This window comes from Propithecus coquereli, unplaced genomic scaffold (assembly GCF_000956105.1).
Source record: "Propithecus coquereli isolate 6110/MARCELLA unplaced genomic scaffold, Pcoq_1.0 Scaffold26, whole genome shotgun sequence".
Lineage (NCBI taxonomy): Eukaryota > Metazoa > Chordata > Mammalia > Primates > Indriidae > Propithecus > Propithecus coquereli.
Window position 1 is genome coordinate 5611394 of NW_012148174.1, and position 69918 is coordinate 5681311.

Here is a 69918-nt window from a genome sequence, read left to right on the forward strand (position 1 = left end):
ATATTTCTCATTCACACAACATTCAACGCCAGGGTTCCTGGTCAGCAGACAGCTCAAGCCATGTCCTCACTGGGGCTCTGACCTCCAAAAATACTTCAGGGTTCTCCCCATCTGGCCAAAGGGAAAGGAAGAAGACTATGGAAGAGGTATACTTAGTTCTTAGACATTTCAGTCTAAACACATCACTTTGATTTACATTCCCTTGGCATGAGCTAGTCTCATGGCCATACCTAAGTGCCAGGGAGACTGGGAAATGTAGTTTAAGCTGGGCAGCTGCTTCCCAGCAACTACTCTGGAGAGGATGAATCTTTGGTGTACAGCCAGCAATGCCTGCCACAATTATGATGGCAGGTACTATAAGGAATTAAAATGTAGCAAGATATAAGGCTAACTATGAAATGCATCTTTCTCTAGATATAGGGTACCTGTTAAAATATGATAAGCAAATCACTCAAAGTTTAGAGAATCAAGACAACTGATATTTAAGGTCTTTATATGTATTAAGTATGACGCTAACGATATTAGCCCACAATCAGTAGGCGTGTGCTTTGAATTGGTGATTCACATCAGTTGGAGATTAGCGGGGTTGTACTGACATTCTTTCCTACTGTGTGGCTCATGACCACAGCATGGAATTAGCTGGGTGGCATACGTGAACAAATAAAGCTTTGCATTTTTTTGTATTTGAACTTGCTAGAGGCAAGATTACACACTCTCTTTCTTTCCTTCAATAGATTTAGAGGTTTAATTGGTTTTTGGTTACATGGATGAATTGGATAGTGGCGATGTTTAGGCTTTTAGTGTACTCATCACCCAAATAGGGTACACTGTACCCAATAGGTAATTTTTCTTCCCTCACCTCCCTCCCATCCTCCCCCCTTCTGAGTCTCCGCTGTTCACTGCACCACTCTGTATACCCATGCAAACCCATAGCTTAGCTCCCAAGCTATTGTTCTCACTTGTAAGTGAGAATATGTGGTATTTGATTTTCTGTTCCTGAGTTATTTTACTTGGCATAATGGACTCCACTTCCATCCAAGTTGCTGCAAACGACGTTATCTCATTCTTTTTTATGGCTGAGCAGTACTCCATGGTATATGTATACCACATTTTCTTCATCCACTCTTCGGTCGACGAGCACTTAGGTTGATTCCATATCTTTGCAATTGTGAATTGTGCTGCAATAAACATATGAACACAGGTATCTTTTTGATGTAATGATTTCTTTTCCTTTGGGTTGTTACTTAGCAGTGGGATTGCTGGATCGAATGGTAGATCTACTTTCAGTTCTTTGAGAAATCTCCATACTATTTTCCATAGAGGTTGTACTAATTTATAATCCCACCAACAATGTTTAAGCATTCCCTTTTCACATCTGCACAAACATCTGTTGTTTTTTGACTTTTTAATAATGGCCATTCTGACAGGGGTAAGGTGGTATCTGATGGTTTTAATTTACATTTCCCTGATGATTACTGATGTCGAGCATCTTTTCATGTGTCTATTTACTCTGTTGATTATTTCTTTTGCTGTGCAGACCTTTTTAGTTTAATCAAATCCAATTTTTTTTCTTGCTGCACTTGTTTTTGGGGTCTTAGTCATAAATTCTTTGCCTAGGCCAAAGTCCAGAAGTTTTTCCTAGTTTTTCTTCTAGGATTGTTATAGTTTCAGGTCTTACATTTAAGTCTTTAATTCACCTTAAGTTAATTTTTGTATATGGTAAGCTATAGGGATCCAGTTTCATTCTTCTGAATGTGGCTGTCCAATTTTCTCAGCACCATTTATAGAATAGGGCTTCCTTTCCCAAGTATATGTTGTCTGCTTTGTTGAAGATCAGTTGGTTGTAGGTATTTGGCTTTATTTCTAGATTCTCTATCCTGTTCCATTGATCTATGTGTCTACTTTTTGGTTACTGTAGCCTGGTAGTATTATTCACTCCCTTTACAATGTTTCTGTCATCAATATCATTGTAATGTACAGCTTTTCTTGTATGCTTTGTTAAAATTTCACTCAAGTTTGGTCGAAGTCGGATGCTTAAAATTTCAACTCACATCTTAGAAGTTAGTCTCTAAAAAGCAGTTCCCCAACTAACTGCATTTCAGCATACTCTTGAAAGCTTTTCCTAACCCTGGCAGGTAGAACTAACCACTTCCTCTTCTGGGGCCCTATTCATCCTGTAAATATACACTCGAATATTTTGGCAAAGAGTAAATGAAATCGGGTAAACAGACATGAATGACACAGTAAATATCTGAGAAAATTGAGGTCATAATACTAAATTCATGTAGTTGTTAGGAATATTGGACACAATGTATATTTTTAAATCTAGTACATCATAGGCGTCCCATACAAATATGTACAATTACTATTCTTCTTCTTATTATTATTAATCTCTCCTTTTAACAAGCAAAGGAAGAAGTTTGGGGCTTGCCCTTTGTTACTGCAAAAAAGGTAAAGGCCAAGGGCATAATAATTACAAGGAAATATTTCTTAGGGGAAAAACAAGCAGTAGAAATTGTATTAAGTATGAAACGGGAGAAAAAAGGACAGAATTTGGTCACAGACTTTGATTCTGGATAACTCTCAAACAATTTCATCAGCTACAAAGTGAAACGAGTAGGTCGTCTAGACCAGTGGCATCCACAGATGCTTGGAAGTGAAGAGGATGTAAATGCGGGAAAGAAAAATCTAAAAACATCTCCAGATTACGGAGTAGCCTCATATGCCTGATCTATTTGGCAATAAAACTGCCCCCTAAAACCACAAGAGGCATTTTCCAAGAAAGAAACAAACCAATCTCTTCAGTCAGTTTCTCCTCAATCTCCCATTCCTGGTGTAACTGAATCTGAAAGAAATTCATGTGACCCATAATGAGAAAATGCTTCCAGAAAACCCAGATTGTGGGAGGTAAGAATAAAAAAAATTCTCAGAACGTGAAAGATTAACTTAGTAGAATCTTAGTAGAGGGAGCGATTTCCCTCCTTGTTTTAAAAAAAAAGTTTTATTTTTACTAATATTATTATGTTAATGGTCATTTAATTTTTTTCTATGATTGAAAATATAGCAAAACATACATGATATTTTACTTAAAAACATCTTAACTCTTCAACTGTCGCCTGGCTACTGATCTATTAGAGATTCTTCATGTCAAAATCTTCCCTTTCTGGTTTTCAATTTGAACTTCTCTTACACTCTCGATGCCATCTCTATTTGTACAAATCATTTGCTCTTCCTACTGTAATGTCAATATTTTATTTCTCGTCAACTTAAAAAAGAAACAAAATCACAGAATGTTAGAGCTGAAATTGACCTTAAAAATAATCCAGATGAACTCTATCAAGTCACCTGAGATCCAGACAGGTGAAAGAATTTGCCAGAACTCCATAGACAAGGGTTTGAGAAGAGAGGGAAAGAAAACCGAGGCTCTTCAAATTCATTTTTTAATAGATACAGGAATTGTTTTAAGAACCCAACAGTAGCTGCAGCTCCCCGGATTTGATATTGAATGCAGATGTTACGGATAGCTCCCCTAGGATAAAGCATTATTAAAATACTACTCCTTCATTCTCTTGTTCCCCCAAACATTTCCTGGGTGCCTAGTATGAAACCGAGGATACAGAAACACGAATTAACCCTGGTCCCTGCCTGCACAGAATTTACTTCGTAGTGCGAAGAAATAAACATAAAAGGCAATGAAGACTCACCGATGTTGTGCTAGCTCACAGGCCGGCTGCAGGAGGGGCACGAAGGTGGGTGTAGTTACTGCTATCTGCTTAGAGCAGAAGAGGCTTTTATAGGGGTTGCTTTGATGCTTGATGTGAACTCAATCTGGAAAGATGTGCGCACGTTTCAGAGGCGGTTGTGGGTGGGGCTGAAGGAAGAGTCTAGACATGAGGACCATGCAGCATGAGCAAAGGCATGGAGACTTGAAATAGAATGGCGCACTGGGAACCCCAGGTAGCTCTGTGTGCTTGTTTTAGGAAGCACAAGGAGAAAAGTTGGTGAAAACTAAGGCCAGAGAGACAGAAGGATGCTGGACCCCAGAAGACCTCATGCTATATGAGAAATAGAATTCACCTGGGCAGTCCTCTTTGGGCACAGGAAGCTTGCCCGAAGTTCTCAAGTATAATTCATTCAACCTGAGCGCTGTTTCTCATGGGATCTAGAAAAGATGTTTAATTTGGGGCTTTATGAAAGCCACAGAAAATAATCACTAGGAATAACTCAATTAACATAAGAATTATATACATTTTATAATAGAGTTCAACGTCTTCATTCACACAATAAATATTTCTTGGCACATAAACTGCTAAGGGATAAGCATATCACGGAACTTAAATTCTATCGAGGAATTCAAACATTAAAGAAGGAATCAAACTTTAATTACAAGTTAGTTTAAATTATATATTTAAAAAACATAAACGTTGCGGGGGGGGGTAAGGGCAACATACGTAACCTAAACATCTGTACCCCCATAATATGCTGAAATTAAAAAAAAAAAAAACATAAACGTTATACCATGGGATATGACCTTACTGGGAGTTATTCCTTAACAGGAATGAGCAAAACAAACAAAAAACTTTAGCCACGTGTGGCTAGAAAAAGATCTGATTTAGCTGCTGCTTTTTCTGTCTCGTTTTTATCCTCTTCCTTCTGATTTTTTTTTTTCTGTCCTGCACTGAAATGGCCACCTTTCATGTCAACCTCATAATGGATTCTCTACCAAAAATTACCCAACCATCGGATTTTAAATAAGAATTCTCATAAACCAGATTTGGAGAAGGAGAATGTGTTTCTCCCCTCAAATACATTCTGCAAAATGTCTGTTGCTGGATGCTTATTGCTACCAAATGCCTTTTCTGTACAAACAAGGTTCTGCAGCCGCCAGACTTTTTTATTTGTGCTTTCCTGCAGTTTTCTACATCCCTCTGTGGGTTCACCCCGGTTACAGGCTGCTGAATTGTTCCCCAGGTTGCTGTAGGTATAGAGCTTATGCAGCTGCAATTGATGTTGGGTGGGAACATTCTCTTTGAGCCCAATCCCAGAACACCTGCCCCTTCAACTCCATTGTAGACAAAAGGTCTCTACCACATACCTTTCCAGCCAGCGGCCCCCACGGAGTTTACCATTTAACCATACCCCGTTAGCCTCATTGGCTACGCGGGTCTCAAATTTTTTAGTTGATTTTCATGAATAAATGGGCTCCATGAAGATAAGAGTGGTGTCATTTAAGAAAAAAGAAAATGTTAATAATTTAAATGCACTTTAAAAAAACTATCGTTTAAAGAGTGTTAGAATGCCCTCATTGTGAGTAATAATACTTCAATAAAGAAATACTAGATTCTTCAGTGCTGGCAAATATTAAATATGAATATATAAGATATACTCTGAATTCAAGCATAGCGCCTATGCATTGTATTCATAAGCAAAACTTACAGGCTCAGAATTCATTGTTAGAGATGGAGAGCTGAGCGGGTACTTACCAACAATTTATTGAGTACTTATTTACTCTGTAACAATTCTATGGGTCCAAAGTGAAACTTTTTTCATTTGTTTTAAGTTGAAACTAATGTTTACTAATAATAAGACCATTTTTTTCAGGAGCGAAATTTCGTTATCTAAGTTATTGAGCAACGGGCTAAAATGTCTTATGGTGGTTTTTGTATTTCTGAAATGTTCTAATTTCATGTCTGAAGTTGAAAATAGCAGCTTTATCTTCCACCTTTGCTTTCTACCCTCTGATAAATAATGCCCCTTTTCCCTAGACTACAAATGATAAATATTGCGCTGGGCTTCTGATTAGCTTTAATTCCCAACTTCTTTGTGACAGATTAGTGACGTTGCCAAGCTATCAGAGTCATATCTGAACCTTGACTCAAGGGAAAAAAATTTATTCGTAGAGCTGAAAAAGTTGAAATAGTCGGTTACAGTTTACTAAGTAGAATATAATTAGAAATGTCCAAATAAACTAGAAGTCAGTATAATAAAGTTGTCCACAAAAATAGGGTCAGTCAGACACAAATTTTTCTATTATATGAGAATTTTCATGTAATTCAGGAAAAAAGCATAATGTTCTTTACATGTTTCCATATGTCCTCTTCTAGTGTCTATAGTTTAAGATCATAAACCGCTCTTTGCATTCCAGTTTGACAACTAAACTTTTTCCTTTCCATTTACAAGATTTACAGGGAATTCAGACATTTGACCACTTGATTCTAAAAACCCACCATTATCCTAATCAAGAATGGAAACTGTGGAGATACTACAGATTGAGCTTCTGTGATTTAACTCATTTAACATGTTCATTCTGGCAGCTGGAAAATCCTACTCGGAAAAAAATAAGCAGCAGCAGCAGGTTTGAGTACAAAAAGCAAGAAACACGAGCCTCCTCAAAAGTCAGCATGACGTGCTCATCCATCTCATACTACTTTACAGAATGGCCTCCCATTGCAAATCGCTTTATCTTCTCAACTGTGAAGCATCCCAGACACATTCTTTACCCGTGAATTCACAAGACTTTACTCCCAGTGAGACCTTGGAGGTAGTAACCTTTCCAGCGAGGGGAGGAAGTGAGAAAGGAGACAATGGCGTAGACCTGGGATTGCTGAGGGCAACAACGGAGCAGAACGAGAATGCTTGGGTTCTCTCGGACCCCGTCCCTGATTGGGTAGCAGCTCACTGTTGGGAAATATTTCCTCACCTGGCATTCCCAGAAATGGAGAGTTCCACAGCTGTGTTATAGTTCTGTCCTTCAAGACATGGGTGTTCTATGCTGCGGGAACATGAAAATTCATAGAACCAGACTGCAGTCTGAAATCCTTTTCAGAAACACTGCCATCGTGTGGCACCTTGCAGCTGTGGCCGGAAGAGGCCTGTGAAGGGCCACATGGTTCATGGCAAGATGGCTGGGCTCCAGCACAATCTATTCCTATAATTCTCTAACTTCGTGTTGGATCATTCTTGTGGGCACAGAGTAAACCATAGTAAATCCTGTGGAAATCTTGTTGTTTTTAGAATTTCTGGACTTCCCTCCACTAAATTGGACACCATGACAGCTTCTGTGAGTAATGTGTTTAAAGAGAAAAAAAAAAACTGTTCTTAAAAGCAGAAATAAGAAGTCCATTTTGCAATTTTATAACCTGTGTGCTTTATATTTTATGCAGATAGGTGCCATCTTCAGTATTAAAGCGTATGCTTATGATCTGCAAATCGATAATATCAATTCATTTGGAATACTTCCAACTTAAAAGAGACCTATTGCCCCCCTACCAAATGTACATAAGACCTATGGATTAGTTTTACTACTAACACTGCAGGAAGTTACTTAATATTTATGTTAAAAGCAATATTTGGCAACAGAAGCTGACACCTTAGAACTGATAATAAATAGGACCATTTGTCTTTAATCTCAACTCACACACAATTCTTAGAATGGAGGTGTAAGGTAAATGAATAGTACAATCCCCATTTCACAAGTGGGAAAGGTAGATGAAGAAGATAAGTGATCTCAAGACAATGTTAAATATTTAAAATGAACCCAGAACTCTGCTATCCCTGAATTCTGCTCCGATATTTGGATTTCACCTGTAATTTTCGTTCATTCAAGCACCATTTAAATACCTAGTAAAGTGTTTCTTGCCATAGAAATTTTAAAAAATGTTTTTCTTATTAAGTAGCCAACTTTATATATCCTGGGAAAAATCTAGAAAAAGACGATTCGGAGATCTAATCTGTTCCTTTTAGAAAAGGGCATCTATTGATGCACACAGTTTAAAGATCTTACATATACCCTCCTCCTAATAACCCATTCCATTTAAAGACATTAAAAATCATGCCTACCTGCTCCCCCTAAAAATTTCGGTAATAGTTAACGCGCACACAGAGTCTTTAAAATGTGCAGGGCATTTGCATGTAGTAGGCGCCAAGCATTGTTAGTTTTACATATACTAATTCACTTAAATCTCTCAAAAATCCCACGAGCTAGGCAATAGTGTCTGCATTTTACAATGAGGAAACAAGCATGGGTAGGCGACGTGATTTGCCGTAGATCACACAGGTCATTAGTGACAGAGTGGAATTCAAAGCCGAAGTCTGGCTCCCGAGCAATCAGCCTGCTCTCATTCAGAAACCGCTTGACTTCTGCAACATCCAGAGTAAATTACCGTCTTCTATTTTCTACAGCGAGTTATCAGGTTCACCAACCTCCAAACCATTCGAACAGTGCAGCAAAAGTCCACGTATTTGAATGGTCACTGTAAATCCAACTTAACGGGCGTGAATAGGAATTTCAATGTCACTGAAGCCATTTGTCTAAACGACAAGCTGCTGCACACTGGAAATCACAAAACTGAGCTTCAGTGATAAAGGGTAGAGGGAGGTTCTTGGAATTCTTTGTACGCCTGAACAATAGTGGTCTAGCCCTTCAGTAAGTATAAACACAGAGGCAAATGTGGTCGCAGTTACTACTTTTATCTGTTACTTCAACCAAAAGAAACAAAAATCCATTCTATTTAATGTTATTTAGGGCTGATTTACATGAATATTTTTTCCTCTAATTCAGAAACAATAAAAATCTTTGTAAGAGCTACTTACTTTCCCCCTTTGTTTTTATGGGACCCCTAAGAGTTCTTCCTGGATCCTGAGTGCCAATCCCGTAAATGAGAAGGCTAGTTAATGATATTGCACATGAGTAATGTTTTAACTGTAGATGTGTGTCTGCTTTTTTGCTTTTTTTTTTTTTTTTTTCCTAACCACAAAACCAGAGGGGGAAGTGTGGGAGCAGGTGGGTTGGGCAGTGGTAGAAAACCTCATGACCCATCTCTCCGCCTCCCGGGTTGGTGGAGAACGGCTGCAGCAGCATTTAAATTCCGGGAGATCTCGGCTGTCAGCAGCAGGGAGAGAAGGCAGGAAGTTCAGCATCTCCTGGGACTGGACTCTTCTCCGGCCAGCTGCAGCCGTCTCAGCCAGACACCACCAAGGTAAGCCCGCAGTTTGCTGCTGTGCTGTAGTTCAGGCATTTGGTTGAATTTTATGGGGAAATCAAAGTTCTAAGGAAAATAGCTTGAACTGCAACCCTCTTAAACAGACAGATTGTTCTAGCCTTTGGAATAAGCAGATCAGATACATTGCAGGTCTCCTGGAACAAAGATGTCCAGGTATCTCAAAAGCCGGTTGAATATAAAACTTCAAAATTCTTCCACTGGGTCCTCAAAAGAACAGGAACTACTGCTTCCTAGCAGAAAAAAGTACAATTCTATGCCCCTCTGAAATGATTATACCTCTATCATTTTAAATGGATGGATGACTGTAGAGGCATTTGAAAGAAAAAGGATGTTTCGTGCTAAAGTAATACAATGATAATCCCATGTTTAAAATGATTTATCTCATTTTCAAGGAAAGAAATCCTTTCTGAATAGGTTACTCCTAAATTTAGCTGTTAAAATTTTCACCAGCATACCTGTATGACACTGTGTAGACTCATTATCACAAATAGAAAAGCTGTTGACTATTCTGAGTGTTTTCTTTTTCATTTCAAATTTTTACAATACCTTACTTGAATAAGTAACTTCAGAGATAGCTTCATTTCACCTAAGTAGCACCTACTTAACAATTCAAGTTAAAAATCGTGTTGCAAATATAAAGCAAATTTCTTTCATTTTTCTCTTTGTGTTTTTTTTTTCCTCTGAAAAGTAAGTAGTCCCGTAATAGCTTATTAGTTTAATTACATTTTTTCTTTTTCTGAGATGGCTTCTCGCTCTGTCACCTGGGCTAGAGTGCCGTGGCGTCAGCCTAGCTCACAGCAACCTCAAACTCCTGGACTCAAGTGATCCTCCTGCCTCAGCCTCTTGAGTAGCTGGGATTACAGGCATGCGCCACCACGCCCGGCTAATTTTTCTGTTTTTAGTAGAGATGGGGTCTTGCTTTTGCTCAGGCTGGTCTCGAACTCCTGACCTCAAGCGATCCTCCCTCCTTGGCCTCCCAGAGTACTAGGATTACAGGCATGAGCCACCCTGCCTGGCCTAATTAAATGACTATTGATCTGTTTTTAGGTTAAAATAGCTGGAGATATCAGGCAGTAATGGTATAATCTCTGGAACTCTAAATTTAAGAATTGAGTAAATATAGACATGTAAAATCCCACTCTCCCTTGCCTAATAGTAAGAGATGGAGAAGAGAGGTGGCAATACAAATATTAACTTGAAAGACCAAAAAATTAAAAAGAAAAGTCTTCTCTACGAAATAGAAAAGGTTGGATAGAAAATATATTGTATTTGTGATGATTTGGTAATGTGGTAGTATAACTGTCTGAACCTCTGAAGATACCGAATTCCCCTTACAAAATATTTTGCAGGAAAAATCACGACCATGAGAATTGCGGTGATTTGTTTTTGCCTCTTTGGCATTGCCTACGCCCTACCCGTGAGTACACCTGAATCTCAAAGAAAATTCCTGAAAATAACTGAATTGTGTGCTTCCATGTGCTAGGAAAACATTTACATTGTAAGCTTTCTTCATCTTTTCTCTTTCAAAGGTTAAACCGGCTGATTCAGGCAGCTCTGAGGAAAAACAGGTAAGCATCTTTTAGGTTTACTATACAATTAAATTATTTATGCAACTATTGCAAGAGGCACAACAAACAGATTTGTTGCAATTTTACTTATCTTCATAGTCAAGCCTATTAATTTACAAGTATTTATTGACTGCCTGCTGGGAACCTAGGCCAGTACCAAGCACAGTGTAGTTTTTTAAAAATATATGCTCTGAAAACCAAGCTAGATTTTTTTGACATAATAAAATAATGCTCTAGGGTGGCTAGGCCATTGTCGGATGTAAAACAAGTTCTAGGAAGTTGTGTGATTTTTTGTTTTCTACGAGTCCACATACTGTTCTATGAGCAGGAAATTTCATCTTTTGCTTTTACTGAGTGGAAGGCTGAGTTTAAAATTCACCTCAGATATTAGTCAGGACTGTTTGTATGACCGGAATAGTCACAATATTGCCTGAGATATTTGCTAAAAAGCCCATTGTGAAAAGAAAGTCTATTTATGCTGTTTGTATCTATTGTGCTTCTCAGCTGACATTAGATCACATTTTTCTAGCCAAACATAAGACCAAACCAAACTCTTCATTATATTTATTTGACCGGCACTATAGATGGATCTACCCCTCCGCAAGAGATGAAACTGTGCCAGCCAAACAACAAATGGGCATTGTGTCCGGGAGCTGGCACAAAAAGTCAGTGTTCAATTTCAAATGAACGGAATAAAAGCCAATATAGAGTTGCCTGGGGTCACTGCAATTAGATTGCTTAATGAAGACATTAAAAGAAGTATTCTGTATGTGTTTGTGTGTGTGTGTGTGTGTGTGTGTGTGTGTGTGTGTGTGAGTGGCCGTGTGTAGGTGTCTGTTTTCCAAATGATTTGAGAACATAGGTGTTGAATCACAAGAAACCAGAAAAACGAATATCTCCAGTGAAGACAGAGGTCACACTATTTGAGGCAAGAATTAATGCCTTTTGAATAGGCTAAACCATGGCAACGATGCATTTTTTAAAAGGCACAAGAAGCCCGACAGTTTATGTCATTACGTGATAATGAAGAGAGAAGTAAAGAGCTCAACCTTCTAGAATCCCAAAAACTTAGAGCCAGCAAAAACTATAGGAAAGTCTGTAAGATTATACCCCTGAAAATAAACGCTGGTTATCTGTATTAGGAGGAGAATTGGGTGGGTTGTAGTCTGTTCGTTTTGCTTAGCTATATTTTCTTCATATTACTTTTATAAAAGTAAAAATTCAACTTACAAATGCATTCTCCTTGAGCCAGTATTACATGTGCCATGAGAAAAAATATATACGTAATACATAAATATAAATGTACATATATATGAAAAATAAGTAGGAAAACTTTGAACTCATCTAGCCCAGTAGTTTTTGCATCTTTTTTAGGTAAGGAGCCCCTTCTTTTAGCAAAAACTTTCAGAGAAGGCCAATATTAAGCTTCTCTGGTTAGAGCCCACCATGAGAGAGACCCTAAGTGCTACTGACTGGTCCCCTCCACATTTGTCCTCCCGGTGGCTGCAGAAGGGACTCCCTGGAACCCCTAGGGTTCCATTCTCAATGACAGGGACATGAAGCGATCAGCCCTGGATGACACAGCCGATCAGATGACACTTATTCAGAGCAATTTCCAGTCCCCTGCGCTAGCATACTGTCACCATTTTCCAGATAAATAACTTGGCTAAAGAAAAGGCCATTGGATTTACACCCTTGGCATCTTATAGCAATAGAACTTTCGTGCAATGACGTTAAGAGTATATTTCTGCACTTTCTGGTAAGATAGCCACTAGATACATGTGGCTTTGGAGCACTTAAATACAGCCCCAGTGCAACTGAGGAATCGAATTTTTTATTTTACTTCATTTTAATTAACTTAATTTTTTTTTTTTTTTGAGACAGAGTCTCACTCTGCCCGGGCTAGAGTGCCGTGGCGTCAGCCCAGCTCACAGCAACCTCAAACTCCGGGGCTCAAGCGATCCTCCTGCCTCAGCCTCCCGAGTAGCTGGGACTACAGGCATGCGCCACCATGCCCGGCTAATTTTTTCTATATATTTTCAGTTGTCCAGCCAATTTCTTTCTATTTTTAGTAGAGACAGGGTCTCACTCTTGCTCAGGCTGGGAATTAACTTAAATTTTAAAAGCCCCGTGCGGTGAAGGGATACTATATTACACAGCATAGCCTTACAGAATTTTTCCTTGTTCCATGGCAAGGAAACAACGAAGATCGACAGTAATTAAGGGCACCTCTGCTTTAGATGTGATAAATCCAAGGGAAAAATTTAGCCAGCAAGCATAGAACAAGAAAGCACAGTGTGAAGACCAGTGTTGAGAGCCAGTCTGCCTGGGTTTGGACCCGGGCTCTGTCCCTTCTGCCACTTAACTGCACTGTGGCTGGGTTTCCTGATCTGTAAGATGGGGATAGTAATGATACCTATCTCCTAGGGGGTTGAGGATCAAATAAATGTATATTTGTAAAGCACTTTGAAAGCACCCACTGACCCACAGTAGGTGTTATGTAAGAGCTCATTAAATGAATCTGCAAGAAAAAATAAATTATAAAAAGGTATCTAAGGCTCTGGTTGACTATATGCATGCAGATTATGCTTCTCCAAGAAGACTGGTGAAGAATAGTTGCTTTTTTCCAGTTTATCACTTGGAAATCCCTGTGTTTCTTTTTTTAATAATGATAAATATGCAACTTTTCCTGTAGCTTTACAACAAATACCCAGATGCTGTGGCCACGTGGCTCAAGCCTGACCCATCTCAGAAGCAGAATCTCCTAGCACCACAGGTATCTTTAAACTTCTTGAAATCAAACAGCAACAACAAAAGATGGCTACGAGAAGGCCATTTGGGCCGATTAAATGGATCCCGCCTTTCTTCTGATAAATGTGTCCTTAGTACACCGACTGATCTGCCATCTTGGCTTCTTCCCATTGCAAGCCACCCACCAAGAGGTTGAAAAATAAAACCTGCTTTGCACTGATAAGGCTAACTTTTGAATCAAAAAGCTTAGCATGTGTGATGTACACTAATACGTTCCCTTCCTTCTTCAGAATGCCGTGTCCTCTGAAGAAACTGATAACTTTAAACAAGAGGTAAGTTCTCACTTTCAATTGGAGGCCCATCATGCCTTGGAGAGATGTAAGAAGCCAATGCCTGGGTCTCTTCTCATGAAATTCCATTAGCAAATTTTCCAGTAAATTGCCAGTCTAAAACTGGCCCAGAAAGAAAACACATATTACTAAGTATCAGAAATATCAGGTTTCTTCAAGTAAGTTTAGTATTGCAGAAAATATTTATTGATTCCTATAACTTGAAATATTAAGCCACTTGTCATTTATATAAGGTATTTTATAGATATCTAATATCCGATAAGCATCTAGTTAATGCCTATTAGAGTCAATATTTTGCCTTTAGGAACATTTCTGTTCCTAACGTAATAATTTACTTAATAACTATTCTTTTTATCAGGATTATTAACATATTTCCCGAGTGAAGAGAGAATTTTATTTTCTTTAAGATTCAAGTTGAATATGCTAAGAATCCCTATTAAGGAAAGTTACATAAATGACCCAGTGTATTTGCTGATTTTATGTTCAATAGCCATTAACTGCTTACTTCACTGGACAGTTTGGAGCTGCAGTTTTTATAGACAGGTGTAAGAGAGTCACCTTTCAATTATCCGTGCTAATAGAGAGGTGGTTATAGGTTTCGGTATACACATTAAAATATAGATGCTCTGATCCCTTGATCATTCTCATTTCAAACAGAAAAATCAGTCTCACGATTATGTATCTGTATATATTGCATCATCGAATTGAGTAAATTAAATAATGTCTGATATGTACAAGGAAAAAGAATGTTATCAATATGAAAGTAACACTGACATATTTGGCTTGAAAATATCTATGAAAATAATTTTATTTATTTTTTTTGAGATAGAGTCTCGCTCTGTTGCCCGGGCTAGAGTGCCGTGGCATCAGCCTAGCTCACAGCAACCTCAAACTTCTGGGCTCAAGCGATCCTCCTGCCTCAGCCTCCCAAGTAGCTGGGACTACAGGCATGCGCCACCATGCCAGGCTAATTTTTATATATATATATATTTTTAGTTGTCCAGATAATTTCTTTCTATTTTTAGTAGAGACGGGGTCTTGCTCTTGCTCAGGCTGGTCTCCAACTCCTGACCTTGAGCAATCTACCCGCCTCAGCCTCCCAGAGAAAATAATTTTTTACTGGAAAGCAAGCAAAGTGCCTCAGCATGTTGCTTCATTTACCCCTGTGTTAAAAGAAGAAATTGGAATGTAGCTCCTAAAAGCCATGGTGGGCATCGTGAATGCAAAATTTCTGAAACGAAATAAAAGAAAGATCGTAAAAGACTAATGTACTGTAACGGGTAAGGGAAAATAAAAAGCCACACACTAACTTTCCCGGCCATCTTGATTTTCAGACCCTTCCAAGTAAATCCAATGAGAGCCATGACCACGTGGACGACGTGGATGATGAAGATGACGAAGACGATGGAGACCACGCGGACAGCCACGACTCCGATGACGTCGATCATCCTGACGATTCTCATCATTCTGACGAGTCTCACCATTCCGATGAATCCGATGAGGTGGTCACTGATTTTCCCACTGACACTCCCATAACCTCCGTTTTCACTCCACCTGTCCCCACAGAAGACACATACGATGGCCGAGGTGACAGTGTGGCTTATGGACTGAGGTCAAAATCCAAGAAGTTCCGCAGACATGACGTCCAGGTAAATCCTTAACACACACATCTGATGGTTCTAACCAGAGCTCAATTCTAAAAAACCAGAGTCTGTGTATTCATTAATTGATTCATTCACTCAGCAAGCATTTACTAGTAATCTATTTTGTGACCATTGAATACAAAACTTTTTTCCACTTGGTGGTTTCTGTTTAAATCCAGATAATTTCTCCCTGATTTTGTCTCTCAAAGCCAATTCAACTTTTCCAAATCCTCGCTCTAAAGCATTTATTCTACTCACTTGTTTTAGATCAAAAAAAAAAAAAAAAGACTTTGGAAAATAGCAATTATTTTCAAAATATCATGGTGATGTTTTGAAGTCAAATACCTAAGAGGAATTGGAGAGTTGCAAATTACACTGACTCCATCATCAAAGAATCTAAATTTGACATAGCCCTGACATTTACTATTCACTTAACTTTTTAACTTTCCATTCGCTTTCCCTTCGTGTAGAACAGACATCATGAGACCTACCTCACAGGTTCCATTACATACACAAGTGTGTACTTATTAAACTATGTGAAAAGGGCTTGGTAAATTACAAAGTAACATGCTAGTATTATTTCAGCCTAATTTAGACAATTTTCAGTACAAGTTGGCCTAAAAAAGAGAAAGCAGAAAAGAATTACAATGTTCGCATCGCTGGCCACTCACATAATTCTTCTTCCCTTTGTGCTGTGATCCAGTTTCCTGACTCTACAGAGGAGGACCCCACCTCACGTATGGAAAGCGAGGACTCGGATGATGCACGCAAGGCCGTCCCCATTGCCCATCGCCTGAATGTGCCTTTTGCTTGGGAAAGCCTTGGGAAGGACAGTCATGAGACGAGTCAAATGGATGACCAAAGTGTGGAAACCCACAGCCACGAGCAATCCAGATTACACAAGCGGAAGGCCGATGATGCCAGCAATGAGCATTCCGACATGATTGATAGTCAGGAGCGTTCCCACAGCCGTGAATTTCATAGCCAGGAAGACAGGCTAGTCCCAGACCCTAAGAGTAAGGAAGAAGATAAACACCTGAAATTTCGCATTTCTCACGAATTAGATAGTGCGTCTTCTGAAGTCAATTAAAAGGAGAGAAAAATACAATTTCTTACTTTGCTTTTAGTACAAAGAAAAAAGAAAGCATTATTGCAGGATGAGAGAATATGAAATGCTTATTCCTCATTTTTGTGGGTGAATGTATATGCATATGAACCTGGAAATAAATGTGCTTGATCATTAGTTTAGTTTGTGGCTTCGTGATAACATCCTTGTAAACTAAAAGCTTCAGGGTTTTGTCTATGTCCTTTCCATAGAAGAAATGCAAACTATCACTGCATTTTAATGTTTGTTATTCTTTTATGCACAGAAATTTATATAGAAGCAAACCAAATACTTTTACACAAGAGATTATAACATTTTATGTCACTGAAGTCTTTTGTTTTTTAAATTAGTGTATATTTTGTTGTGATTATCTTGGTCGGTGTGAATAAATCTTACATGGCGAATGTACTAAGATTGTGGTGGTGTCAATTGCTTTTCTTATTTGGTTTTCCACAGTTCTCCAGTAATTAATAAAATGTAATCTTTTTTTACTGCCCATGTATTACTTTTTATGTTTTATTTTGTATAAGTGAGATCATGCAGTAATTATCCTTCAGTGCTTGGCTTATTTCACTTAACATAATGTCCTCTAGGTTCATGTTGTCACAAATGACATGAAAAAATATGTACAAACTATGCATCTGATAAGGGGTTAAAATCCACAATATGTAAGGAACTCAAACAACTCAACAGTAGAAAAATAAAATTAAATAAATAAAATGGGCAAAAATCTGAATAGACATTTCTCAAAAGAAGATCTACAAATGGCCAATAGGCTATATGAAAAAATGCTCAACATCATTAATCATCAGGGAAATGCAAATCAAAACCACAATGAGCTACTATCTCATCCCAGTTAAAATGGCCTTTATCAAAAGGACAAAAAAATAAAGGAGGCTGGCCAGGAGACAGAGAAAGGGCGATGTTCACACACTGTTGGTAAGAATGTAAATTAGTACAGCCACTATGGAGAACAACAGAATGGAGGTTTCTCAAAAAACTGAAAACAGAACCACCATATGCTTTAGCAATCCCAGTCCTGAGTATATAGCCAAAAAAAAAAAAGCAAATCATTGTACCAAAGAGATATCTGCATTCTCATGTTTATTGCAGCACAATTCATATTCCAAGATACGGAATCAACCTAAGTGTCCAATAATGGATGAATAGATAAAGAAAATGTGGTCTAGGTATACAATGGAACATTATTCAACCATAAAAAAGAATGAAATCCCGTCATTTGCAGCAACGTGGCTGGAACTGAAGGTCATTATGTTAAGTGAAACAAGCCAGACACAGAAAGACAAATATCACATATTCTCACTCATATGTGGGAGCTAAAAAGTGGGTCTCAGGAAGGTCGAGAGTAGACTGGTGGTTACCAGGGGCTGGGGAGAGTAAGGATGAGAGAGGATAAAGAAAAGGTTGATAAATGGGCACAAAAATACAGTTAGACAGAAGGAATCAGATCTAGTGTTTGATATAGCACAGTAGCGTAACTATAGTTAACAATAATTTACTTTATATTTCAAAATAGCTAGAAGAGAAGAATTCATTCCTAACATAAAGAAAAATGTTTGAGGTAACAGATAGCTCAATTGCCCTAATTTTATCATCACACACTGTATGCGTGTCCAAAAATATCATGCGTACCCCAATACGTGTACAATTATTATAAATCAATGAAAAATAATAAATTTAAAAGCAAGCTATAAAAAATATTAGACAAATACATGAGTGAGTTCCTTTACAATGGTGGGTGCGGGGAAAGCTTTTCTAGCTGAGAGAACACAAGCCCGTGCCACAGTCTTTGTAGACATGATCACACAAGAGCCGCAGCTCCTGGGCTCCCAGCGTGCTTGCTTCCGTCGGCACTGCATTGCAATCAACCGCTGGTGACAGCTTGATTCATTGTGTTGTTCCTGCACACGGCAGCTCAGCACTGGCTCGGATCCAAGGGCATGACCAAGTTCATCCTGCACTCGCATGTTTGAATGGTGGCACCATTCAATGACCATTCCCTGTCCCCCTTCTCTATTACTCAGGGTTCATTCAGAAGCCAGGAAACAGACCAGTCATTTGAACAAGGAAAATTTAATACAAAGAATTAGTCATTAAAAACAGGGAGTTACGCAGAGAGGATAAAAGAGAACTTTGACAATACTATAAGGATGAGAGTACCCAAAGAAGGAACAATTTGCAAAGGGAGACCCTCTCCCCAAGACTGAGATTCGGACTGCATTGGAAAGGGTGTGTCTGCAGCCCAGCAGATGGCAGAGAAGTTTGCTGCGTTATCCCGGATCAGGATAGTGGGCTGGTCCACGGGTCCACAGCTAGTGGGCTGAAGTTGGCAAACTGCCCACAGGGGTACCAGCGGAACAGGCTGGCAAGCGGGAAACCCTGGGGCAGGACTGCGGAGCAGGAAACCAGCTGGAGAGTGAGCGCCTCGGGGTGTTCTGTGCACACAGTGCTGGCAGAGACCGGGACAGCATGAGAAGCCCACTTCCTGCACTGTCCCTCCGGTGCCCTCTACTGCCACGGCTTGCCATTGTGCCAGCTGACATAGGAAGTGCATTTAAGGGGTCCAAGTCCAGTAGTATCATGGATGGATTGGAACAGGGAGGCACAAAACTGACAGCTGCCACAGGGTTACTGGAATACAGTTGACTCCTGTTCTTGGACTAGAAGATTACGAAAATGAGCTCAGAACACCTTTTTCTGATGGAATGAAAGCAAGCACTCAAAGACAAAACGGGTTTATATCCAAGGGACCAAACAGCAGACTTGAAGGGGACTTCCACTGGCCCAAACTGGGGTAATTTGGGCAATAAAAAGAATAAGGATAGGCTGCGGGTGGTGGCTCACGCCTGTAATCCTAGCACTCTGGGAGGCCGAGGCAGGAGGATTGCTTGAGCTCAGGAGTTCGAAACCAGCCTGAGCAAGAGTGAGACCCCGTCTCTACTATAAATAGAAAGAAATTACTCAAACAACTAAAAATAGAAAAAAAAATTAGCCGGGCACGGTGGCACGTGCCTGAAGTCCTAGCTACCCGGGAGGCTGAGGCAGGAGGATCGCTTGAGCCCAGGAGTTTGAGGTTGCTGTGAGTGAGGCTGATGCCACGGCACTCTAGCCCAGGCAACAGAGTGAGACTCTGAAAAAAAAAAAAAAAAAAAAAAATTTATTCGTTAGTGCAATTCAAGTTGCAAATGATAGAAACTTTAACCTAAATAAATTAATCAAAAAAGAAAACTTTGGGCTCATGAAGTCCAGGGATAGATCTAACTTTGCTGACTCAGGGGCTCAAACGATGTCATCAGAACCCAGTCTTTCTCCATCTCTTTGCTCTGCTCTCTTAAAATACATATTCCTAGGACCTCCCTCAGACATCATGAATTGGAACCAATAGAAGTTGGACTCCAGAATCTATATTTCAAATAAAACAAAACAAAAAAAATTCCCAGAAAAATATCATAAAGATCTTATTGGTTAAATGTTTTACTTAGGTATGGCAAGCTAATGACAAGCTTCTCTCGGGTCAGGACAACTTCTTTTGCACACTAATCACATCTAAGACTGTGCAGGATAGACATAAAACAGGTATTGTGTAAAATCTGGTGAATCTGGGAATGCTGTAAGTCTTATTCACGTTGGCATCGAAAGTCATTTGAAAAAAAAAATTCTGATAAGCTTTTGGAAAAATCTGGGCTAGTGAAAATACAATTAAATTCAAAGTTTTTTTAACAACTATACCCAAAAGATACTAGTCAATAAATTAGAGCTGGTGAAGAGAAAATCCTCCCAGAGCATTCCAAAGAGCTCTGGTCTTGGCCCTACGTTGTTGAAAACTCTTTTGAACTTGGATAAAGATATAGATGATAAATATCACATCTACCTCTGACAAAACTAGGAGATGGCACATGATAAAAATGTATTTCAGAATGTTCTCGACTAGCACAGCCACCAAAACATTAGTCTAATTTTAGCTTCTTCCAATCTTTAAATATATGTACTTTTTACATATATATTGTTGGCACCATTTTGCCCCTGAACGTCAACATTTGGCTGCCAGCCTGTCTGGACTTACATCCTCACAACTCTAAATCTAGTGGGAAGAAAAGCTTTTCTTTGCCAACAACTGAGGGGAAAGTTCTGGCCTGATTTTTATTGAACAGAACTGGATACCACACTGGGTAAATAGCACTCACAGGCGCCAAGGGGACATGGTGCTCTGATCCGCCAAGGCTGAGTTCCATGCTCACCACTGGGAAGCTCGTGGTGGTGTCAGCCCCACCTGAGACACATAGACTCAGAAGGAAGGGGAGTGGTTCCCCAGGAAAACTTGGTGACTGTTCTCATTAGAAAGGGGATTGGCTGCTGAGCTGCTAGACAATGAGTGACCGAATAAGCCAGGGTCCCTGCTTACATTCCACTCAGGAAGACAACCACATTAACAGATGTTTTCAGTATATGGTGGGAAATGTTGGGGTAAAGGTTAGCAGGGTAGAGGGGCAAGTAAATTCAGGCTGGGGCCAAGATCATGCCCAAGGAAGGTTCCAGGAAGAGTTGGAGTCTGAGTCTTGAAAGATTCGTAAGTTTTTATGGATGTACAAGAGGGATTGGGAAAGATAGAAGGATGGTTCCAGGCAGTGTGATTATAACATTGATTCCCTTGAAGGGAGGAATTATGTCTTACCTTTGTCTCCCTGGAGTCCAACATGGTGCCTGGCATCTAGCTGAACACTCAATAATGTTTTATAAACTTAATAATATTCCCTCAGTCTTCAACAAAAATCCCGTAGGAAATTCACAAGGCGGGTATTTAACCTCATTATTCAGAGAAGGAAACTGAGAGAGATAGAGAGGTGAAGTCATCAAGATCACAGTGCCAGCCAATGATGGTGCCAAGACATCCGCCACAGAGACAGGGACACATGCAGGCCAATCCAAACCGAAATCCACACATGAAGCAGACCACAAATCCTAGCCTTGTGCTATGAGAGCAGCAAAATGAGAAATAAAATAAAGTAAAATTTTACTATGGCTGGCAGTCCTTCTTATAAAGCCCAAAACGCCAAATTTTCTTCTAATGATTTCAGATGTCAAGTGGTAAACATTTATTTTACAATGTCCTTGAGCAAATAAGGACTGGGGGGAAAAATTGAGGAGGAAACATGTTTGTTTGGGTGAATTGCTAAGCAATATCACACACGCCGGAGACTCTTTTTGGATTTCCTTTTGAGGCGGAGACTGCCAGATCAACAGGCACTTCATTTCATGTCTGTTTCATCAGTTCACACTGGAAAATAAAAGCCAAACAAGAAACCAACAGGCAATTTAATAATAATACAAGAGTCAGAGGTGCAGAGACTACTAAGTATTAAATTAGATGGAACCATTTTTAACATTGCCTTCTGTGAGTGTCCACTAACACTAAGAGGTTCATATAGTGTCTCCTGAGAAGAACCTACCACACAGATAAAATAAAACCAAACAGCATCCAGGCTATGTTATCTATGCCACGTAATATTTCAGATCCTATAGATTATGGAAATTTGTAATATGACAGTAAGATTGGGGCAATCAGAGGAAGAAAAGTGCATCTCATTTACTTAATAAGAAAAAACTTCTTATGAGAAGTAGGGTTTTAAAATGGGTATTAAAGGAAGGAATTCTGTGGGCAGGGAGAGAAATTTATAGCCTCAGGGCCTGCTTGAGGAAAAGCTAGGCACTCTAAAGGGGAAAAACATGCTAAGGTAAAAGCCCAAAAGGGAACATTAATAAGCCAGAAAGAACGGAAAGATATTTTAGCAGCAAACGCACTGGATGGCTGGTGTTGGATTCATGAAGATTAAGACTGAAATTAACAGCGAAATTCCTGAAATGTAACATTTAGGATGCAACGGAGCAAATACTATTGAAGTCGTATTTCACAAAAATTGCTGTGAATCTTTTAAAATGACATTTCTTGCAACGATTTGGAGACAAAATTTTGGATAAGCATACATCTAACTCTGAACTATGTTATGTGTAGACACATTTCCAATCAAACTGAATTCTTTTAAGGGTGAGGGTATAGTCCCAAGAAGAAAGTTTCAGATTTTGCTTTAAATAGTAATTAACATTATTTTTTAAAAAGACCTAATAATATCATTATTATTAACTACAGAACAAAGTCTGCCCTCCTTGACATGCATCTGAGGGGTTCCATGATCTGGCCCTACTTACCTTCCCTACCCACGCCAGCCTGGGTGATCTCTCTTCTGACTGCCTTCTGGTGCTGAAAGCCTTCATAATTGACTTAATCCAAAATAGTAATCTCATCTTTTGTCATTTAGATTCAGGGTGTGTCTCTCTCCAATGAGAATATAACTCCTTGGAAGATCTGCCCAAATAATATTTTGTTTTGTTCACTCTAACTAAAATAATGGTTTTTTTCTATTCACAGAATTTGAACCTAATAAATAGGTATCAATTGAATTAATTTGTTTATTCTATTATTTCTTGATAATATTGTGTTTTTCATCAGTATTCTCTTCCTTATGTCTCTGGACTACAGACTTGCTAGCAAAAAGCAGTGAAAGCAAACAAGAAATGAATAAATTTGACAGCAATCTGCTATCTTCTAAACCTTGAACTGTGGGAAATGAAAACATCTTTGGGGAACAAATATCCCCAAATTAAAAATAGCATTCTGAGCAGTAACTTCATAATAGCTTCATGCAGGCAAAAAATATTCCAAGGGCACTTGGAGCCCAGAGGAGAAGTGGATTTAGGGAAAAGTTAAAAAGAGCTCTAGTGAAAAGTCACAGTTTTCGTCAAAGGTCTAGCTCTGACTTAAAATTATGACATCTGACTAGATTCGTGATTCATTCACTCCACAAATCCCTGTAGAATGTAAACTCAAATCCCTGCAGAATGTAAACTCAAATCCCTGTGGAATATAAGCTCTCCTCCATGAGGGCTAGGCTTTTTGCATATTTCATTGATTGCTCAGTGAAACACTAGGATCTCTCCTACTGTATGCTTGGCACACAGTAGGTGTTCAGTAAGTATTTGTTATGGAATCCTCTGTGCTGAGCATGGAGCCCTTTCCTCAAGAAGCCCATAGTCTAGTTGGGACAAAGATAGCCAAATAAGCAGACATAATAGATGAAAATAATTACCGTAATTAAGATATAAGAGCTAATAATAGCTCTAACACTACCAGCATTTACCATGTGCCAGACAGTGTTCCACATGCCTTACTGCTATGGTCTGGATGTTTGTGTTCCTCCAAAATTCATACATTGAAAGTCTAATCCTCAAGGTGACAGTATAAGGAGGTGGAGACTTTGAGAGGTGGTTAGGACATGGGGACAGAGCCCTCAAAAATGGGATTAGTGCCCTTAGAGAAGAGACCCAATGGAGTTCTTTTGCCCCTTCCACCATGTGAGCACACAGCTGGAAGGCATAGTCTGTGAACCAGAAAGCAGACCCTCGCCAGACACCAAATCTGCTGGCTCCATAATTCCAGACTTTCCGGCTTCTAGAACTGCGAGAAATGTTTGTTATTCATAAACCACCCGGTATATGGTATTTTTGTTATGGCAGCCCAAATAGACTAAGACACATGTATTAATTCACCTAATCTGTACAAGAACTCTATGAGATGGGCATTGTCATTTTTCCCATTTTCACAGACACAAGGAGATGCAGTGACTTGCCCAAGATCACACAGCTGGGAAGTGGAAGGTAAGATCTGAATCCAGGCAGTCCGCCTCCAGGGTCTGCGCCTATAACCCCAGCCATTCGGGAGGCTGAGGCAGGAGGATCGCTTCAGCCCAGGAATTTGAGGTTGCGGCAAGCTATGATGACGCCACTGCACTCTAACCCGGATGACAGAGCGAGACCCTGTCTCAAAAAGAAAAAAAGAAGAAGAAGAGAAAACTAGGACACAGACCCACACAGAGGAAAGACCATATGAGGAACACAGAGAGAAGTTGGGCCATCTGCAAGCTACGGAGAGAGGCCCCAGAAGAAACCAACCCTGCCCACACCTTGTGGGAAAATAAATTTGTTGTTTAAGCCACTCAGTCTCTAGTACTTTGTTATGGCAGCCCTCACAAACTAACACAGGAGCAGATTATGAAAATTTACTGAATCAAGCTACAGAAATGAAATTTTATCCTTTAAGCTGCTGGAAGCCCACAGAGGTGTCTAAACATCAATGGGACAAATTAGCAGCCTTGGTTCTGGAACACAATCTGGAAACAGCGGGGAGGCTGAGGTGGGGAATGGAGATCAATTGTTTCAACACAGAATAACGTAAGATAAGGCCAGCGGCAATGACAAACTGAGATCGTATTGGAGGCACGTTTGTGGGGTAACAAGAAGTAGCAAGATTTGGGAAGATGAGGTGTAGGTGCTGAGGAGCAGACAGAGGAGACTAGCACAGAGTGTCACCTGGGAAGTAAATAAGGACAGCGATGCCCAAACCTTAACGAGAAGTGAAGCAGGTTTAAAAAATGCAAGGCAGGTTAAGTTGGCGACAAGGGCAGAGCGTCCAGCTAGACGTGTGCAGAGGAGGGGAGGAAAGTTCGGACCCAGGGCCCGGCGTCGGCTGCGGTTCCGCAGAGGCCAGTGCCGGCCACAGGGGGACCCGGGATCGCGGTGGCAGCACCCGAGTCCCAGGGCCGAATCCTTGGGGTCCCCACAGTGTGTGGAGAGACGAGCGCATCAAAGACTGAAGAAAACATCCCCAAAGCGGCGGAATGGGGGGGCGCCAAATGCAAAGCAAGTCAGCAGCAGCGGTCCTCGGGGGCGTCCGAACGACTAGACCCCTTTGGCCCTGCTGGACACTGGCGCCCAGGCTGCATTTCGCTCGTTCACACAGCGCCCCACAAAAGGGTTCTCGTTCCCTCTCCTCTCTGGTAAACTGAGGCAGCAGTGGCTGGCGATACCCGGGCCCCGATTGCGGGGACCCGCGCGCTACCTCGAGGGCGGGCGCCGGCTCCGCCCGGAACGGCCCGGGGCGGCGAGGCGGGCGGGGGAGGGGCGGCGGCCGAGGGGCGGCCGGGGGCGGGGGCAGGCGGCGGCGGGCCCGGGAGGAGAGAACATGGCTCCCGGGGAGGCCGGGCCGCGCGCCGGCCGCCGGTGACCGCGATGGTGCACTCGAGCCGCGTGCAGCCGCAGCAGCCCGGGGACGCGCCGCGGCCGCCGGCGCCCCGGGCGCCCGGCGCGGGCCGGCTGATGGCGGGCGGCGCGGCCTTGGGCGGCCTCCGCGAGCAGCGGGGCCTGGAGATCGAGATGGAGCGCATCCGGCAGGCGGCCGCGCGGGACCCCCCGGCCGGAGCCTCGGCCTCGCCGTCGCCGCCGCTCTCGTCCTGCTCCCGGCAGGCGTGGAGCCGCGACAACCCGGGCTTCGAGGCCGAGGAGGAGGAGGAGGAGGAGGAGGTGGAAGGAGAGGAAGGGGGCATGGTGGTGGAGATGGACGTGGAGTGGCGCCCGGGCAGCCGGAGGTCGGCCGCCTCGTCCGCCGCGAGCTCCGCGGGCGCCCGGGGCCGCGGGCTGGGGGGCTACCCGGGCGCGGGCCACCCGAGCGGGAGGCGGCGCCGGCGAGAGGACCAGGGCCCGCCGTGCCACAGCGCGGCCGGCGGCGGGGACCCGCTGCGTCGCCACCTCCCCCTGGACGCGCAGCCGCCGCGAGTGGCCTGGGCCGAGAGGCTGGTTCGCGGGCTGCGAGGTAAGAGCGCGGCCCGCAGCGGCTCGTGCACAAACCAGCCCTGGCGGCGCGGGCCGGGGCCATCGCCCCGCCGCGGGCGGCCTCCGCGCCCCACCTCGCATCCCGCTCTGCGTCCCGCCTCCCCTGGAAGCGCGTCCCCGGCTGCCGACCCGGCTCGGTTTCCGGTGCCCGGCGCGATTGCACTGCGCCCTCGGTGGTGCAGATGTGCTGGGTACCCCCGTTTAGGATATGACAGCGTATTCTTCTTCCCTTCTGAAAATAAGTGACAAAGATGGAAGGGTCCGTCTGGGGTGTTTTTCCTTGTAGGAGAGAAAACGAATATTTTAGTATAACTGATGGTGGTTGCAACTTCATGTTTGCTGATGTCACAACATCAAACGAAGATGTCATACTATCACCCCTGGTCTTCCTCTGGTCTTGAAGCTCCGTTGTCCCCTCATCCTGGTCTGAAAAGGATAACAGGACAGTGCAGTGTTATCCAAATTGTGGGAGGGGTGCAGTTAGGTTGTCATTAATGACATGTTTTGGTGATGTTGTCTGTGGTTGTTTTGGGGAAGGGGAGCTGTTGAGAACACCCTGAATAGAATAAAATGATGTCTCCTTAGTTATTTGGCCTTTTCTAATTCTAGACATTTTTCTAAAACAGTTGCAAAGAAAAGTTTACATTACTTTCAAAAACTTGGAAGTATGTTTTTAAATAACTAAATTTATGCTCTTTGAGATTCCAACAGGCCGGGCGCGGTGGCTCACGCCTGTAATCCTAGCTCTCTGGGAGGCCGAGGTGGGAGGATCGCCTGAGCTTAGGAGTTCGAGACCAGCCTGAGCAAGAGCGAGACCCCGTCTCTACTATAAATAGAGAGAAATTAGCCAAACAACTAAAAATGGAAAAAATTAGCCGGGCACGGTGGCACGTGCCTGTAGTCCCAGCTACCGGGGAGGCTGAGACAGGAGGATCGCTTGAGCCCAGGACTTTGAGGTTGCTGTGAGCTAGGCTGACGCCACAGCACTCTAGCCCAGGCAACAGAGTGAGACTCTGGCAATCAATCAATCAATAAATAAATAAATTCCAACAAAATGATGAAGTCTCCAGATACCAGCTGATAAGTGACTTGTAGTTCAGCAGGAGAGGAATTTTCAAATCTGTCAGTGCCCAGTAACAGGACACGAATTTTCCAATGGTAGATGGCATCCTGTTTTTACAAAATTTTGTCAGAGGCATCCTTGGGAAAGTGTTGCATTTGTTCTTACCCTCCAAATTATTTTAATCTCCATTTTTTAAGAGTTTCCATTCTCAGTTCTTTTTAATTTTCCCTGCCCTTCCCTTTCTGTCAGTTTTGAAAATCTTGCACAAAAATTATCCAGATATTGTTCTAGCAATGTGATTAAGACCAGGTTAGGCCTACACTCAGATCCCAGCTCCAGCACTCATTGGCTGTAAGACCTTGAGCCAGTTACTTAATCTCTCAGATCTCCAGTTTTTGCATCTATTAAACAAGAAAAGAGAGGTTGTAATATTTGGGTTTTTTCCTTTAATTTCAAAATATTAAGGGAGTACAAATGTGTTTGTTATGTAGATACCTTGTATAATGCTTAAGTCAGAGCTTTTGGTGTGTCCGTCGCCAGAATAGTATTCATTGTACCCACCAGGTAAGTTTTTATCACGTATCTCCTCACCCCACCCTCCTCCTTTCTTGGTTTCCAATGTCCTTTAAATCTCTTCGGACCCATTTGTACCAATTTTTTATCTCCCACTTATCACTGAGAACATATGGCATTTGGTTTTCCATTCCTCAGATACGTAACTTAGGGTAATGGTCTCCAATTCCATCCAAGTTGCTGCAAAAGACATTATTTCATTCCTTTTTGTGGCTGAGTAATACTCCAAGGTATGTATATACCACATTTTCTTTATCCATATGTGAATTTATGGGTACTTAGGTTGGTTCCACATTTTTTGCAATTGTGAATTGTGCTGTGATAAACATTGGGGTGCAGGTGTCTTTTTGATAAAATGGCTTCTTTTCCTTTGGATGGATACCCAGCAGTGGGGATTGCTGAATGGAATGGTAGGTCTACATTTATTTCTTTGAGGAATCTCCATTCTGTTTTCCATAGAGCTTGTACTAATTTGCAGTCTAATTTTATACTAACACAGTGTATAAAGTGTTCTTTCTCTCTGCATCCATGCCAGTATCTATTGCTTTTTGACTTTTTAATGCCATTCTGATAGGGGTAAGGTGGTATCTCATTGTAGTTTTAATTTGCATTTCCCTGATGATTAGTGATGTTGAGCATTTTTTCATAGGTTTATTGGCCATTTGTCTATTCTCTTTTGAAAACTTCTGTTCATGTCTTTTGCCCACTTTTTGATGAGGTTGTTTGCTTTTTTCTTGCTGATTTGTTTGAGTTCTTTGTAGATTCTGGATATTAGTCCTTCGCCAGATGTAGAATTTGAGAATATTTTCTCCCATTCTGTAGGTTGTCTGTTCACTCTGCTCATTATTTCCTTTGCTGTGCAGAAGTTAATTTAATTAAGTCCCATTCATTTATTTTTGTTGTAGCTGTATTTGCCTTTAGTGTCTTTGTCATAAATTCTTTGCCTGTGCAATGTCTAGAAGGGTTTTTCCTATGTTTTCTTCTAGACTTTTTATGGTTGCATGCCTTACATTGAAGTCTTTTATCCATCTTGAATTAATTTTTGTATATGGTGAGAGATAGGGGTCCAGTTTCATTCTTCTGCATGTGGCTGTCCAGTTTCCCCAGCACCATTTATTGAATAGGGCTTCCTTTCCCCGTTGTATGTTGTCGTCCGCTTTGATCAGTTGGTCATAGCTATATGGTTTTATTTCTGGGTTCTCTATTCTGTTCCACTGGTCTGTGTCTCTACTTTTATACTAGTACCATGCTGTTCTGGTTACTGTAGCCTTCTAGTTCAATTTGAAGTCACATAATGTGATGCCTCCAAATTTGAATACTTAGTTCATTACTTGTTGAGAGAAATAAATGAGATAAGACATGTAAAATGTATAGCAAGTCTTTGCCATGTTGTTAGTCCTTCATGAAGATTATAAAAGTATACATTTTGGTACTCTTTTACGTAAGCACTTATACTAATTGATTTGATTCGGGGCATGGGAGGGGGCAAAATATCCTTTTTGGATAACCTGTGTAAGTAGATTAATAAAACACTAATACTTTTTAAGGTTCACTAATGCTTTTGAGTATTATACTATTTAAAATATGCTTTTAAAAAATATACACTGAACTGAAAGAGAAGTTACATAAGACATAATAATTTATTGCTCATTGTATACCAAACACTGTGTTAAACTCCTTACGTACATAGTTTCGTTTTATCCTCATAACAGTCCTATGAGGAAAGAACAATCATCATCACGTTTTTACTGATGAGGGAACTAAGGCTTCCAGGGGTTAAATGACTTGCATGGGGCCACGCCTATTCAACGTCAGAATCAGGATTTAATTTTAGGCGTTTTTTGCCCAAAGACCTTCTTACCCACTATGCTCTATACCTGTAGCGCCCAAACCTAACTTTAGCCAGCAATTTTTCACATTTTCTTAGTTTGTAAATATTTATTCACTGGGACATTCAGGATAAATCGTATCAACCCAGTCCATGTGTCCAAAGTTCTAATCGATCTAGGGAGTGGGAGAGCCTACCTTTCTCTTTATTTATTTTTAATTGGGGTAAAATATACGTAACATAAAATTTAGCATTTTTACCATTTTTAAGTGTATAATTCAGTGGCCTTAATATATTCACCATTTTATATGAGCATACTTTTTATGATTTATTTCCAGAAATTTTTCAGCATCCTAAACAGAGACGGAAACTCATTCATTAAACAATAACTTCCCCACCCCAGCCCCTAGTAACCTTTATTCTACTTTCTGTCTCTATGAATTGCTCTATTCTAGGAACCTGACATAAGTGAAATCAGATTATCCTTGTCCTTTTGTGTCTGGCTTAATGACTTAACATGATGTTTTCAAGGTTCGTCTGTGTTGTAGCGTGTGTCCAAACTTCATTTCCTGTCATGACTGAATTCCATTGGATTAATATAACTATCACATTTTGTTTATCCATCAGTTCGTGGACATTTGTGTTTTTTCCATCTTTTGGCTATTGTCACCTTCCCTTTTAATTCAAACCTTAGTCCATCACTTCTTCCTTTTCCTTTTTTATTCGCACCATAATTTTGAACAAATGAGATTTCATAGTTTCATGGCTGTGGGGATTTTTTTGAGGGAGAGTTGCTACGCTTTGGGGCTTAGGATAAGGTTATTTTTATAACAGAATTCACGCAGTCAACAAACATTTATTAAGAATCTCCTTTGTGGTAGGTACTAAGATACAGAGATGGATAATACAAGGTCCCACCTTTCAAGGAGTTCAGTAGGGGAAACAGAGGTGTGTAAGGAATTGCAGCGCCAGGAATGGGAGGGACCCAAAGAAGAGAGGATCAGCTGTACCTGGAGAGGTCAGAGAAGGCTTCCAGAGGGAGTGAAATGGGAGCTACATCTTGAAGAAGGAGGGGGGAATTCAAGGAGGGAGAAACAGCAGGAGCAAGACCACACAAACTTGTAACCAACGCTGTGGAATTGGTACTTTCTCCTGTAGGCAGTTGGAGGCAGCGGGCACTTCAAGCATGGGGCTGGTAGGCTCATACGTCAGTCTGGCCATGACTCTTGCAAGAATGGAGAGGATGGGGAGAATGGAGAGGATGGGGAGAATGGAGAGGATGGGGAGAATGGAGAGGATGGGGAGAACGGAGAGGATGGGCAAGAATGGAGAGGATGGGGAGGATGGGGAGGATGGGGAGAACGGAGAGGAGATGGGGAGAATGGAGAGGATGGGGAGAACGGAGAGGATGGGGAGAATGGAGAGGATGGGGAGAATGGAGAGGATGGGGAGAACAGAGAGGATGGGCGAGAACAGAGAGGATGGGGAGGATGGGGAGAACGGAGAGGATGGGGGAAATGGATGGGGAGAACGGAGAGGATGGGGGGAATGGAGAGGATGGGCGAGAACGGAGAGGATGGGCGAGAACGGAGAGCATGGGTGGGGGTGGAAAGCCCTGGGGGCTGAGAGACTAGGTGGGGGGCTGATGAGAGCGGGAGGGGTAATGAGGGTGCAGCCAAGCACCTGAGCTGGGAAGGAGGGGAGTGAGGCTGAATCCATCAGAACTGTGGAACCAACTCCATGGGAGTGATTATAAAAGGGCCTCTTCTGGGTGAAACCAGAATTTCTGTTTTGGTACCATTAACCCAAACCAGAAGAATATGTTTCTAGAGAAAGAAAAAGAAAAGCTTTTTGGGGCATGCGAGTGTGAGCCGTCTGCGTGATGTGCAGGCAGGACTGACGATTAGCACCGTGGAGAAGGCTGACCAAGAATTCAAGATCCAGGAGTCATTGCCATGTACGGTCACACTGACCATTCTGTAGAAAACGGGCCATCGTCGTACAAAGGCACTTCCCTTTCTTAGGGTGTCCCCGCAATTCAAACAAATATTAGGAAGGATTGTACTCATCTTTCCAAACAAGGTCCACGTGTGTCTTAGGCACAAAAAGATTCTTTTATGATACAAATGTGCTGAGAATTTGGTCCGACTATTTGCAATGAAATGGATTTGAGTCTTTACATTATTTGAGTCTTTACCTGGTTAGTGTGAGACAAAAGATCCACACTGCACCTTTTGAACATGGAACTGAAATATTTACAGATGAAGAGATGCAGTAACTGGGATTAGTTTCGAAATAATTGAGGAGGAATGGGTGAGGGCTTAGAAGAATCAAGGTTGGCTTTGAGTTGATAGTTGTTGGAGCTGGGAGATAGATATATAAGAGTTCATTATATCATTCTCTCTTTGCGGTATTTTTGATAGTTTCCAAAATCAAAAGTTCTTGAAAGCATTGAGATAAAATAGTTAGGGAAATGGCATTTCTGTTCAAAGTCAACTACAGGGTGTCCTAAAAGTCTCCATTGAAAGGAAAAATTTTATAATGAATATTTTGTAAATAAAGATGCATTTAACTACAATTTCACATTTTCCCTGTATATGGTGACTTTCGGGGCACCCTGTATGTATGTTTGGGATGTCGTTGTTTTTGGTTATCCATCCCGTTGTCCCCCTATATTCATACTGAGAAGTAACATTGTGCATTCAGATGTTGTGCTTTGGATTTGTGTTCTGGCATTAGCTGAGCACCGTCTTAAAGAAAGCTGGATAGCTGTCCAGTGGCCCCCACATTCCAAGTTCTCCCTAACAGCTGGAGACACTGTTGTACTGAACACGAGTGCCTGGAATGCTGGGAGGGTTCTCCCACCACATCCGGGACAGTTGTGGGACAAGACAACAGTAGATTTTGCAGATGCCACTACTTTGGACATGAGCTCCGTGCCTAACTGTTCTTACCCTATCAGCTCTGCCAAACACGGGAAGTAGTTGGCTCCAGGACAGCTATTTTTCCTGTTTATGGATGCAGCCATTTCTTACCCATCAGAATATAGAGGTCCCTGTCTCCCAAGATCAAGCGTAACATACATACCCAGTGGGAAATGGGACGAAATCTTCAAAGCAATAAATATTTGAGGAAATAGTCATTTAGAAAAAATAAACACATGGAAGTATATTATATGAAAATATAAATAAAGGGACTTGTTTTTTTTTCTTTGAAATGTTTTATGCAAGAACTAGAATTAAATTGCCATAGGCCAATGCAAGTTTAGTTTCAATAAAATTTGATAGGAGTTTGTTTTTCCTATTTATAGGCCAAGCAATACCATTTATAAATATTAAGGACCATGACTGTTCCCTTAGTGCATAGTTGTTTATAAATCATGGGAAAGAATGAAATCATTGACCAAGTGAGCCAGGGCAACAGTCTTCCCTGGTCGTAAATAGACCAGCCGGCTCTACTGACATGTATATTCCAGGCCCGGCCTCCAAAAGAAATCTACCCAAAGAAATGGTGTGGTTGAGTCCACGGCTATTCAGCCTAATCTCTGGCTGCCTCTGTGTTATTCTGAGTCGTAATTTTCCATGTCGTCTAAATTGATAATAATTCTTTAATATGATAGAGTTTCTGCAAACAAACATTGTGCTTGCTGCATTTCTTTCGAGTGAGTAATTCCCTGACAACTACCAGATCTTGGCAGAGGCAAACCTGGTCATAAGTTTCGCTCTGCTCTCAGCATGGGGAAACCTACGATGTGTAACGCGGTGTCTTTGAATTCCAATGCTGCCTTTCCTAAAGGAAATTTGGGAGAAAAAAGGAAAGGAAATGAAATACCCAAATTTAGGAGAACTAATATATTATTATAAGACTTTAAAAATACACACACGCTAGTGATGAACTCATTTCTTCGAGGTGAAAGACCGTGTCCTATTTTTCCCTTTTCTCTATGTGGCTTGATGGTGGCTTCGGTGGCTGTGTGAGTTTCCATTATTGAGGGAGTTAAGGTCTGTGGCATAAAAGTGTGAGGCCAGGTTGGTTTCCATTAACAGCCGATCTCATCTAACTGAAAGGATTGAGGAGTTTGTCTTTTTTGGAAAACCTTAAGGTTCTTCCAAGTAACCAGCCATGTGACTTGACCACACTGTTCATTAACGGGGCTTGGACGGCCACCATGTCTGTGTGCTTGGCTGAGTCCAGAACTGAGGTCTCTCCCCCCAACAAGCTCACGGAGGGTGACGTCACCTTCCTTCAGCCAGCCCAACACTTTTTCCATCTGGGAAAATGTACAGCACAGTTGCTGATTCTGCTCTTTTTGCAAAGAGAGAGAAAGAAGTTGGATGAGTTGTTGCTTTTAATGATTATACGTTAATTTTAAAAACCTGTTGATCTAAGCAGGCTTAGTGTAACAGTTTCTTAAAGTTTTCTGCTCGTACAGAGCAGAACGTTTATGCCAGTGTGTTAGAAGCATGATAGATGTGTCCATATTGAAATGATGCTCCAACCAGGACCTCTTGTCATCAGGGTGACCTAAAAGGAATCATTTGCAACGTAGTCAGGTCACGTACTTAACTGGGTTTAGTAGTAGGGTAATCACACCAGGTCGTATCCCCCATTAAACAGGAAGAACTGATGAGTTATGCACAATGACTTAACTCCTTTGTTAGGCTGCCCTCACTTCCTGTTCTCTTTCTCACTTTTTACTAAGACATTTGCTCATGGGCATGGGAATTTAGAAAACAGTTGGATCCCTGCCTTGTGTTCTGTACTTTTGGGGGAACAATAGAGCCTGATATATTCTTAAATAAAAGGTAGTCCTGCTAAACCAGTTTCCCAGTTGCATTCAGAATGTGCTTTAAAAAAAAAGAAAGAAAGCAAGCAAAAAAGAAAATCTCCCTTACAGTTGACACCATTTAGTTTATATATTTTTTTTTCCTTTTGCCATTCATGAGATTTCTTAAATAAAATGACATTTTTGTTTTCGTTATTATTTTCAAGGTCTCTGGGGAACAAGACTCATGGAAGAAAGCAACACTGACCGAGAGAAATACCTTAAAAGCGTTTTACGGGAACTGGTCACATACCTCCTTTTTCTCATAGTCTTGTGCATCTGTAAGTAGAATATTTTCTTCCACTAATGGAAAAGTTTTGAAAATGTTTGACCTGTCAAAATCATAATTAAAAGAAAGTGGACCCTATCCAGGTTTAACTTTCAGGAAATACAAATGTTTCCACCTAATGTTGCTTTTATTGATGTATATATTTAAAAGTCCCCTTCTGGAGGGCACGTTGGCTCTCGCCTGTAATCCTAGCACTCTGGGAGGCTGAGGCAGGAGGACTGCTTGAGGCCAGGAGTTCGAGACAAGCCTGGGGACCATAGTGAAACCCTGTCTTTGCAAAAAATTGAAAAATTTGCCGGGCATGGTGGTGCATGCCAATAGTCCCAGCTACTTGGGGGGCTGAGCCAGGAGGATCACTTGAGCCCAGGAGCTTGAGGTTGCAATGAGCTATAATGACACCTCTGTACTCTAGTCCAAGCGACAGAGAGAGACCCTATCTCAAAAAAAAAAATAAAGTAAAAAATTAAAAAGTCCCCTTCCTTTGGATTTGGATATGTTGTGTCAATGCCTTCGTTCTAATTCATTATTTCTTCCAAATCTTCAGTAATCGCAGCCTTTTAGTCTACAGCAAACTTACTATAGACCCATCTCTTTCCTCGTCCTCCCTTCTTTCAGTTTGTCCCTGCAACCTCTTATAGGGGGAGAGGAGGGAAGCCTGAGCCAGAAACTAGTCTTAAGAACCATTTGCCTCAAAAGTCCAGAAAGTCACAGCGATAGATTTATCCTCCAAATCAAAGGCTGTTGTGTGATGAATTCGTCACGTCCCCTAGAGAGCCTTTATGAGAACAGATAAGAAAGCAGATTTATGAGCCCAGGTCCTCTAACCAAATTCCTCTGACAAAGGAGTTTATTACAGTGGACACTTAGAAATGTTTAAAAATTAACAGCAGCTTTGGAAAGAAGCCCCTTTTTTTGTACAAGGAGAGAATGAAAATTTCATCAATACTTTAACGATGCCATTCTTATTACGTTAACACTGACTGCCTTGAATTTAATCGACTAAGTCCTAAAAGCTTCCTTAAAAATAATTTTTTAAATTTACTAGATTTCTGAAAATAAGATTCGTAAGTTGTAAAAGATAAAGGAAACATTTACGTTTCTATATTTGTAATTTTAATAAATTAAATATCGATTTGTGTCATCTCCGCACACTGGTTTTTAATAATACTAGTAAGCACCCAGTGAGTTTGGACAGGGAGAGATTGTCACTAAATGTTGGTGACGTTCCCATTTCCATTCTCTCTCTTGTCCACTCATCCGTCTCATTTACTAATGCACAGAATTCTTCCTAGTATGACCACTAAGCCAGTTCAAGCCTCACGACTCTTTGATTTTTGTAGAGTGCTTTGCATTTAACCGTGGTTCCAGTTAACGACTTTTCAGCTTCACCATGGTGTGAAAATCATAATGCATTCAACAGAATCCTTACTTTGAATCTTGAATTTTGATCTTTTTCTGAGCTAGCAACATGTGATACGATAGTCTTACATGAGACCTTCAGCACTTCATCATAAAATAGGCTTTGTGTTGGATGATTTTGCCCGACTGCAGGCTAACGGGTGTGTTCTGAGCACGTTCAGGGTAGGCTAGGCTAAGCTATGATACCTGTGATTTTGATTTGCAGTATTTTCAACTTATGATGGGTTTATCATGACCTAGCCCCGTTGTAAGTTGGGGCACATCTGTGTAGCGTTTTCAGTTTATAGAATCCATTCAAATATATGTCCTTATCTATCTTCACTGCATCCTTGTAAGGCTGTGGTGTGGTAAGAGTTTCCTGTGCAGAGTGATGGCTTCACTTTGTGACAGGTGACCTGGAATCCATGGATATTTGAAAAAGAATGTGCGTGATCTGTTTTAGAGGAGAGTCATATATTCAGGTCAAGCCCTTAATGTTCCTAGGTAATTTGTGTCTTTCTCCGTCAAAGATTGAGAGATACAGGGTTAAGTTTCCTATTAGAATTGTAGTTGTAGCGATTCTCCTTATATCACTGGCAGGTATTGCTCTGTATTTCTTGCTCTATTCTTTAATACATAAGAATTCATTATAGTGAAATCATTGTGTATGGTATCATTTATCAATATGAGTAACTTTTTAATCACACTCAGTATTCGCATATAACTTCCTCTGTCTGATGATTACAATACCACTCAACGCCTTTTAAAAAATATTTTGTCATGGATACGTCTTCTCATTCAATTATTTTTTAACTTTATTTCGAGTTTCTTATAAGAATGGTAGAGATGCGTTTTTCATTTTTTTGGCCAATATTGAAAACTTTGTCCTATAGTAAGAGTTTAAGCCATCCACATTTCATGTCTTATCAAATTTCTTTCATCTTCTGTTTTCTCTCTTTTGAATACTTTCCTGTTATTTTTCATTTTTCTTTTTCTTGTTAGACTAGAAAATTTTTTCTTTGCTTCTTTTATCCTCGGGATTTGGAATTTATACACTAGATATGATTCTAAATACCCTTTGTTTTTAATATTTGAACCTATATTTTTCAACAATATTAAGAATCAAATAGTCTTCATTGGCACTTTTGAAATGATAGACCACGATCTTAAGGCAGCTTTTGTTAGTCTACATACTGGTGGTTTGCTGACACCCTGTTCTGGTATATTTTGTTCTGGTTTATTTCCATTGTGGGAAATGGAAATTCAGGGGTTAAGACGAGGGCTGAATAGCAGAAGAAATATGTGAACACAGGATACATATGTGTCCTTTACCTTGTGTTTTTTGATATTCTCATCTCCTTTCCGGTCCTCATTTAAGGTTATCTATTTCAGGTGTAGTTTTTTTCTTCACAACTCATTTCATGTAGGGAGAGGGAATGCTACCTCCCAAGTGAGCTTTCTCCACTGGGAACTGAAAGGAAGTCATGTAAGCAGTTTGACATTTTCAGGGTGCAAATGTCTTCACATACATTTCTTCAGTTGAGCTTTACAAAAGCCCTAGATGTTATTATTCTCATTTTCTAGATGACAGAATCAAGTTTGGAAGAGTTAAGTAGTTGTCCTAGATCCCAAGATCCCAAGACACCAAGACCCACAATCATGCACAGAGGCAGATATTCAGGATGGAGCAAAGCTGAAACTCAAACCCAAATCATTCTCACTCCAAATCCAGGGGTCTTTTAGCCGCAACCTGCATGGACTCATATGGTGTAGCTGACTCTTGCAATGGGTACAGCTGTCATTCAGATGTCCAGGGGACCAGCCCAGGGCCTGGCGCAGGAGAAGGACTGAGTTAATGCTTGCTGATTAAAGGTCTGTTACAATAATCACCCCTTCAAAGCTAGGAGGCGTTGTTTCTCTGTCTTTCCAGCAGGGGGTGCTACATAACCAAGGGAATCTGTCGCTTTCCTTTTAGGGAAGCCATTAAAGCCAACAACAGAAATCTTGAGGATTTCAAAAGCAGTAATTAATAATATTAGATCATGAGCACTATAGGAAACTAAAGGAGATACATTTTCACATCGGTTACTAAAATACTGGTATTTACATTCTTATGTATAGTTAATACCATCTTTGTAAATCAAAACGTTTAAATAATTTATCAAAATTCCTAATGGCAACAACAAACCCACAGGTAAAAACTCCAGAATGGTCTGTATTAATGCAAAGTACATTCTAATTTCAAGTTAACTGAAAATAATCAACTTACTTGTTTCATTGGTTTTGAGAACCGTCACTACTTATTCTTTTTGTATCCTGTCACTTTTTCCCCTCGATTGACCCTGGATTTGCCGAAGGCTTTTGCAGAGAGTATTGTCCCCGTGTCTGTGCCTTGTGGGGACAGCATGAACTACACTTTCTTAAGGACAGAGATCACATCTTCCTCACCTGCGTGACCAATACCTTGTCCTGTAAATGTGAATGGATTAGAACTCTAAACCCTTAACTCTGGTCCAGTACAGTTCTGAGAGGTGGCAGGTCATGTAACCCTTGAAGGGGACTGTTCTTGTCCTAATTGGGTCATAGCGTGACAGGCGAGGGAGCCTAACGAGGGGGACATCATTCACACCCCTCTAGCTACAGTACGCAAGTTGTGTGTATTATTGGACATCTGGACATTTGTTAAGTGTCAGTCACTGTACTGGATTAATTTTAGTTACTGCATTTATTTAAGCACCCAGAAAGCTGATGGAACAGCTAATTAATTATCCCCATCTTTACAGGAGAGGGAACAAGCTCAGAAAACTTAAGCAATTGCACGATCACATAGCAAGTAAGGGGCATGGCTAAGAGTCAAACCCTATCTCCTTTGACCTCATAAGTTTAATAAATTATCTTCTTGCCATTTAATGCAATCAGCAGATGTTCATGGCAGGGACGTGGCTTGACGTAGAGGGTTCCCTGCAAGGCTCGATTGCAGGTGGGAGGCGGGATGTCTGTACAGTTGGCATCCCGGAAGGAAAGAGATGGTAAACTCAGCCGGTAATTAAAGGAAGTTCAGTGAAGGGAGTATTTACAGAGATGCATCAGGGTTAAGAGAACCTCCAAGGGGAGGTGAGGCACTCGGGAAAGGTTACCACCGCCAGGCTGGCGGGGATCAGAGGAGGGAATGGCATGGCATGAACCCAGTGTGGCTGTGGGAAAAGAAATGTGCCCAGTAGCTCTGGCCAGAGTTAGAGGATCCAGTGCCAAATGGCATCCAGGTGGTCAGGGAATGGAGCCAGAGGTAGAGGGGACACACTTGACCTGTCTCTCCTCTGACCCCCAAAAGGCAAAGATCCCAGGTAGTATAGTCCATCAAAGTCATCGTTGGGGCACAGAGCAGACCAGAGAAAAACGGAGAATTGATGATGAGGAGGCCAAGAATGGCCTGCTCGTGTCACTGCAGGGACAGTGACAGCTTGTGCACAGCCGTGGGATGAGGGGCCTGGGCAGATCAGCCCGGCTGGCACGCAGGGTCTCATCCGGGAGGCCGCGGGAAATGAGCAGGCATTGTGGGAAGCTCCAAATGTCAAGTCAAAGTGGTTGCTCTAAATTTGATCCTCAATAGTAAGCCAACTGTGGGCCAGCCACAGTGGCTGACACCTGTAATCCAGCGCTTCGGGAGGCCAAGACAGGAGGATTGCTTGAGACCAGGAGCTCAAGACCAGCCTGGGCAACATAGCGAGACTCTGTCTCTACAAATAATTTTTAAAAAATTAGTCGGGCTTGGTGGCGTGTGCCTGTAGTCCCAGGTACTCAGGAGGCCGAGATGGGAGAAACACTTGTGCCCAGGAGTTCGAGGCTGCAGTGAGCTATGATGGGGCCACTGCACTCCAAACTAGGTAACAGAACAAGACCCCGTCTCTTTCAAAAAAAAAAAGTAAGCTAAGTTTGTTTCACATAAGCCAATGTTAACGTTATGTATTTTTTGCATAAGCTAGAGAGATAGGCAGAAGAATGGTGGGGGAAGGAAGGCAAGGGTGAGAGAAGACCTTGTGTGGATATTTGTCCAAAATGCCCACCCACCAGGACAGTCCCTTTGTGAAGGCTGTTGGCTGGGTGACTGTGTGTGCAGGTCCCTTGTGGAATTCATTTGGATCTTTCTGTGTTCCAGTGACCTATGGCATGATGAGCTCCAACGTGTACTACTACACCCGGATGATGTCACAGCTCTTCCTAGACACCCCAGTGTCCAAAACCGAGAAAACTACCTTTAAAACTCTGTCTTCAATGGAAGACTTCTGGAAGGTATTTGCAAATGACTTTGAAACTACCTCCTGATCGCTGAAAGTTGTTCATGTGGCTTCGTAAGTTGAACGCACGAGTATCCGCAGGGTGCTGTGTGTAACCGCTGTGCGAGATGTCGTAAGTTATGGTGAGCCGTTGGAAGTTACTGGCCCTGCTCTCACAGAAGGGTAAACTGGCATTTGCTGAGAGCCTCGCATGTGCCTGGCACCGTGCTGAGTGTTTCATACCTTAGACCTTATTTAATCCCCACAGTAATCTTACAAGGTAAGTACTAATGGTATGCCTCGGTTGTTAATGAGGACAGCGAGATTCAGGATGCTTAAATGCATATGGTCACATGGCCGAGAATGAGAAAAATGGACCTTTTTTCTAGCCTGGCAACCACTTCTTCATCCTAGTTTGTAATTCATTCATTCATTCATGATTCAATATTTGTTGAGAACCTCTGAGAACGTAAGGCCCATGAGGGAAGTTTGGTTGTTCTGTCTTGCTTCGCTTTTTGTGTTTCGTCCCTTTGCTGATGATGGCGTGTGTCCCCAGCTCCTAGAACAGCGCCGGATAGAAAGTAGACACGTTCTTTCAAAGGTCTGCTTTTGTGAAATTCAACCCAGCATTTCCAGATTGTCACAAATTCCAACATAGTGGCAGGGCGTAAGCCGTGAGGAATATCATAGGAAAAATATTAACCCGATCTGAAAGATACAGTGCTTGGAATCTAAGAAAATTGGAAGGGAAATTTGGAAAGGAAATGATTATTTCTCCCTGGGGAGATGCTTTCTAAAATTCTTACTAAACCCTGGAATCAGAGCTGTTGATTTTAGGGATAGAGAAAACTGGGTCATAGAAACCTATTAATGTGTAAAAGTAGCTGGCATCCAAAACCACTCGTGTATGAATCTTTACCACCTTGGTGGGCCAAATCAGTCGATCTCTACTGATCATCTGATAAGGACAGCGCACTGAGAAATAGCTAGATCTGCTTTCCCTAGAGCGGTTGTGCAAACAAGAGACTTCTCACTTATACACACTCCGTGATAATAAATGCCAAGCTCTAAGGGGCAGAGAGAGGTTGGAGAATTCATCATACAGCAAAACAGTCCGGACAAATAAAAGATCCACTAGATGGCAGGCTGGTAATCAACACTGTAGCCTTTTCTAGAAACGTGTTCGGAGCCATGATTACGTGGGATGCTATTTTAATAAGGGAAAGTGGAGTTGATCATGGTCTTGCATTTATACAACCACCACCCCACCTCTAGTCCTAGAACCAAAATGAGTTGCTATTGATTAAGTACCCACTGTGTGCCAGGTGCAGTAAGCATGCAAAGATGGGTTTTCCAAATGCATGAAATTTGGCTCAGAGGGTCCCGCTCAAGGCCTCACAACCAGCAAGTGACGGAGCAAAATCCAAACCCAAATCTCTCTGACAACAAAACCCACTCTTATCACGCTGCCCTCTCCATAGAGTTGCCAAACTCTTGGTCGTTCCAACATTGCAGGCAGGAGCCAGACATCTGCTGAGCTCGGAACTTTTAAAAGATCTTCCCTTTGCTTTCAGTTCACGGAAGGCGCCTTGCTGGACGGCCTGTACTGGAAGATGCAGCCCAGCAACCAGACCGAGGCCGACAACCGAAGCTTCATCTTCTACGAGAACCTGCTGCTCGGGGTCCCGCGCATACGGCAGCTCAAAGTCAGAAACGGATCCTGTTCCATCCCCCAGGACTTGAGAGATGAGATTAAAGAGTGCTACGACGTCTACTCTGTCAGCAGTGAGGACAGGGCTCCGTTTGGGCCACGAAATGGAACGGCGTAAGTATCAGTGACTCCTGGCCACTTGGTCACATTCATTCATTCGTTCCCTGACAGCGTCACCAAAGAGAAGACGCCTTCAGTGACTCTTCAGTGCTTGTATTTTAACCAGGGCCAAAGTGACTTGTGGTTTCTCTGCTGTTTAAGCCCCTTCCGGTTTCCATGTGCGTATTTTTCAAAAGGCTAAATCAAAGACCCACGTGGCCCAGATGCCGGCAGAGGCCAACCCTGCAAGCGGACCTTCCTGGGGAAAGGCCGTCTGCTGCCTGCTGCGTGAACTCTTTTCTGCACGAGTCTCCTGTTCCTCCTCGCTCCCGTCTTCCCTGCTGCCACCAGAGCAACCCTGTTCTGTGCCTCTCACAAACTTTCTCTTCAAGGGCGGGCGTGGTGGCTCACCCTGTCATCTCTGCACTTTGGGAGGGTGAGGCATTAGGAGTTCAAGACCAGCCTGGACAACATAGCAAGACACTGTCTCTAAAAAAAAAAAAAAAAAAAAAAAGTTTTGGGACTAAGTTGACCTCACTAAGCCTCAGGGCCCTTGTTCCTAAAACGGGGCTAATGAGTGTATGAGAATTAAATTAAAAAAAAAAAAAACTTATGAAGTTCCATGTCAAACACATTCCCCAGCTCAGTAAGACTTATGACATACTCTGTCTCACCAGGATAACTGCCACAAGCGTACCGCTGATTTTACTTAATTGTTGTTTGTTTTTGTGTTTTATTTAGTTGGATCTACACAAGTGAGAAAGACCTGAATGGGAGCAGCCACTGGGGAGTCATCGCGACCTACAGCGGCGCTGGCTATTACCTGGATTTGTCGAGAACGAGAGAGGAAGCGGCTGCCCAGGTTGCTAGCCTCAGGAAAAACGTCTGGTTGGACCGAGGAACCCGGGCAACGTTCATTGACTTTTCGGTGTACAACGCCAACGTTAACCTGTTCTGCGTGGTCAGGTGTGTGTCGGGCGCGCATCCGTCCCGTTTGCGGGTCGCTGTGTGTACGTCCTGTTCTGGAGACAGGGCAGAGGACCTTGGCCTGCATTTGGCTTAACGAGGGTGCCAGGGGTCCGGACTGACAGCAAGAGAGGCGAACACTGAAGCCTTATTAGGATAAGGATATTTGGGGAAGGGAGTTAGGATCCGAGATAGAATATTACAAGTTAGAAAGAACCTTACGTCTTGTCCAAGTTCATCCCAGTGCTAGAACCTTTCCAGAAGAAGCCCTGTGTTTTTCTAGCATCTGTCCTCTCCCACTGTAAGGACGATCGGTGCTACCTGCTTCCTCACCAGGCAGCCCGGCCATCAACTCTTGACTCATCGCTCTGAGTTGCCCACTTTCAGACGATGTCCCTGCTAGCAAAACACAAGCACGGTGGCCCGCCCCGTGTTCAGCAGGTACCCAGGTGCCTGCTCATGCCCAGAGCTACCAGAGGCACAGAATGTCCCTTCCACACATCCTGTGATGTTGCTGTCGTGACCACTCTGGGAGACAGTAAGGAAAGTGGCAAAAATGCCAGTGGCTTATCTGGGCCTCTTGTTCATGTATTCATTCAGCAAACATTTATTGGACACTTAGTATGTGTCAGGCACTATTCTAGGATCTTGGGACACATCAGTGAACCAGACAAAGATCCCTGCCCTTGTAGAGCTTGCATCCAACCAGGAGGAGATAGACAAGAGACAATAGATAATAAAAGAAATGTGTGCATCACCGGCATGAATTACCTACAATATTTACACACAAAGTAAGAAAGGTATATTCTCATAATTCTCTTACTTTGTCATCATTCTTGAGATTAAACTCAATTCTACTTTATACTTGACATGGCCAGTTGGATTTTGCCAGACCCCGTATTTAACAACTTTTGCAGAAAATAATACCACATTAAATCAATTACAGGTCGAGTGTCCCTTATTCAAAATACTTGGGACCGGAAGTGTTTGAGATTTTCAGATTTTTTCAGATTTTGGAATACTCGCACATATATAATGAGATATCCTGGGGATGAGATATCTAAACACGAAATTCATTTATGTTTCTACACGCCTTATACACGGAGCTCAGAGGTCATTTTATTTTTCCCTTGGGAACGCAGAATAAACCGTGTGTTGTGCACCTGCGTTCTGACTGTCACCCATCCTGTGAGGTCAGATGTAGAATTTTCCATTTGTGACATCCTGTCGGTGCTCAAAAAGTTTTGGATTTTGGAGCATTTCAGATTTCAGATATTCTGGGTAGGGATACTCAACCTGTAGTAGTTATTACTAGAAATGAATGCAAATCGATTGCAGTTATTGTTGAGTTTTTCCTAATGATTCCAGGGACAAGAAAAAGAGTAGGATAAACAGCGGCAGGCCACTCCGACTGACAAGTACATACTATTTATAGAAAGTCTCAGCATTTCTTTCGCGCCCTCCCCACACTGCAAGGATGAACAATGTCAACGCAGTTACTTCAATTTCCCTGCGCCGTGTTCCGAGTTTCTGGCAGCAGTTGACACACAAAGGGCCGGAACGCACCAGAGAGAGGTGACCACACACAGGGGCCACTTCCTTCCCTCTTGAGTCCCCCGTGAGGCTGTCACGCAGGAGGCTCTTCACTTCGGAGATGCTCTCCTGAGTTTTTGGTTCTCCTCGCTCCTCTCCGGCACATCGAATAGGAGAGAAAGAACAGCAGGATTGACAATGAAGAGAGAGGAAGAATTTTCCCATTTCTCTGACCTGTTTTCGTTTGGCGCAGTCCCTGCCTGTAGGGGTGCGCAGGTCCGAGGCACGGCTGCCCACCGTGTCATGGGAGAGACAGTCATGGCTGGGAGCTGACGCAGGGGCTTCCAAAGGGCTTAAAATTAAGGAGCTAGAGATACCCTTTCTAGTTACATGGGAAGACTGTAGCATTCAATGACTCACTCAACTTTGTCAGTGTAACTCCTACAAAACGGGGATTTGGCAAGAAAAAAGTCCTCAATTTAATTATGATAAAGCACGAAAGATCAGTGCCATCAGTATGAATGTTAAACAGTGTACATTACGGTCTCAGGCAATCAGACATGTACTGAGTACCTGCCAATTATCTATAAGGCTCTGGGAAGGGGGCAAAAAGTGTTTAGACTGTTCAACGCTAGTTAGCTGTTACCTAGTGAATGAATGAGAGACTCAGTTTCTGTCTTTGTATATGTACGAAACGTATATCCTACTTCTCAATCAGATCATACGTGTTTTGAGTGCATGGCTTGTATTTCTTTGTGTTCTTTATGTTGCCCGATAGAAGGCTTTGCATTTGGTAGAAGTCCTAGAAAGGCTTGTTTGTTGATTAGCTTTTATGTTTAAAAAAAATTATACAACATTTCAGCCGGGCACGGTGGCTCACGCCTATAATCCTAGCACTCTGGGAGGCCAAGGCAGGCAGATCCTTTGAGCTCAGGAGTTCGAAACCAGCCTGAGCAAGAGCAAGACCCCCGTCTCTACTAAAAGTAGAAAGAAATTAGCTGGACAACTCAAAATATATAGAAAAAATTAGCCGGGCATGGTGGCGCATGCCTGTAGTCCCAGCTACTTGGGAGGCTGAGGCAGGAGGATCGCTTGAGCCCAGGAGTTTGAGGTTGCTGTGAGCTAAGCTGACGCCACGGCACTCTAGCCCGGGCAACAGAGCCAGACTCTGTCTCCAAAAAAAAAATTATACAACATTTCAAGCAGTATAAATACCAGAAAAGTAGAGGGAAGACAGAAGGAAGTAATTCCTTTTGGGCTAAAAGACCTTGGAAAGTCTCATTCCTTTTGTAGCACAAAATTGTACAAGCATGGAGTTACTAGCTGTGATAAAAATGTTTTGCCACTAGTTTAGGGTGGCTCACGGTAGCGGTTGTATTACATTATAGTGCGGGGACAGAATAGATGGACATCTTTCCTGGCTACATCCATGTGTTGTTGTTATCGTTTTAATTGTTCTTATTGCAACGCAGGTTATTGGTTGAATTCCCAGCAACAGGCGGTGTGATTCCATCTTGGCAATTTCAGCCAGTAAAGCTGATCCGATATGTCACAACTTTTGATTTCTTCCTGGCAGCCTGTGAGATTATCTTTTGTTTCTTTATCCTTTATTATGCGGTGGAAGAGATATTGGAAATTCGCATTCACAAACTACACTATTTCAGGAGTTTCTGGAATTGTCTGGATGTTGTGATCATTGTGGTAGGTTTGAGAACGACACCAAATTCCCTACTCTGTTCTAAAGCATGTTAAGTAGAGTCTATAACCTCAGCATTGTGGATCTTGATATTCCCAAAAACGTATCGAAAAGTTCCCTTTGATTATATCAACTTCTGTGTTATTAATTATTTTCTAAGTCCTGGTATACGTTTAAGCATAGAACATGCTTAGTTGTTCCATGCTTAGAAGTTTCGATTGGCATCGCTGTACCGTGTATTATTCTGTGTCTGTCCTTCCCAGTGTCCTACGATAGAAATGACCCTCCCAAATCCCAGTAAATGCTGCATTGCCCTGTTAGCATTGCCTTTTCTATTAGCCTTCCTCAAGGGAATTAGTCTTGTCCTCGTCCCACTCTTAAAAATGTGTTTTACTTTTTTGAAGCATTTCCATTGTCATTAGCAAACCATTTGCCACTAGAGTTAGCTTATAAAATATAGAAAATATGTTATTCATATGTGAGTGAACGAACACTGACGACATTGGGTGAGTATAACAGGCAGCCCTAGAATTAATACATTGGTGGAGAAAAACTAGTTATTTTAAGGTGAGTTATATATTTCTAAGACACTGTAATGAACTATAAATCTTTTGTTTTCCAGCTATCAGTATTAGCCATAGGAATTAACATATACAGAACATCAAATGAGGAGGCCCTACTACAGTTTCTGGACGATCAAAATACTTTCCCCAACTTCGAGCATCTGGCGTACTGGCAAATACAGTTCAGCAATATAGCTGCTGTCACGGTCTTTTTTGTCTGGATTAAGGTAATTTATAAATTTCATGTTCTAGATTTTTAGTACTATTTCTTTCTTTCTTTTTATGAGCTCGAGTCCCCCAAAATGGCGAAGGACTTGAATTTGAAATTCAGCTGATTGGCCAAAGCTGCTCCACGTTTTACATGCAAAGGAAACTAGTCAGACTCATGGGATCACTCCCGTCGCTGTGACTAATGCTGCTTCTCCCGCGATCTGAATTCTTGCACGATCCGTCCCTGTAGGTTTTGTTTAACTGGTGCAGCGGGAGGACTTTCCGTACGTTTACTGGGCCTGGGGCCCCAGGCTGGTCTGAATTTCACCTTGTGGGGTGATCAGGCGGAGGACGAGAAAGTAAGAGAAAGCGGAGGAAGGATCAGGTGGTGAGAGGGAGAGATGCTGCACTTGGAAACGATCCCTAGAAGGGACTGCCTCCTTCCCAGGTGGAGGCCGTAGGGAAGCTTTATCGAGAATCGAGGTTGGAACACACACCTCTTCGAGTAGTTCCTTGCTCACTCATTCCCTTCTTGTCCCAATGCATACTGTGCGTTTCCGTGTACATGGAAGGTTAGGGCATGGGTTGTACAATAAGCCTCAATTCTGGAGATGCAAGAAATTTCAGGAATTCAGAGGCAGCTGCCAGCCCATCACCAGCCCAGGCTCTAGGATTGTGCGGTCCAGACAGTAGCCACAAGCCACATGTGGCCATTTAAATTTAAAATTAAGATGGACTACAATTAAAAATTCATTTTCTCAATCCTACCAGCCACATTTTATGTGTTCAGTGTCTGTATGTGGCTAGTGTCTTAGCGGAAATATAGAACAATTGCATCATCGCAGAAAGTTCTCTGAAACAGCGCTGCCCTAGGAGGTACTTACCATCGGTTATATTTTCCTGAATTGGTGTTCACACCTTCCTGGAAGGTTCGTCAAAGGACAGAGAGACCTCATCCTGTACTTCTCATGCTGTTTATTCAGTTGCATGTTTGTTCAAGAGAAACCATCACTGAAGCACCAAATCTTTATGATAAAATAGTCATAATAATCAAGATCTCACATGAATTTGGTTTCTATTATGTGATTACAGCCCTCAAAAAAAATTTCACCGTGGCCAGAAACAATTCATAAGAGACCTTTAAGTAAAATTCTAGAGATTTTCATACCGTACGTGCCTCAGGCTGTTGTATTTAATTTAGTGCTTCTCTTGGAAATATCTTGCACCCAACACTTTACCAGTAAGTTCTTCAAGGCAGGGATCATAACTCAGCTTCTAATATCCCTCCACGTTTAACCGATGCTGTAAGAGGTCATCTATCTGTCATCTACCTAGAGCTGCATAGGTTGTCGTACCCCCTGGGCTACAAGCCGCACAGCCCTCGGTGCCTTCTCTACAGAAATGCTCAGAAATACGGTTTTGCAATCAGGCAGAGCTGGCTTCAGCCTCTGGCTCCGAGCCCCCACTGTCCTGGGGACAGAATGCCAGTATTGCAGTCACTGCAGAGATTTGAGGCAGTCTACGTGGAGCCCTCCCCGCATAGCTGATGCGCACCGTAAATGACAGTTAATAATATGCAGCGAGAATTGCTTGGGTTTTTTAACTTAGTTTTTATTTGGAGGGCTTGTATCTCTCTTAATTTTAATCCTTTCTTGGGGAAAAATATCATTAGTCATTTTAATTATAATGAAACTGTTTTCACTGCATTTTAATCATCATGTAAAATGTAAGCAACGGGAGAGCAGAAGTCTCACTCTGCTCACTGCTGCGTTCCAGCTCTGAGAACGGCGCCTAATGGAAGTTGCTGGATTTGACCAAAAAAAAAACAGTCATTTCTCTCCTCTCTCTTTTATTTTTATTGTGGTAAATATACATAACATAAAACTTAACCATTTTTAAGTGTACAACTCAGTGGCATTAAGTACATTCACAGTGTTGTGCAACCGTCTGTAATATGGGTTTCCAGAACTTTCTCTCATCTAAACTGAAACTCTGTATCCTTTAACCACTAACTCTCCCCCCACCCCCAGCCCCTGGTCACCTCTGTTCTACTTCCTGTCTAGGTGAAATTGACTACTCATGGGACCTCAGATAAGTGGAATCCTGCAGTGTTTGTCCTTTGGGTCAGGCTTGTTTCACTTAGCATGTTTTCAGTGTTCGTCCATGTTGCGGTGTGTGTCGGAATTTCATTTGTTTTAGGACTGAATGATATTCTATATCATATGTATATGCCACAATTCGTGTATCCGTTTCTCTGCTGACATCTTCCTTCTCTTTTACAGCTCTTCAAATTCATCAATTTCAACAGGACCATGAGCCAGCTCTCCACGACCATGTCGCGGTGTGCCAAAGACCTCTTCGGCTTTGCTATCATGTTCTTCATTATTTTCTTGGCTTATGCCCAGTTGGCGTACCTCGTCTTCGGCACTCAGGTTGACGACTTCAGTACTTTCCAGGAGTGTATGTAAGTATGTGTGAAATGCAGGAGAACAATGTAATCAGAGATGTCACTGCCTTCTCAAGGATAAAGAAATCTTCACAGTCGCTGTTTGACTACCAGGTGTTTAAAAATAGTTATTTTAAATAAAAATTAATTACCTTTTCAGAAACGTCGAGCCACCAATACAAAACAGACAAGACATTGTAAAATGCTGTTGCTTATGATAGCAGCGCTGGAGCAGTAAGATACAGCAGAACAGCTACAGTAACCAACACCATCCAAAGGCCAAGGTCTTCTTAGCACCAAATGCAGATGGTAGCTTTTAAAAGGCCATTTGCCTGTATTTTTATTCCTGTTAAATGTTGTTGCCATATATTTTGAACTTCAAGTTATTTTCTAAGAAAAAAAAAGGTATTTCCTACATTCTAGGATAAACTCAGACCAGTACAGGAATTTTCATTCTTTTTTCCGAAGTTCCCAAATAGGATACTAAAAACAAAACAAAAAGAAGTACCCGGTATCAGATTTGTTTGCCATTTGGAAAGGAATTAGTTAGGAAAAGGGAAGAAGATCATGACCCCGGAAGTTCATAGGGCTTTGTTCACAGGGATCCCTAATTAATGTTGCTGTTTGATAAAAGTCAGGAATGGAAACGATTTTACTGTGTAAGACCCAACACTGGCAACCCCTGGTCACTTTGAGCCCAGTTTGAGTACATGTGACAATATCGAATCTTGGAACACAAACCATTTTGGCTATCCTTGTGAAATGTTTATTCTTTGAACAGATTTTTAACTTCAGACCCAGGGTAACCATTGTGAAGATTTAGAGTTACCGTGTTTTACCCAGATTGTGTACTGAATTCCTATAGCCAATTGCTTTATAAGTCACCGAGTAACAATGATATTTTCTTTTTAACGCCAAGTAACATACATAGCGTGAAAGCATGTTATTATTATTCCAGAAGGCTTCCATTGCCAATATAAGTAGCAACAGTTTTCCAAAGGGCTTGACAGTTTTCTATTATTTGGCAGCTACCTGCGCTGCAAAAAAGGTCCAAAAATGTAAAATCATCTTTAAGAAATGTTACCTGAACTGCCAGACATTCTCTGTTTTTACATTGTGTGTTTTGTTTTGTTTCGTTTTGTTTTGTTTTGTTTTGTTTTTATAGCTTCACTCAATTCCGTATCATTTTGGGCGATATCAACTTTGCAGAGATTGAGGAAGCTAATCGAGTTTTGGGACCAATTTATTTCACTACCTTTGTGTTCTTTATGTTCTTCATTCTTTTGGTATGTATCATTTTTGTTTATAGTGAGGTGATTTAAATTTCATGTTCGCAAATCACCATCTTCTCTTTTCTCTGTGTCCTGTCATTTTAAATAAAGACCCAGGACATGAAAAAAATGTAAACATTAGAAAACATTTGGGGGAAGGGAGGAAGGGAAAAAAAGTAAAAGAAAACATTTTATTTTCCTTATTGATTCTCAGTCTGAAGACTTACTCAAGTATCTTTTTCCACGGTCTTTCATTTATCCATAGATATGTCTATTCAATGCAAAAAAAAATTAGATCAAGTGCAAATTTATAAAGTTACCTAAAGTAGTGCTTTACCTAAAAACTAGAATATGCTTACATGCTTTTTTAACACATCAGCACTTTTAAAGTACCCGCTAGCATGACTTTTCAATTCTCTCTTCCTTCTTTTTAAAAAATAAGAACTGACAAAGCAAGTGAGGTCCAGAATGTCAAGTAATAGTTGAGTGTGTTATTGCATGTCAAGATTAAGAGAGACTGTTTTAACTTAATTATATTTCAGACATCTAGAGAGTGCCTACAAAGCATATTCAAATATTAAGTTTAACACTAATTCTAACAGCAAATGGAAATTGCTTTAAAGATTATTTTCAAGAAAATAAAACTTAATTTAAAGATAAAAATTATTTTCAAAAATATTTTTTTTATTCTCTTGATTTGGTACAAATTAACATTTTTAATGTTTTTACCTTAATTTTTTTTTTTAAGTATTTCATTTTTCATCTTGACTTTTGTACATTCATTTGTCCACTGAAAAGTTATTAAATTGAGTTAACTTAGGCAGTGGGTATTCTTTATCTTAAACATGAACCATCATCTTTAGAACAATCATCTTAAGAAAATAACATTTTTTCCATTTCTATAAATTTTATAAAGATCCTTTGTGAAAGGTTGAACAATCACATTTTGGGTAATTCAGTGTAATATCTCCAAAGCTGGTGCAGGTATCACTGGTTAAGTGTATGGTATTTACTGGTTGAGTGTTAGATGCACGTTAATAGGACTAATAGGGTCAGGAATATCATGCATGTCCGTGTCTTGCCGTATGCGTGTATGGTAGTTTTTAAACATAAGCCTCTTAAGCTTCTGCTTCCTATCATATATGAAAGAAAAAAATAGCGGGAAGAATAAGCCTTTGTTCCTCTCTGACACTGGTAGTAGTTTGGATTCTGGAGCACCTGAATCTCTACTAAGAAAACAAAAACCAGGAATTGAGTTCTGCAACTAACCCTTCAGTTGACCTCAGGACACCTAGATTTCTCAGTGTACCAATCTGCCCAATGAAGGACAGAAGTGTGGCAATTGGAAACGCTCGAACGTGTACTTGTTTGAATGTTGTCCTTTTGTAGGCACCACCACCTTCCAGATTATTCCGTCATCTTATCAGATCAGTCACCAGAACGTGAAAAGAAGCCCTTAGTTTTTGCCTTTATACTAAAATAATTTTTTTATGCTACTGCACAGAAAGGAATCGCTCTCCTTGCACCCCCAGAGATAGATAGGGAGAAGGCGCCTTTCTATGCGAACCCGTCTTTTAAGGAAATGAGAGGACCCACCCTCTGTTCCATTTCAGCTAAGACCATTGCAGGCATTAGGAAGCAAAAATAGAACATGAAATGCCTGGGTTGGGAGGGAAAAGGTGGAAGATGTTACTCTCGCTGCAATTATCTGCCCTTGATATTGAGCAGTTAGCCAAGAACTTACGTAAAATTCCATTTCTCATCCTATTCTTATTTCTGCTGCAGAATCTTTAACAGTATCCTTCCTTAACTGATAGAGATTCGGTAGCCCATTAAAATAAGAGAGCCCTCATTTGTTCGTTCATCAATCATTTAATAAATGTTTCCTGAACCACTATATTCCTATATATTTAATATTATAAACAGTATATAATATGCACTTTAGTATTTCTCGTATAGTGTACACTGTAAAACAGTGTGTTAGATAGCGAGGATGCCATGTTAAGGAAAACAGAGACCAGCCCTGCCCTCATGAAGAGTCCATGGACTTGTGGGGAAAACAGACGTAATCAAATATACGACTCTATAATTACAAACCACAGTTACGTGCTAAACAGGAAAAACAAAAGAAGAGAATGTAAAAAAAAAAGGGACCCAATCTACTGGGTGCAGCGCTTGGAGAAAGTGTGTTGGGAATACAAACCATTACTACTGGGGGAGGGAAAAGTCCGGAAAATGAACTAACCATTACTGAGTAGTAATTGGGTAGTTGTCAATTAGGCTGGTTACCTGCGTTAGGACCTGTCCTAAGCAATTTACAGAAATTATCTCATTAACCCTCACTACAAATCTGTCAGGAAGGTACTATTATGTTTCCCATTTTTATCAGTGCAAAACAAATAAATAAATCTTAAACGTTAGAAAAGTTAAACAACATAAACCCAAATTTGCATGACTTGGTAGTCTACGTCTCTTTCAAAAAGCTTGTCTTTGCTATCTTTCCTACTAGGCCTACTGTATTCCTATTTGCAGAGAGGTCTTTTAAACTCTTTAAAATATGTTCTGTAAATCTCAATTATGATGATATAACAAAATTTGGAATAAGCATAGAATTCTACTTGTCTGTGTTGACTATTGAAATTTGAAGAGCCTTTTCAAGTTCTACACCCATAGTAATTTCTATAAAATGTTTTAAATGGAGAGAACATAGATAAGCAAAAATAATAGAATAGTCTCACCGTTCATAAGTAAATATGTTAATATTTTGTTGTATTACATTCTTATCTCTTTGCAAACTATATCCCAATATATGGTTTTGTTAAGTAAGAATATACATTATATTTCCCTTTAGCACGACTTAATGGTGAAAATAATTTTCCCAGAGAATATGGTGGCAAAACTATTAATCTATAACTTCATAAAGCACTCAGATTGTGGGGAAAACGGTGCACAAAAAGGCTTGTTTTGATTTTTGGATTGATGTTTACAGAAACTGTTGAGATTCCTTCCTTTAATTTTTAACCTCCTTTGCTTCACAAACAGAACATGTTTTTGGCCATCATCAATGATACTTACTCTGAAGTGAAATCTGATTTGGCTCAGCAGAAAGCCGAAATGGAGCTCTCAGATCTTATCAGAAAGGTAGGAAGAGCCCTAATTCTCAGAATTGTCTTACTTCCTACATAAGATGAGTATTGTTTCAGCCAGGTTTCCAAATCAACACAGATCCATCGAAATCGTTTAAAATAAAGAGTAGATTGCTCTGTTTCAGGAATGATTTAAATGTTCCCTATCTTGGAGGGTTGAGGGCCATGCTGCCAGCTTGCACTTAAATTCTGGAATCCTTTTACGCCCTGGAATTAAATTGTCAATCATCTTCTGACTCTTTAAGAGCCGAGCTGCTGGTTTCATCGCCTTGGTTTGTTTTGGCATCTCCGCTAGAAATCCTGAGTTCAGAACAAACTGGAAGGGAAGATTATATAAAGGTATTTCCAGCTTTTCTGTCCCAATGGCCGTTATAAAAAAAGAAAAGGAAAAGTTTTAGAGGAAAATACTTAGCAGTTCACCCATTACCCTCGACCTTGCAGGGCAGTTTCTAAATAGTCAAAGGAAAAGTCCATCCAGGGACTCAGGCCATAGGATGGGGGCCTGAGAAATTTTACTTAGGCATCTTCTCAGGAAGTATTTATTAAATAGAAGGGCAGGACAGGAAAGTTGGGTACCTTTGTTCTTCTCCATACGACTTCTTTATTTGGTTTAAAGTGTAAAAGTTACACAACGACAAATAACTGCATTTAAAGTACACGGCTTGTTTCCTAACATCATTTTGCTAAAATGTAGTGGCTGCTTAACTGTAATGTGTGTGTGTGTGTGGTTTTTTTTTATTGGTTCAAGCCTTAGAACTATGTTGTCTGTGAGTCGTGTTGTAATAGAAAGCGTCAACGAAGTTTCCTCTTAAAACAAAGTCCCTTGGGTGGGACCTAAGATTCTTGTTATCCTGAATTTCACATTGTAGCAGTTGGTTACATTTTAGCAAATCTCCTGAGCACATACAAACACTTGCATAATTCTGATGAGTACAAATTTCAGTTACCAAATAGCACCAAGCCCCCAACAACACGTTGCACAAAGTAAAATCTCGACTGCCAGCTCTTCATTACCCAAGTAACAGGTGTGCATCGGGCTCAGTGGCCAGTCATGACACTGCTACAATCTGCTGCTGGCTGGTCACTGAACATCTGCTATTCCGTTCACCCACAGAGCAGGCAGTGCTGCTTCCTTGTCTCCCAGGAATAAACCCATGGGATGCATCATTTAAAAAGAGAATAGGCCAGCAAAGATGAAAGTACAGCTAAGAGGCAGGGGGATTGCTTGAGGCCAGCAGTTCAAGACCAGCCTGAGCAAGAGCAAGACCCCATCTCTACAAAAAATAGAAAAATTAGCCGGGCATGGTGCTGTGAGCTTGTAGTCCCTGCTACTCGGGAGGCTAAGGCAGGAGGATCACTTGAGCCCAGCAGTTTGAAGTTGCACTGAACTATGAGGATGCCACTGCAGTCTAGCTTGGTCTCAGAGAGAGACTTTGTCTTAAAAAAAAAAAAAAAGAAAGAAAGAAAGAAAGAAAAGAGAAAAGAAAAAAAAGAAACTACAGCCAATAAATGAAAAAAAATGATAGCACTGAAAGTGAAATTCAAAACAAGCATAATGGACGTATAGAAGCGGTAGCTGACCATAGAGTATAGACACTGCAGCCAGAAAAACTTAGTGAAAGCAGATTTATCAACAGAAATGAGGAACATGGTTGTGATGAGAAGGCTGAAGATGTCTCAGAGGAAATGACACCAGCAAAAACCTTCGCGAGAAAGGAACTCTTATTAGAGATATTTCACAATAATGAAAGTGCGAAAGAAAACAAATGTTGGAAGTTCATCCATGTTAAGAAAGGAGTTTGACAGTGCATAGAAAAGACGTTCACACCATGTCGTAAGGTGTATGATGTAACAGTATACAGTGAGAAGAGGGCGAGCTCTGTTAAAACCACTCTGGATGTGTTGCTTACAAAGAAATGAAACGCTTTATTTTTCAGTGTGTCTACTGTTTTAAATTTCAGTGTGCTAGATAAATAATTCATTTTATTTTTTTATTTCCTTATAAATTTATGTAAAAAACCAAGGAAGTTGTTAAATGTTTTGACAAAAGGTCACAAAGCAATTCTTCCTATTAACTATTCAGACCAATTTCAACTTTACACTCTTAACAGTATCGTATTACCAATGCGAAGCTAGAGCTGCCTAAAGTTTGGTGGTCAAACATCCTCATCTGCATTTCGCTGGGATTTTTTTTACACACTTAACATATATAAGGATATTATTGACTATGATAATTACATGACTCAGGTTTCTTGGTATCCTTAAGTATTATTGCACATTCCTGAATATTCTGAGGCAGACAGCTATGGGATATATAGTGATTTTCATGTCTATCACCTGAACTTGAGTTCGTGTATGAATAAAAGGCCCTTAGTTCTTCTTGATTTATTGAAAGACCCTGACGTTTTCCATATAACTATTCCACAAGAGTTCTGTGGAAAACTGGATACATTCATTATTCATTCAACACACTTGCTGAGGGTCCAATTTACACCGGCACCGACCGGGTTTATAGTAGTTACTACTGTAAATGGAAGGTAAAGAAAGTGCGAAAGGAGAATAAACTAAACCAAGTCTCTTTTTTTTTCCCCGCTAGGGCTACCATAAAGCTTTGGTCAAACTAAAACTGAAAAAAAATACCGTGGATGACATCTCAGAGAGTCTGAGGCAAGGGGGAGGCAAGTTAAACTTCGACGAACTTCGACAAGATCTCAAAGGGTAAGAATCACACTTCCCGTGGCCCTGGGAAATTCTGACTCCGAAAGGTAAGTCCTTGGTGATAAGGATATTTCTGGCCCAGGGACTCCCAGAGAGGGACGTTTGTTTCCAGAGGCAGGTATCTTTCGGGAATGTGTTGTACGAAAAGGATTTCTCCCTTCCTCTTGCATTTTGATGTCTCTGTGTTTGGGTTGGACCCTGTACAAGAATAATTTCATCTGTATCCTCTCAATAATTTCAGGAAGGGCCATACTGATGCAGAGATCGAGGCGATATTCACAAAGTATGACCAGGATGGAGACCAAGAACTAACCGAACACGAACACCAGCAGATGAGAGACGACTTAGAGAGAGAGAGGGTGGGTCTAGTTGAGCAGAACGTGATTTGATTCGGCGCCCACAACGTATCAGACAGACCCTGTAAAAGGAGAGGAAGTAGGGGGCTACGGAGCGTCTTCCTGCACCCCCCCATCTCAATCAATTTATGTATTAGGTCCCTGCTTATTCTACCAAGGATATATATAACACAATGATATATAAAAATGGAGTAAGTTGGCATGATGTAAACAAGTCAAAATGAAAAGAGATGCAAAACAAAAGCCATGAAAAGAGTAGGTTATGGATGAAGCTAAGAAATGCATTCCAGAAAAACTACCTGTGCTTTACTAAGATTGGGCTACAAATTCGGCCTTAGGCTTTCCTGTAATCGACTTGAAAAGAGAAGGCTGATTAGTTGCATAGTTCACAATTTCCATAAGAGTGAGGACAAAAAATATATATATTTATCAAGAAGTACAAAATTATTCTGGTTAGCTGTTTAAGTTATTAACATTTATAGCAAAATAAAATTAACAGGAGGAAGAGTCTAGAACAGTGGTTTCTGAATGCTGCTCCACAAGAACAGTGCCGGTAGGTGACAGACATCACCAGTCATAGTGAAACGTAAACACGGAGAATGAGAATATTTTCACAAGGCTATATTTAGTCAAAATTCTTATTCTGAGATTATGTCTTCCTACTTTGGAGCTATGGAATGCTTTATCTTTTATAGAAGGAAGGTGATACAGGTTGATCACTCTTAACTCAAAAATTAAAATCCAAAATACTCCAAAATCTAAAACTTTTTGAGCACCAACATGACACTCGTAGGTCATGCTCAAAAGAAATGCTCATTGGAGCAGTTCGGATTTTTGGATTTTCCGATTAGAGATGTTGAACTGGTAACTATAATGCAAATATTCCAAAAAAAAAAAAAAATCTAAAACACCTCTGGTCCCAAGCATTTCAAATAAGGGATACTCAACTTATATTTCTTCATTTACTTTTTTCTTTGCTTTGTTGTGTTTTTAATGTTCTTTTTTGTGCAAACAAAAAGTTGGTGACTTCTTGCTGGTTGTTAAGATCTGTTTTGGAAATTTACTGATCCATGAAACTGAAGAATCTGGGAACCCCAATCCGGTGGTAACCACAAAGAAACCCTAAGTAAATGGCACATATCGTGTCCTACTTACCCGAGTTCTTGCCGAAGCTTCTGCGGGGTCTCGGTGTTCCTGCCCCTCCCTCAATGGCCCCGTGTTCTTCAGGAGGACCTGGATTTGGATCACAGCTCCTTACCCCGTCCCATGAGCAGCCGGAGTTTCCCGAGAAGCCTGGATGACTCCGAGGAGGATGACGATGAAGACAGTGGACATAGCTCCAGAAGGAGGGGAAGCATCTCTAGTGGGGTTTCCTATGAAGAGTTTCAAGTGTAAGCATAAACAACTTGGCAGCATTTGGGTTGACGAGGGTCCAAATGAGACCAAGCATTTTCCCTCATTGAGAATTCACTCCTTTCCGTGACTAATCATCAGTTCTTTTTTATAACTTTTATTGGTTTTATTTTTTTTCTCTTATATAATATGTTCATTATAAGAATATTAGCAACTCAGAGTAAAAGAAAACATTAAAGTCTCCCATTATCCTGCCAACCAAAAAGGCCTCAAACTCCTGGCCTCAAGTGATCCTCCTGCCTCAGCCTCCCAAAGTGCTAGGCTTATAGGCATGAGCCACCGTGCCCAGCCTCCTTTAGAAAGTTTTCTAAAAATGAAATTTCCGAATAAAGGAAATTTTTAAGACTTCTGCTACAGTAGACTTGCAGGAAAATGGGTCCAGTTAACACTCCCACCAGCAGTGCTGAGAGTTTAAAGCCTGAAACCACTTAGGAAGCGTTTCAGATGATCATTGCTTAAGAAAAAAATTCCCTAGCATTTCTCTTTGAAAAGCCACCTGGAGGCCAGGTACGGTGGCTCACACCTGTAATCCTGGCACTCTGGGAGGCCGAGGTGGGAAGATCATTTGAGCTCAGGAGTTCGAGACCAGCCTGAGCAAGAGCGAGACCCCGTCTCTACTAAAAATAGAAAGAAATTATCTGGACGACTAAAAATATATAGAAAAAGTTAGCTGGGCACGGTGGTGCATGCCTGTAGTCCCAGCTACTCGGGAGGCTGAGGCAGGAGGATCGCTTGAGCCCAGGAGTTTGAGGTTGCTGTGAGCTAGGCTGACGCCATGGCACTCTAGCCCAGGCGACAGAGTGAGACTCTGTCTCGAAAAGAAAAGAAAAGCCACCTGGGCCGAAAAGACAGTGAGTGACCAGGGCTTTGCCCCTCTCTGTTGCGGTGTCCCGCAGCCTGGTGAGACGCGTGGACCGCATGGAACATTCCATCGGCAGCATCGTGTCCAAGATCGACGCGGTGATCGTGAAGCTGGAGATCATGGAGCGGGCCAAGCTGAAGCGCAGGGAGGTGCTGGGACGGCTGCTGGAGGGAGTGGCCGAGGTAAAGGGCCTGGGGCACGACTGGGGAACGGGGCCCGCGCTCACTGATTAAAATGCATGTCGCTGACACTGTTTGCTATTTGAAGTATTGAAGAAGAGTAAAAAAAAAAAAATCACATTTACAGAAATTCACAATGTTGTTCCCGTTTACTCTCATTGTCAGATCTTTTTCTCTCTGCATTAGAAACACTCTTTGATTCTCTAAAATATCAAGGCTGTCATACTTTGTAGCCCTTACCCTGAGAGGTTTGTCCTTCTCCATAACTGCAGAGCACGTGCTAGTCCGCAGGTGCTTTCTTAACACTCCACACGCTCACTGATGGTCCTGCCTGCACTGGAATAGTCCACAGGTGCTTTCTTAACACTCCATACGCTCACTGATGGTCCTGCCTGGGCTGGAGAACGGAATTAAGTGAAAAACTACTCGGGTGACTTTGACAATCGCTCTCGCCTGCTGTAAATCTGCAGCCTTGGCCATCTACGGACAATTACTTGGACTCCGGATTCAAGATGCAGTTTCTAAGTAGAGGAGCGCGCATCGGCCCTCCGCCTACACCCTGGTTTCCTTCTCCCTTTTCAGGACGAAAGGCTGGGCCGGGACAGTGACATCCACAGGGAGCAGATGGAGCGGCTGGTGCGGGAAGAGCTGGAGCGCTGGGAATGTGACGACGCGGCCTCCCAGCTAAGCCGCGGCTTGGGGACGCCCGTGGGACCCGGCGGGCCCCCGCACCCCAGAAGCTCGCGGCCGCCTTCCTCGCAGTCTGCAGAAGGCCTGGAAGGTGGCGGCGGGAACGGGAACGCTAACATCCATGTATGATGCGCGTGTGTGTGTGTGTGTGTTAGCGTGTGTCTTCCTAACAGGTGGGGGGTGGCTGTCCTGAATCACCGTCACAAGAACGCTATTTCTACGCCCCGACCACCGAAGGACACTGATCTCTGTGACCGATTGTTAACCTTCTGCACTTTAATTTATTTCCTGTAAACTTTACCCGTGGATCAAAGGACACTTATTTTTTTTTTTCTTTTTCGCATATAAGAAATCGAGGTGTAAATATTGAGTACGGAAAAAGCAATCTTTGTAAAGTATATCGAGTGGTACACCCGGAGGCCACCACGACTGAGCAGTCTCAGCTGACAAGGAAGTCGCCTTTTAAAGCTAGCGGAGAACTGCCACAGGCCTTGACTCTCCTCGCCGACCTCAAAAATAAGTATCGTTACTTTTGCCCGGTTGGTGAAGGGGAGGTAGGGCATTCCTTTCCACTCTGGCATCGCTCGTGAGCGTAATACGTAGCTTTCTTTTAAGAAAGGAGACTTTTTTATTTCAACTACCTTCCTGGGGTAAACTTTTCTAAATGGTAAAATGGAAAAGAACTCCAAATCAGACAATGGGTACGTGGTCATTATGCTATAATTTGTCTGAGTGGTAAAGATGTTAAGTACTATGTTTTGTTACTTTATCTATATCTAATGTCTGTGGGACTAACTGTATCACTTAATTTTTTCATTATTTTGGCTCTAATTTGAAATGAGCTGAGTAAAACTACCAAAGATCAATTATAGGATAAAATGGCATCTCTAACCATAATAAGAGAATTGGCAGGAGCCCTAAGTTGTCACTGAGTTTGACTTTTTCTTTTTTTTCTTTTTTTTCTTTTTTTTTTTTCCGAGACAGAGTCTTCCTCTGTTTTCCAGGCTAGAGTACAGTGGCGTCAGCCCAGCTCACAGCAACCTCCAACTCCTGGGCTCAAGCGATCCTCCTGCCTCAGCCTCCCGAGTAGCTGGGACTACAGGCATGCGCCACCATGCCCGGCTAATTTTTTCTATTTTTAGTTGTTTGGCTAATTTCTTTCTATTTTTAGTAGAGACGGGGGTCTCGCTCTTGCTCAGGCTGGTCTCGAACTCCTGAGCTCAAGCAATCCGCCCGCCTCGGCCTCCCAGAGTGCCGGGATTACAGGCGTGAGCCACCGCACCTGGCCAGAACTAGAATTTGTAATCCAAATGGAGCTCAATTTAATGAAAAGGAGGTTTTAGTATTGAAAGTTCATCCATCATCAAAAAGGTATCAGCTAAAGTCTGAGTTGGCAGCGGTTGGCTTCATTAGGAGAGGGTCTCGCCAAATTTATGGGGGAGAATCTATTTCTCAAAAAAAAAAAAAGATTTTATTTTACCAAAGTGTTCAGTATGGTGACTTTTTGAGAGCTAATAGGATACGCAGGAGAGAACGCAGTCCTGGTGAATAACCCTCACGCGGAGAACTAGTAGGAGAGAGTTCTGTTTTTTAATGCTGTATTTTAAATTCACAACTTCATTTAGTCAGTGGAATATGTCTTGAACAGTCATTCCTCATGGTTTCATCTCTGTCTCTACTTTCTTTCGAATATGCTACACAAAGTTCTTTATTACTACGTGCTAACGTTTGCATTCCAGGGATATTGAGTGTACATATTTACGTATGTGTGCCATGTCGTTACATGTAAACAAACTTCAATTTGAAGTGCAACCCTTATGTGGTATCCATGTGCATGGACCATGTGCCATAGATCAGTTATGGTCACTAGAAAGTCTTTTTATGATACTTATTATCATGCTGTTTTTCATTGCACTTGTAAAATTTTGCAGAATTCTTTCTCCTTAACTCATAAACGACGTGTATTTTTCTTCTTTAGTCATGGAGAATTCCCCCCTCGTCCCATCCCTGTCCTCTTCCCCTCTGAATTGGTATTCTTAAGAAGATGTTACGTATGCAAGTCTTCACAATCAAGAATCTTATTAATGTGTAATACTGAGCTCTTTACTTCTTAATAAAGACTTGATATAACAGCAGATGTTACGAGTTGTCTGTCTCCTAAGTAGAAACAGTTGGGTGGTTTGCCTTTTATCATGACACTAACAGTAAAGGCTTAGACTGAAAAAGGTACCTTCTCGTTCTGTGCCCCCAAACAACATAATTGACACATTTCTATGGTTATTATACCAACTGTGCATTTCAGGTAACTAATTACCCTTTAAACACAAAGCTGTCACGCATGGTGTCTGGTTTTCTATTTCCCCGCAGGGACAGAGCCTGAGACAAGGATGCCAGGGCGGGTGGTTTGCTCGGGAGGTGTGAGCGGTAGGGGTGGTGGCGTGGGGAGGACAGGGGGGAAGAGGCATGGGTAAAGCGGGGTGACCGAGGCTGTCAGTGGAGGCTGCTGAAGCTTAGTTCCTGTGGTGAGACTCTGGGGAACAGTGGAGAACAACCTAGAACAAACAGTTCAGATTCATCCCACCTGAGGGGCGAGGCCTCCGGTTGGGAGGCCACTCTGGGGGAAGGGCAGTGATTCCCTAGCGCTTCCCGCAGACAGAGCAGCCCTGGCTGGCTTCTGAGCGAGGCAGACACGCAACACTGGTCGTCGGCAAGGGCGTGGGCCGGGTGGCTGCAGCACGTGCTACCTACGATCCCGTGTGGTCCCACTCCAAGGGATCCCAGCCCCCTAGAACACAATGCAAGCGGCGCCCGCGGAGTCGTGCCGCGTGACTCGGCATGGAGACCCCCCCGCAAGGCAGGGAGACGTTTGCAGCATCGGGAAAATGCACGAGGCTGAGGCTCTGATCCTTGCACCGTGCTTACCAGCCAGGACACCTGGTCCCGCTTCTCTGCAGACGCCCTTTCTTCACGTGTAAAATGAGAGAACGAGTACGTACCTTGTCTCCCTCGCAGGATTCCGATAACGAAATAAGCACGTGTGTGCAGCAATGCAGGGACGTTACGGCGGACGTTTCCGTTCCAGACGGGAGAGAGTGTGGCGCGTGGCGCACGGGGGCGCCCAACACGGAGCGATCTGCTGAATCAGCAAAAAGGACAGGCATTCTTGATGCGTTCCAGTTTGAAAGGCAAATAAAGGGGGCTGATGTTGCCACGTGATAATTAAAAACTTACTTAAAAGTCTTCTGTAAGTTCGTGTACATATATATTTCAAAATTGGGATCATATGGTTTGTACAGTTTTGTGGACCAGTTCACTTCATTTTATAACTCAAACATGCCATGAAATCCTGCTTTTGATAATGGCTACAGAGTGAATTTACATAAATTAGTATTATATATGAATATGCATGAGTTCTATATAATAAAATGCACATTCATATTATATATGAATATGCCAATGCATGTGAATTCATAAATTATAAATTTATAATTGATATGAGTTAACTAAAACATTAACCTCTTCCCTGGTACTGGACATTTCTATTGTTCCACTTTTTCATTATTATCTATAATTCTATGACTAACATACTTAGACATAAATATTTTTTCACGTATCTAGTTATTTCTTTATGAAAAAGTATCTGGAAATGTAATAAATTGTGAAACTGTTTTCCAGAACGTTTATACTAATTCATATAGGAACCAAAATTATTTGAGTATCCATCTTCCCACTACCAACACAGTGAATTTTTATTTTTACAAAATTATTTATTTTTGTTTGAATGTAAGCAAGAAAATTATGCACAAAAATGAAGAAAATGACTGAACCTCAGATGTTGCCTCATAAAAGACAGGATTTCTTAGAGCTTCTGCTAGATTTTTAAAAAGAAAGAAATATCTTCAAAATTTCAAAAGGTAGGGATTTTTTTAGTGGATGTCAGTTTTAAGTTTCAAGACAGTAAAATATAGCCAACATTTATATAAAAATAACAGGCCACCACTGATCTCTAGAAGGAAAAAGTAGCCTTCGATGGAAAAAGATTAATATTTGCCAATTCAATAAGTAAAAATAGCATCAATTTTTACAATTCCTTAAGGTTTCAATTTTTTCATATGAATCATCTATATTTTTTCTCTTATGAACTGCTGATTCTGGTACTGATGAAAAGAAATATTTAATACTATTGGGGGAAAAATCTACCCAAAGATGTAATTAAAAGGATTAATTGTCCTTTATTGCACAACGTAAGCAGTAAGAAGGCAAGAGAGAGATGGAAAAATTGAATAAACAGCACCTTTCCGTATGAACCTACCAAGTGGAATAAGCATTGGGAATATTTGGTCGCCCAAGAAAATGCCAATCATGGTAAGAGCTATCTTGAAAATATAAGCTATGTTCTATTTATAAATAATAGTAGAAAGCTATCAAGTAGCTTGGAAAACAAACATAGCTTTGAGAAATGTAATTCATTAAGCATTAACCCGTGCTCCCCAAAACTCCAAATGCCCATGAACTTGAACTCTAAACTGATGTAGTGAATGGTCACAGAGTTAACGCTGTTAATACAAACTTTGTTATTTATCTTGATCAGTCTCTTAGTTTATCAAACAAATCCAAACATACCATTGAACCGAACGTGCAGTTGCAGATGTAGAAAAAGATATTTGATTTTGTCTTTCTCTGAGTCCAGACTTTGAACTTAAGAAAAAACAAACTAGAAACACATATGAAATGAAATGTTCTAATACCATATTTGTTTTATTCCAGACTGTTCTTTAAATGAACAAAACACACTTGTTTCCCATTAGATCAAAGCACAAGATTTTAAAGGCTTGAAAAGCAATCCTCCAAACTTCATTTTAAGTTCAAAATAAAAATGTTTTCATCAAAGCCATTATATTAATAAGTTCCCTATTTTATCTTGGAATCTCCTCCTTTGAATAAGACCAAACAAAATCTGTCCAAAGTCTTTATATAAATCAAAGCAGTTTCTTGGGCAATAATTCCTTTTTACAATTAAGATTTCTAGCATAACACCACCACCTATGTGAGTTGTGCCATATGTTTCTCACGTCAACCCCAATAAATGTTTTAAGCAATTTTATCCTAGCCACCATTATTATATTTTCTCCTTCATCTCCAGACTATAAATCTGTTTATGTGTTTCAATAAATGAATTTATACCATAGACCTTGTTTCTTACAATGCTGTGTTATTAAGATGTATTGCATCTGCAGTGTGTAGCTCTAGTAAGTTATACTGATGATGGTGTAGTATTTAATATTTCATTATCACCATCATATCCACAGGACTTCAGACGGGGCATAAGCACCGTGCTAGGGCCAGTTGGTGGGTGACAGCCTCAGTGGGGACAGGAGCACGGTCCTCCAGCCTGCGTTCTATGCACTGGGCCAGGGTTCAGCAAACTGGCCTGCGGGCCAAATCCAGCCTTTGCCTGCTTCGGTGAAGGAGACTCTTTTGGAACATAGCCATGCTCGTTTGTTTTTGTATCCTCTATGGCTGCTTTTGCCTTATGATGGCAAAGCGGTTGTGACGAAGACCATCATGGACCACAAAGCGTAAAATATTTACTATCGGGCCCTTTGTGGAAAGCGTGCAGACCCCTGCGTTCGACCACTGGTGTCTGTTCCCCACAGTTAGAACGCACGGTCCAGGAACCAAGAGGTACTGGCCTCTCTCAGTATCATCCCCACGAACCCGTCTTTAGAATTGATGCTTCCTGACCCTGCAGTTTTAGGCTCTGCTGGATGAGAGGTCCTGGATCCTCAAGAGCTGGGGGGACATGTCACCTTGGAATGCAGTGAGGGGTCCACTGAATCTGACACTTTGCCACTTAGTTGCAGTGGGGTTTCCACGCTGGTGGAACAGCAGGCAGAGGAGTTTATAGCGTTAGTCATCCCTGTCATTCTGAGAGGCCAGCATCACTGCTGCCTACCTGGGCAGGGAATTCACAGAGGTAACTCAGTGTTCCATGCCCCACAGCCTGACAGGGGCGAGGTCACCAAGGGCTCCGGGCCCTCAGGACTGAAGGTGTGGATCACGGTCTTAGGGGAGCAGCTTAGTCTTTACGATTTTCATGTGAAGGAAGTAGAGCCATTATTACCAGCATATCCCCATAATTTATCAAATTAGGTCACTAAAGATAAGGAGGCAGATAGATAACTTTGAAAATACATATTTACTGATTACATGTTTACTGAGGGACCTATAAAATGTTTTTATTCTAACTCTATTTCAAAAATACCTTTCAGAATGCACCGCACGAAACTTGTTTGGATTATTTGTGTGCATACACAAAGAAATGGGTTATAATATGGATTTTTTTTTATCGTGGATACTAGTCAAAAAAGTTTGTTAAATATAGCAACGACTTAGAGATGCTCGCAAGCTAATTACCTTCTACAATCCTACTTCTCCAAAATTCTTTACACATAGAACAGCAAGCGGTATCATAAAACCCTATATAGTTCTGCCACAAAGGACTAAAAAACAAAATAAACAGTATATATTTATTGTATGAGTATAAATAGCAACTCTCATTTAATCCTTAAGTTTTATTTTATTTTAAACCAATTTGTCCCCTCCATTATAGATCAGTTCTGACATCCAAGAAAATAAACAAAATTTTAAAAAATACATGTTCTTAAGTAAATTTCTACAAACTAACATTTTCTTTTCCACTTTACAGGACGATAAACTACACTTTTTTAAAATGTCCTTTAATTTTTAAATGGTTAAGATGGTACATTTTATGTCATGTGTTTCTTGCCATAACATAAAAAAAGTATATAAAAGGGCAATTTTAATACAAAAAGAGTATAAACATAATAGGTACATTTAAATTCTCATTAATTTAAAAAAGTAGATGTTAAACATTTTGGCTGTTTTCTTTCTTTTGTGAAGTATATTATTTTGTGTATAAAGTATAGATCTATTTCTCTCTGCGTAATGAGGGAAAAGTATACATAGGGAACTGAGAGTAAGGCACGGTTAAGAAAAAAGCAGAAGTTGTAACTAAAAACAACAAAAATTGATTATTAACCTTTATGGTCACATAATAACCAGGAAAAAAGATAATGTGTTAACAGGATGATGCATTAATCAAATGTTAAACACTGTTCCCTTTTTTTTTTTTGAGACAGAGTCTTGCTCTGTTGCCCTGGGTAGAGCGAGCGTGGTGGTGTCATCGTAGCTCACAGCAACCTCGAACTCCTGAGTTTAAGCAATCCTCCTGCCTCAGCCTCCCGAGTAGCTGGGACCACAGGTGTGCACCACGACACACAGCTAATTTTTTCTATATATTTTTAGTCGTCCAGATGATTTCTTTCTATTTTTTTTTTTAGTAGAGACGGGGTCTTGCTCTTGCTCAGGCTGGTTTCGAACTCCTGAGCTCAAACAATCCGCCCGCCTCGGCCTCCCAGAGTGCTAGGATTACAGGCGTGAGCCACCGCGCCCGGCCAGCTGGAAAGAGTCTTTAAAATTACCAAATCCAGAAATGGTCAGAGCTCTTTATGGAGGGACATCTGAAGATACCTGTGCAGTGGGGCCAGGCAGGGCTCAGACATCTGTATTTTTAGCAAGTTTCCTCAGATGATTTTGATGCACACCCAGATTACAGATTATAAACCAAGGAACCATCCCAAGAAGATTAAGTGACTTTCCAGAGCTAGAATGTCCCAGCAATGGCACAAGAACTGTATCACCAGGCTCCTGGTTTTCTATTCCACCCAAGTCCAAAACACCCAGCCAAGATTCCCGAAATATCGTAATACCACTAGAGAGAAATACTGGTAAGTTCTATTAACCTTGACAAGCTTATCAAAGAATTTTTTTCTATCACAATGGCTTTTTCACCCTATCAATTAGACTGGTTTTTCCAACATATTTTAGATTTCACACTTCCAATACAGCATTAATACATTTGTTATTTATTAAATAATAGCAGGTCATAGATTCACAGAACACTAAAACCAGAGGGCTGTTAACCTACCTATTCATTTTAAAGACAAGGAAACGGATACCAGAGATATTAGTAACTTGTCAGGAGCATCTAGAATTCAATTCTCCTCTTTTTTAGGTCAATAAATTAGACTAGATTTCTTCCCCGTGGTTACTGTCTGGCGAGATGAATATGTGATACGTAGTCTCATTCATTTTTGACCTGGGCTTTTTCATGTATAATTCAGTCCGCTGTGATTTCTATGAATGTTTCTGTCGAAAATAATTGTTGCTGGACAGCAGTACAATGGCGCCTGAACAGCAGACAAGAAAAAAACTTGACTGAATATGTAAGATAAATCAAGGTGCTCCTTTTTTATGTGAGGATAAATCCTAGTACATGAAAAGGGACTTTAAGAATATTTTTTAAGAAATAACAATTTTAGGTAGGCAATTGTGAGGAAGATAACGATCAGACAAGCCAAGGCCACGTGATTCTTCCACAAGCCCCACGGTGAGAGATCGATGCCTTGACTCTCCAGATATTCTTCTCCGGTGCACCTGAAATTCAATGGAAAAAGAAGAAACTTCATTCTCACCATCGCTCAAATTTTACTCAATAAATTCACTGTTCCTTAGCTAAAGAAGCCTATAGGTTAACCAAGTCTTTAATGATTATCCTGTCATATACAATAGCTAACAGTCATTGTGTGCTTACGATTTCCCTAGCTATTATGCAAGCTTCTTGCATTTAATTGCTTTGTTAATTCCTGAAACAGCCCGACGGGGTAGATATTGTGCACATTTAAAAGATGAAGGGACTAAGGTTTAAGGAACTTGGCCAAGTTCACAGACTCACACTTTGAGCTAAGTTTTAGCCTCTTCAAATTCATTTGTTTCCAAATCAATAATGCTGCCCTCCTGCAAAGGGCGGAAAAATTTATCAAGTAATTTTGTAGTTATTGCTGATGGAGAAAACCTCAGGTTGAACAGATGACACCCATGCCCCTCACTGGGATGATCAAAGCTCTTTGCAGTACTGCTTACTCATAAAAGACAGCCATACGAAAAGAACATGGGCTAAGAATTTGAAAACTGGGGAAAGAGGAGAACAAGGGCTTCCTGCCAGAGGGTCATTGTCAGTTCCTGTGCAAGACTGAAACGAGCAGGGCAGACACTCAGCTACAGGACATGACCAGCGGGCCCCGTTATCAGATCTGAGCCTGAAGCAACAGCTGGAGTAGAGCAGGATGGAGTGGCCCTGCCACAGGTTAGGGAAGCAGCTGGTGCTAGAAATACCTGGGACAGCCACAGTCGCTGCCTGCTGCCATTTCTGTGCAGCTCTTGGAATTCAGCAGATCCAAAAACAACTGCAGCCTCTCTTTGACTGTAAGAGTAGCAGCTTCCTTCTTTATCTTAGAAGGATGAAGCCTCATCTCATATCTCCATGAAGCCTAGGGGGGCTGCTCCTTATCTGGTCCCAGTTTCCCTGTCCACTTCATCCTGACCGGCTAGCTGGCAGCGACTTTGTGTTACAAAGACCTAACACGCGGATCAAAGCAAAAGGGAATGGGTAGGATGAAGAAAACCTTTCTTCATAGGGGACTTCCTGTCAATAATTAAAAAGAGTAATTTGTCCTATTATTAAGAATTATTTCTTTTTTTTTTTTTTTTGAGACAGAGTCTCACT

At 41.4% G+C, this 69918-nt stretch overlaps 3 protein-coding genes across 4 annotated transcripts in view; 2 read left to right on the forward strand and 1 right to left on the reverse strand.

Moving 5' to 3' along the window:
* Positions 1–8832: 8832 nt before the first annotated feature.
* Positions 8833–16827, forward strand: SPP1 (secreted phosphoprotein 1). The gene is made up of 7 exons (XM_012647256.1): positions 8833–8978; positions 10352–10419; positions 10532–10570; positions 13266–13346; positions 13612–13653; positions 15006–15320; positions 16018–16827. The coding sequence occupies exons 2-7, from the start codon at positions 10366–10368 to the stop codon at positions 16402–16404; spliced, it is 918 nt and encodes a 305-aa protein (XP_012502710.1). The 5' UTR covers positions 8833–8978; positions 10352–10365; the 3' UTR covers positions 16405–16827.
* Positions 16828–25505: 8678 nt separating this feature from the next.
* On the forward strand, positions 25506–60582 carry PKD2 (polycystic kidney disease 2 (autosomal dominant)). The gene is made up of 15 exons (XM_012647252.1): positions 25506–26140; positions 34617–34730; positions 40293–40426; positions 41985–42235; positions 42962–43186; positions 46192–46420; positions 47038–47205; positions 49471–49652; positions 50800–50920; positions 53948–54046; positions 56648–56769; positions 57011–57128; positions 58353–58516; positions 59435–59582; positions 60162–60582. Exons 1-15 carry the CDS (start codon positions 25561–25563, stop codon positions 60396–60398), a joined length of 2892 nt encoding a protein of 963 aa, XP_012502706.1. The 5' UTR covers positions 25506–25560; the 3' UTR covers positions 60399–60582.
* Positions 60583–68586: 8004 nt separating this feature from the next.
* The window catches only part of ABCG2 (ATP-binding cassette, sub-family G (WHITE), member 2 (Junior blood group)), a 51625-nt gene continuing 50293 nt past the window's right edge, over positions 68587–69918 (reverse strand). For both annotated transcript variants that reach the window (XM_012647246.1, XM_012647247.1), the window contains one exon: positions 68587–68789. In XM_012647246.1, coding sequence (XP_012502700.1) covers positions 68642–68789 — 148 coding nt within the window. In that variant the 3' untranslated portion in view covers positions 68587–68641. The remainder of the gene's footprint in view (positions 68790–69918) is intronic.

Excerpts from the sequence above, each read along its gene's own strand:
- PKD2 (XM_012647252.1), top strand. The coding sequence starts at position 25,561 with ATGGTGCACTCGAGCCGCGTGCAGCCGCAGCAGCCCGGGGACGCGCCG. Across the intron at positions 40,427-41,984 it reads CAATGGAAGACTTCTGGAAG|TTCACGGAAGGCGCCTTGCT; the intron begins GTATTTGCAAAT and ends CTTTGCTTTCAG. Across the intron at positions 46,421-47,037 it reads TGGATGTTGTGATCATTGTG|CTATCAGTATTAGCCATAGG; the intron begins GTAGGTTTGAGA and ends TTTGTTTTCCAG.
- SPP1 (XM_012647256.1), top strand. The coding sequence starts at position 10,366 with ATGAGAATTGCGGTGATTTGTTTTTGCCTCTTTGGCATTGCCTACGCC. Across the intron at positions 10,571-13,265 it reads GCAGCTCTGAGGAAAAACAG|CTTTACAACAAATACCCAGA; the intron begins GTAAGCATCTTT and ends CTTTTCCTGTAG. Across the intron at positions 13,347-13,611 it reads AGAATCTCCTAGCACCACAG|AATGCCGTGTCCTCTGAAGA; the intron begins GTATCTTTAAAC and ends TTCCTTCTTCAG.